Below are 67183 nucleotides of genomic sequence, written 5' to 3'. Positions count from 1 at the left end.
TAATATACAAAAAACTCGGGTGCCCCTCAATGGGTAACTACTTTGAACTAAGTTCAGGAAGTTTTTCTAAAATATATATTAAATATATTTTAAATTAAAAAACTTAGCTCAATTTCTATTATACGTTTTTTACCATGATAACTTTTTAATTTTAATTGATGATTTTTGAATTTCTACTATTGGCAAACTTATGTTGGTTGGTAACTTCGTGTTGTAAAAACATTGTATTAATAAAAAAAAACTTTGTGATGATGCGGACACTCGGTCGTCTTTTATTACTAAACAATCTGGTCTATTGTACAAACAGCTTCAATTGACAGATACAGATGTTTTGCAGAAAAAATACGGTTCATGTTGTTTTGTAAACGACAGGGCTCGGATTTTCAGTAACTTAAGTAACCTGTTACGTCTTTGTCACGGAATCAGGATTTTAAGTAATGAGCAACCATTAGGTAAACGGCCCCATAACAATTACATGTTTATAATAAAAAAAAAGGACTAAATTACTTTTCGCGCAGTCCCTTGAACATGGCGATGAACATGTCGCCGATCACTTGCAGCACCTCGTGGTAGTGATACTGGAAGGCCATCTCAAGGTCAAGGCCGACAAATTCGGTCAAGTGACGGTGCGTGTTCGAGTCCTCAGCTCTGAACACTGGAAATGTGGCAAAATAAAGACGTTCAAGAGACGGACAAGATCACCAGTGTGGAAAGTTTGAAGCAACTGGTTGAAGCCTCTGTCACTTGCGTTGCTGTTTTATTATCGTATTTACTATACGTAGTTCTTGTGTTAGTGCAATTGTATTTCAATTGTTGTTATCAGTTTCTTGCCCTTTAACCGCGTATTGAAAGATACATTTACTCTATATAAGTTTTATTCACTTGATTGGAGTAACCTAAATCTTGTATATGGTCAAATAAATGATAGCTGGTTGGAATCCTTCGATAAAAATAACTGAAAAAGGCCTACACTTATAAGAATTATACTCCTGTTACAGAAAAAGAAAAGTTACAGAAATAGAAAATACTGCGTTGAGATTTAAACTCATAAACTGTCACTAACGGCTATGCGACATTTCCAATGGTGTTGTCAAGTTGGCATTGGGACTGCTTCCTATTGCCTTCTGCATAGTGATAGCACGCAATACATCCTAATTAAATTGAAGCGCACTTATATAATTGTGTATATAATTACCTGGAACAGGCCCTTCAAAACACGCATTCAGTCAGAATAATTCCGGTTGTCAATGTACATATTGTTTACACTACATCATGTATAATTAGCATGAAAATTAAACGCAAAAATAATAGCAATAAAAAAAGAGTAGCCAACTTTTTTTAGGAAATAAAAAAATATGAAAATCCTGGGCACACCAGCGTGTAGTGTCACAGTTAAACCTGGAACTTTGACAGACCTGCATACAACAACGGGATATAGTTAACTACTGGATAATATACAGGTGAACACGTAAACCAAATCATGGTTGCAAGGAAATATTTTAAGGTCGACTAATTTCTGAATGACCACTAAACGTAAGTTGTATGTTGCGTGGTTCTCACCTGCACCGGTTGTAAAGACTTTGTCGAAATCTGCGGCGATCGCCATCTGCTTATAGAGCTGGGGACTCTGCGCGAGGAAGGCGTCGCGCTTGAAGTAAGACACCTGAGATAAAGAGAACAACTGTTAATTTTCACTTAAAATGAATACTTAAGAGTGTATTCCTTCGATAGGAATATGCCATAGAAAGTAAACTATCAGGACATTGTATCACGGAAAGTATGGCACCACTGAAAGTGGGTATTGGGTAGGCATTGCTACTGAACGGTGGTACAACCAGAAGCTCCGCGTTTACAAAGCGTCGCCTGCATGGCAAAAAACCCTCGGAAAAAAGCCTTTTTCCATCATGCACATACTTTTCTATTTGGAATATACGTAATTGAGCGGTATGAAACATTTTGACGATGGACGACCATAATCACAGGTTAGAAATTCAAGTTTGTCAGAATGCCACATAATAGTGATACGCCTATAAACGGCATCGGCATTTTTTCATCAAATTTTTTACCGTTTTCAAGGAGCAAAACTCTTATTTGGATAATGGATAGTCAATACATGATGTCATAACTGAAAGTGGTGAAACAAGGGACGGAAAAGCACGATGCCACCTTTTTTCGCTGCTGAAAGTTATCGACTTTTAGTTCTAGTTAATGCATTACTTTACTCTACTGATAAAAAACGCCGATGCCGTTTATTAAAATCTATTACGTCTTTATAGCAGTAGAGCCATTGCATCTTGAGTAACATTTAATGCAGGATAAAAGCGCTGTTATACTAAATACAAGATAAAGGCACAGTATAGGCCATAGGCCTTTTACGAGATTTTGATACAGCCATTCAGCTGTGGAGTCCTCAGAAGACGGGTATGCGATCATTTTTTGCACAATGTGCGCAAAAATGTGCACGCGAAAATATGAAAAAAATATGCGCACATTTTAAAATTCCTTCAAAAAAAAAACCTTCAACAGTCCTGGCTTCCAATCGTTCTCCAAACTCTAAAACTACTACTTATTCCTTCAACTCTTTCACCAACTCTGACTCTTTCTCCAAATTGCGCACCTTTTCAAGCCATTTTAAAACGTGCACACAAGCTGAAAAAAGTGCGCACTTTTTGAAAGCCATTTTAAAATGTGTACATTTTTACACATTTTTGTTTTGCGCACATCGTGCAGAACAACACTGCCTCCCCTGTTGGTCCATAGTGTTAATCTTGTTATGTGTCCACAATATGTTAATCCATTTTTCTTAAAGTTTGTTTATAACGTTTTGGACTTACGGTAAAGACGTTGGCGCCTCCCTCGCTGGCGGCCGAGATGATCTTGGGCGAGTGGATCTCGCAGAATCCCATATCGGTGAGCGTGTCGCGGAAGAGCTTGCACACTCCGGCTTGCAGACGGAAGATGGCTTGCTTTGTCGTTGTCTGTGCGAAAGTGAGGTTTGTTGAGGTAATTTTAAACACGATTCGTTTGGTTGTTGCGACTGTGACACTGTACCACGTTAATAAAATTTTCAATCATTTTTGGCATAAAAGATTTATCTGTGGCGATCGTGGAGTCAGGCGTAACGCCATATAAAATTTTGGTGATCAACTATTTTCCTTGTGTTGTGCATCAGTATGGAGGGGGAAATCTGTAACAGAGTTGGCAAAGGCCGTTTTTTGAAATGACGGCGAATATATCAACGTGAGTATTTCTTGGAAAGAAATATTACATCCAAAGATGTGATAACTAAATTTGCAAGTTATGTAAGTAAGGTCTACTCTACACTGTACACTACAAACAACTCAACAAAACGTCAAGTTTTAATTTTCAACAGACTTAAAAAAAACATATTTTAACTAGACGGCCTTGGCCTATTACGTTTTAGTAAAAGGTATAATAAAATTATACGATTAGTTCCTAACAAAAGATTGTCTATAAAGTCAAACTTTCTTTTGATATTGTTTAGAATTTCAAGTACCCTATATTTTAAAGAGGGTTATTAAAGGTTTCGCTACATATAGTATCAGGTGATTGGGATTGGGAACAGCCTAGTATTGCATCTCTTAGAACAAGGTTTGTCAATCAGATCGTGATCAGTTCGTTGAGGTCGGGGTATGCTGAATCAGACACAGAAAACTTTTTACTGAAGTTTATTTCTTTGCTCAGTTAAATGTACAACTAACTTACATTTTGGTATTGTGTTACTGTGTTATAAGTTACTTGTATGGAAATATTACAATGATTTTATTATTTAAGCAAATTTAAATTACAATGATTTATTATTTAAGCAATTTTAGAAAGAGGGTCAAAATTGGTTTGGTGATTTGAATAGAAAGCAGCAAGGAAAAAAGTTAGGAACCACAGTTTTAGATTTACCCGGAGGTCGAGAATCCGGTTGTCCAGCCTGGTGTCCAGGTTCACCCGGGGTCGACCGGACTCATCGGACTGTCCGTCCTCCAGCTCAGGACGAGAGGCATCTTCAATCTGAAGTGGAAGCTGTGGCGCTGCCTTGCTCACCACAAAAATCTGGGGGTACATAATTTCAAGAGGTAAAGCATTAGGAATTTTAGCTGTGAAAAGTTGTCCACAGTAAAGTTTTACGGCAATATGCTTTAAAAAACTAAAACACTAGACAGAGTGAAATTAATAATTTTGTTGTTAAAAAAAAAGCAAAAGGTTTGAAATTAAAAATAGGGTTTTTTACATAAGAAGTAATTTTACCCCCTTTTTGTAAGTGACAATATCGTTTTTTGTTCGTTTTTGTCAGTGTTTAAACTCACCGTCAGAAGCTGCGTGTTTTTGAATGTAATTGGGTCACGCGTCTTAAGCTAATGCGGAACCAAAATCAAACGCAAAACGCCGTTTTCCGTTTCTTGTTTGGTAGACCGTAAACGAAGGATATTTTTTCTCTCGCATTTCGTTATTCGTTCGGGTTGGCTGATTAGCAAGTGTGTGTTCGACAATTAACAACAATAAATCAAGCGGTCTCCGCCTTTTTCTCGCTTATAACGTCGAGTTAGGCGGTGCTGATGTTTCTCGCAGTTTGCCATTTCATATACTTTTCGACTATTTAAATACGTAAGTGCGAAAAATTTTCGCGCTTCACGCGGATGACTTTTATACGTCCGTTTTGTTTACATTTTAATGCTGTCTTTTGAACTAGATCAGCGCTGCTTTACCGTTGCGCCGTGGAGGGCTGCCAAGTGCGTCGCAGACAAATGGAAAACCTATTCAAAAATATTGAGCATATTTTTCATTTTTTAGTTTCGGCAATGTAATAAAACACTTGCAATAAATTGAAATGCCGTTATACCAAAAAAAAAAATCGCGCTCGTTTCGCTCGCCAGGTGTGCCCTCTCAATACTGATTTTAGAGCTATTGAAGTGGCGTTTTTATGTTGTGCTAGTCGAATAACACCTGGGAAAACAATCTTCGTTTAGTATTGCAGGTGGCGAAAGACGTGCTTGTAATTTAGCGTAGTCCCGTACTTGGATCTACCAAAATCAATCACATATATTTCACGGTCTTGTTTTCGATTTATTCCTGAAGTTAACGATTGCACACTACGCGGTATTATTTATGACGTCCTTACAACCGCTATTTTATGACGTCATATCCGTCATTATTTTATGACGTCATTAACGTTAGACGGAAAAGCGGGGAATTCCCCAAGTTAAAAATTCGGGAAACCCCCTTTTTAAATTTCTGCATACGCCCCTGACTAAGGTTAATATTTTAATATAAAAATAGCAATTGTTTTATGTTTTTTTATTATGGAGAAAAAAGTAGAGCTTGTGTCAAACTCACCTGACTGATGTGAATTTCAACATCGCTCTGAGTACAGCTCTCAATCTTTTGTCCGACAGTCTTCACAGTTCCACAGATGTCTATGATGCTCTCCTTTGCAATGCTGCAAATTAATCAGGTTCACTATTATCCAATGATTTTTGTTGACAGCAAGGGTGTTGAAATATTGTGCTCCCATTTAAAAAAAATGGAGTTTTGAAAACCTTTTTTTGTATGCAAAGAATAAAGATGTGGTCACAACAAAGATGCAAATGACAACAAACTTGCTATTCCACAAGCATAATATTTAAACGGGAAATGTTGCAGAATTTAACAATGCAAACAACAGGAGAAATGTTTAAAAAATAAAGATATTGCTGAACTCACTTTGCTGTGAACTTCACCATTTGTTTGCTGATTTTGGCACCCACAAATACAAGACCTTGGAGAGTAGACTGCTGGTGTCGCACAACGACAAAGCACTGCTTTCCTGTGCCACGTGAAGTATGCAGACGGCCTCTCACCCAGATTTCCTTGTCAGCCATACCTGGGTTAATGTCACCAACTGGCACTAAAGAACGATCTGAAAAGAAAAAAAATGATATAAATGGGTTAGAACTTGGGCTACTTTTATTATATAAACAAAATTATTGCAACTTAAAAAGAGACATATTTACACTAATATAAATTCCATGGCATGTTTTTTTAATATGCTGATAAATAGTGATGTCGAAAACATGATATTTTATTCTTGTACAGATATCCGATTTAAAAAAATTACTGCGATCTGACGAAAAGTCATTACTATGCTCAAACAAACAAAACTAAAACAATAAAAGCAGTATTATTTTAAATTATAAGGACAAAATTTGCTTTAATTTCAAAAAGTTTTCTAGTTACCTCAAGCCGCTAACAATTATTTATTATAAAGTAACTATTCAAGGTGAAATCGCAGCATTGAATTGTAAAGTGTGACCTAAAAAGACTAATATTTGGTACAAAATAATGCGTATTGACCTATTTTTTCTGCTGATTGAACCATTTTCATGTCGCCATAAAAATCCTTAGCAACATCTTCGGTAACTTCTTGCTGCGAGCTGGCAATTTTCTCCGCCTGCCTTTGAGCTTTCTTTGCAGCTTTTTCTGCTTCCTTTTGTTGTTTTTTCAGAGCATTTTTTGACAATGGCTGACCGTCAGGCCTGCAATAAAATCAAATTTATAAGCACAATATTTTTTTTTTAATTCAGTTACATATAAGAAAGATTTATTAATAGAAATATTGCATTAGCATAAATAATATTAGTATGAATATTAACAATTTAGGCGCTGCTGGTCTAGAATTCTACCACAGCGTTTGAACAATTATTAAATCTACGCACAATATTTTGGTTGAGGTATGGGTTAGCATTTTGGTCAGGTATTATTATAATTGTTTATTAATAATATTGCTGGGCCAATCCAAACACAGACGCTAACCTGCACCCTGACCCAAATAATGTGCATTGTGGTAAGATTCTAGACCAGCACCCAATATTATTAATAAATATTATTTGGTAAAAGTGATGGGTAGAAATTCAAAAAAATTAAAAATATTTAATAAACAAACTTTTAAATTTTTTTTTCAAATTATTAGTGCTACACATGGGTACTATTTATTTTTAGTCAACATGTGTTAAACATTGCCAAGAAACTGAAATCAAAGTTCTGTGCTTACTTATGAATAGATCTTATCAAGACTTTTGGACGTTGTATTAGAGTTTGTGGTAAAATGTAAGTTCTTGGGCTACAGCAAGAAAATGCCCTAAATGTGGCATATCGCAATGCGCAACTTGCCATGGAAGAAATTTTATATTAAATCATTTTAAAAACACCTAAACAGCAAGTAAAAAATAGTATGGCTTTGTTTAAAAATTAAAACAAAAGCATTGGACATTCAATATTTGTAGCGCACATTAGGGCTGCGGGGTCGGACTCAGGACTCAAGGAGTTGGTTTGTTTTGCTGGACTCTGTGGAGAGACTCAGGACTCGAGTAAGACCACATAAAACTACCCAAGTCCCATGTGCACATGCGCACTACCAAATTTTTAACTGATATGGCCGTCAATTGTAAAGGTGGAATAGCATATGGTGAAATATTTTCCAACCGTGTATTGTGAGTGAATGAATTATTATATGACACCCCTTTAAGTGGGTTGCTGAATATCCAAGTTATTATAGTTACGTAAAATGGACTCAGCATTCGACAAAATCGCTTGTTTGACCGGAGGACACGGCTGTCGGACTCGGGTTTATTTCTTTGGCATGAGTCGGACTCGGGTTATTTTTATCCCACTCCGTAGCCCTGGTGCAGATAGCATTTAATGTATAATTGCAGATAGCATTTGAACTGGTATAATTGCATACTTCAACAAAAAATCACACATTCCTAATCGACACCCATTCTTACCCAGTAACTGCAGCATTCTCTGCATCTCCCATCTCGAATTATGTTAAACAAAGTTACAAAACAACAAATAAGAAAATGAAGGCAGTCCTGCAGAACAGAAATTGTAGCAACACCAAGGCTGGAGTAAAGTCTAGAATCCTACCACAACGCACATTATTTGGGTTAAACTTGACCCAACCTAACCCAAACCTGCACCCTACCCTAATATTGTGCGTCGATTTAATATTTGGGCGCTGGTCTAGAATCCTACCACAGTTATGAAATCAAGGCACAGAATTTAAGTTAGGGTGCGAGTTAGCGTTTGGGTGTGGGTGGGTGAAGTATTATAATATTCTTTATTTAATACTATTACTTGACCCACCCTAACCCAAACGCTAACCCGCGCCCTAACCCAAATAATGTTTGTTGTGGTAGGATTCTAGACCAGCGCCAATATTTGTAGTAGGATTCTAGACCAGTACCAAGCTTTTAAAGATTATTATAAGATCATTCGTAAAAAGCTGTTTTATAACAAATATGCCCTTGATCTTTTCGAAACACTACACTATCTTCATTGCATTTCCCATATTAAGGTCAAAGTTTTTTTCAAAATTTCGTAAATCCACACACGCCCACAAAACATGACGTAATATTACGTGGCGACGCACATGCAAACATAGACATCTTACAAAAATTTGTCACACAGAAACTCAATATTGCTTTTCTTGCTGTGTGTAAAAGTATTGTATCGACATCATTCGAAATAATTTACGTTTAACCAAAGTTATTTGCTTGATAACTTGAGTGCGGAGATTTAATCAGAGTGTCAAACCGAAACCGAACCGGAACTTTGTGAATGAATTTTGGGCCATTTTCCCCCAACCGTAACCCAATCTAAACCGTTATTTGTAAAACCGAGTTGAACTCGAACTGAATCGAATGTTAAGAAAGAACATGACACTTAACCAAACCCGAACCGGTAAAAAGGCGGTTTAATCCAGCATGAAGTCACAACTTGTATTTTACAGGGTAAGGAATAGGTATATAAAAAATTTAAAAAAATTAATATATAGTTTCTTTAATGAATATTTATTAAATAAACCGCTGCTTTTCAATTTTTTGATATTTTAGGAAAGATTATTTTTTTATTTTATTGTTGGATAAATTTCCCTAATTAATAGTCAAAAGTGTGCAAGCTTAGATTTATACCACCAGAGAAAGTTTTGGACTAACAACCGTAAAATATTAAATTTGAACGTTTTGGTTTATTACTTTGGCTGTTGTCACAGGCACAGGAATGACGTCATTTGTTTTACATAGGATGCCTTATTTTTGGCTTAGATGATTTTTAAGGGCACGCCCAATGATTTAACACGCACGAACAAAGTGCAACCATTACATCACGACTACATCATTAACATCATTATTACATCACTAATTTCGATTTGCAGTGTTCGGGTCACAAATTAGTGTCTTAACTGTTGTACGGTATTTAGCATTATTTTTTGTGGGCGTGGAACTTGTTGTTTACGACAAACCGTTCGCATTACGTCACAATGCCTAAAAAGTGGCGTGATGTTTACTGCGTTAAAGCCACTGATCTCTATTCATAAAAGCGTTAAGCTAAAAGAATAACTGATATATAGTTATCACTACTAGGTATCGGCTGAAAATCGAAATATATTCCAAAATAGCGGACAGCACAGTATTGTGTTCGTGACAGTTCGTTTTTTTTTCTGAGAAGGTTTGGGTATATTACAGAATTTTTTTTACAGAATTTTGAAAAAACTAATCAGAAACAGCCAAATACGTTCAGCAAAAGCGACCACGTGCGTCGTTAACAATCCTGTCAGGCGCCAGCTGCGAAAACACAGTGTGCAATCGTTAACTTCAGGCGAAAAAATAAACCAAGACCGTGAAATATGTGTGATTAATTGTGGTAGAATCATACATAATTCGACTATCAGCAGCGCAGTTTTCAAGTTCCATGAACGGAACTAGCCCTAAATTACAAGCACGCCTTTTACCGCCTGCAATACTAAACGAAGATTGGTTTTCCCGGGTGTTATCATACCACGTTTAGCGCAACAATTGCGCTGAGCTGTGTGCCAAGTCCGCTAAATTACAAGCTGCGGTTGAGGGGAAATAAGTTGTGTCCATTGCACACTTAGCACGTGGTCTCAAAATATGCTTAAAATGCATAATTTTGCGTTAACCATCATTACATAAAAGTGGAGACTTTGAAACGCGCACGCAGTCACCATTATATCTCTTTTTAAGCATCTGATTCCGTTAAACAAATGTCGATGCTACACCAACATCGGATATTAGCGAAGAGACCGAACAGCGAGGAACATACTGCGCTTAACTCGACGTTTTTAGCGAGAAAAAAAAGAAAGAAAGGTTTGACTTAGCGTTGTCAGTTGTTGAATACACACTTGCTAATCAGTCAACCTAAACCTAAACAAATAACGAAAGAGAAAAACTTCCAGCGTTTACGGTCGACCAAACAAAAGACAAAAGACGGCGTTTTGCGCTCGATTTTGGTTTCGCATTAGATTAACACGCGTGACCCAAATATTTAAAAAGCACGCCGCTTCTAGCAGTTTGTTAAACCATGACAAAGCGAACAAAAAACGATAATATCACTTATAAAAAGAGGGGGTAATAACTCCCGCCCCCCTGAATACGCCACTGGGGGCGATGTATTCATAAGTGATACATATTACACTTACAAATAATACTAATTATCGCATTTTTAAATTCCAGGGGGGGCAAGTGCCCCCCCTCCCTTGCTCCTCCGTGCGGGCGCCCATGATCAGCGCCCAGAATTTTACTTCTGAAATTTGGTTTAATGGCGTCTCCCAAGAAACGTAAATTAGATGTCATATCATTTGTAAATTAGCAGATAACAGCAGGGCTACGATGTCGGACTCAAGTAAGACTTTGCACAATTAGGCCTACCCGAGTCCGACATGTGCGCATGCAAATTTCGAAAGTGATAAGGCAGCAAACTGTAAATTGTTATGGTGGAATAGCTTATCGTGGCATATTTTCCATGGGCCCTATGAGTGAATTGCTGAATATCCATCTTATTTTAGTTACGTAAGTGGGTGAAATACAGAATGTAGAGCCGGACCAGACTCGGGACTCGATCGCACATTTAGATGGAGTCGGGCACGGGTTCAACTTTTGGGCCGAAGTCGGACTCGGGTTGCTTTAACCGACTCCACAGCCCTGGTTGCTAGTGCAAAACCAAACATAGCAAAAATGTTTGGCATACGAGTTGTTTATATTTTGACATTATTGATATATTGCTGGCACACTGCTTACGAAAGGTTGCCGACCCCTGGTATAGGTTTTCCTTTGAATTGTATGCTTTGCCAATATAACCGTAATACCTGTTTTATTTTTACGACAATCAGGTATTTTTAATATTATTTGCTTTTTGGCGTCTAGTTATGACGTAACCTTTGACGTCATCCGTGCCCACGCCTAGAAATGTCCGCCCGGGTACCCAGTAAGGCTACAACAATTTTACACGAAGCGTTTTCTTTGTTGTACTGTACTTGTTCGTCTTTATAGAATACAAATCAATTGTCCCACATTACTTCAAAAAATATGTGCTGAAGTATAGATGGTCGCTGGTAAATTGAAGTATAGGAGCGTCCGACTGAAAAAATTGGAAATGTACGACGTAACGCGACAAGATACAAAACGTTTTGCCGTAAATGTGCAAAGTGTAAACAACTAAACATGCATTTGCCTTACGCCATTCAACTGTTTGTTTGTTAAACAACAAAGTGCAAGCATATCAACTGTTTAAGCCGCAGGACCGACTAAAGGGTTATACACCAGCCAAATCACAATAATGAATCATGTGCTGGGTTGGTTTCGTCACTTCGGTGTTTCCTCAATGCGACTTGTTATTAAATCTACATACAACCAGTTGCCTGCCTATAGTACGGTAGGCTATAGTCATAACGCCACCGCACACTGACAAAATAGCAGGGCAAAGTTTGCGCTTTCTTTCGTTTGGCTGTGGAAGGATCGATCTTGAAAATGTCACGAGCAACCAGGCACAAAGAGCTTTATAAGTGCACCATGCAGCAGAAAGCAATACAGGACATGCTTTTGGCGTATTCACAAGAGGTAAGAACACCGCGTGGAAAGCATATAGCATGTTAATGTAACATCTGTTTATTCGTTTAGGCATATTGTCGTGTTAAGTGGTAATGCTACCTTATAACAGAATAAGTATAGGCTAAGCAGCGAAAAGTACAACTCTCACCTCATTAAGAAATTGCAACCAATAATGTGATCTTATGCAAATAAAATAGCAATTTTATCACCCTGCATCTAAATGAGTATAAAAAGCTATAAAAAAAACTAACCAATAACTGTTTTCGCGTGTAATTAAAACCGGTTTGGTGTTAAAACGTCTCAACATAAATGTGAAACTTCAAATACCCAATATAGTAAAGGAAGAACGACTGGATATGTTTGTCAAGGTTGAAACTCTGCAATTGGGACCGCGAATGAAGCTTGGCGATCGTGGCAACAACATCCTTTTGGATCTTATACGAAGCAAGAAACTCAAGGAGGTGGTCTTCGCCGATTGTAAGCTTAAACAAGAAGATCTGCTGCAAATCAAGCAGGTCCTAACCGACAAGGTTTGAAACCGTTCGTAAATCTAATCTTGTTATTTGCCCAAAAGGCATGCGGGACAATTGTCATGACGCTCCACTGGTGTTTTGAATTTCGAAGGCTGCTCGTTAATGGAAAATCGACATATGTTTAAAAATGTATCACTTTTTTATGTGAGGTTCGATTATATGTTCATTTATTTTAAAAAATGTGATTTTAAAATACGAAACTATATCTATAGGAGCGGCGTACTTGTATGTACTCGTATATCGTCACAACAAACAAAGTGTTGACTTTTTTCAGTCAACAAGCTTGTGTTTCCGCAACAACCTGACCATTGGAGTGGAGGGCTGCTCGCTGATTCGAGCGTTGCTTCGCAAAAAAACAGTCAGAAGCTTCTCAGCTTGGGACTGTGGACTCTCTGTCACTCAGCTGACCATTCTCGTAGAATCATTGAGCAAAATGAGCGGAGAAGTGGTAAAATTTATTATAATGTGGTTGGCTTTCGGCTTGTGGCACCTACTTTAAAACGATCAAAAATTATTCGAAACACACCTTCTGCAAAACAAAAAAAACTTGACAATCAACAAGTACAGTGGTTCTCAACCTTTTATGGCTTACGGCACCCCTTAAAAATAATAAATAGATTTTCGGCACCTGACTGGAAATTTCGTTGAGTATTTTACTAAAATGTCACTATAATAAATGGAACTGGAACAACAAAATCAACTTAAAACATGTGAAAAATGTTATTTGATAATGGCCTCTAATCGTGCACGAATAGTTGTGTCAAGTTTTTAATGAATATAGTCACGCATACTTGCTCGTATGCGTATTTCTAATACAAGTAGGTGATTTTCCAAAATAACAAAAATCTTCATGTGGCACACTTGGGAATCTTTCGATATGCGCTAGTTTGAGAGAAGCACCACGTGTAATTGTTAACAAAAGAAAAAATTGCTTCATATAAAAAACCACGACACATGAAGTGGCAAACAGTAAACTTTACATACGCTGCTGGTTGTTAAATGTTTTGTTGATAACCGGTCAACTATTTTTCTTAGAGGAAATATATGTGTTTGAGATAACAATCAAATTTTGTTTTTCGCTGAAGTCTAAACAAATTTGTCGAGTTTTTGTTTATGCTGCATACTTAAATTTGCACTAGTTCGTAGCGATCCTATCTTAACTACCATATTGGATTACAGCACATAATTTCCATACAAAGTCGTACCCACCCAAGCTCCCATGTTACTGATCGTTTACTCCACTTACTTTGCAGGTTGTAAAGCACGTAGGCCTTTATAATATTGCCTGTCTCGATAGCGTGCCACAAACCCACGCAGGTCGTTCTTCAGCGTTGTTGTTCTTCCGCTTTTTCACACCGCTGTTGTATTCTATGGACGGATGGCACTGAAACCTATTATGCACTATGTTTAAACGACTTGGTTGTTAGCAGTGTTGTAAAAAGTCCTTTTGAAATGATTTAAGTCCGAGTTAGATCGTTTATACAATTACTTAATTTTAATCCAAGTCAATTCATTATCAATTAATATCAAGTCAATTCCCAGTTCAAGCCATTGTCATAGTAAGTCAATTCCATGTCAAGTAATTTGGTATCAAAAACATGTTCCACTATTTAAATAAGTAAATTTCATTCAATCAAAGAAATATTTCTCGCAACACTAAAGCAAGTAATTTTCCCACGTCTGCGAATTAAGGTGCTTAAATCGTTTCTTCACGTAAATTATTATCAATTAAAACACTTTAGAATAAAAGTCAAGTCTCTTCCATTTAATTTGCCAATAAAGTTAAGCCAATATTTTTGAAAACACTAGCTTAAGTGCACCTAAAGGAAGTTGATGATTGTGTCAATCAAACCAAGGCAGCGGGTCATATAACGCCTAAAACAACAGGCTGTTACGTACTCATATATAATAACGTTTTAGTGATGTTGAACTAAAGTGCCAATTGAACTATCATTGCCCAGTCCTAAACTATTGTGCCAAGTAGTTATGTAAAAATACCGACGACCAGCAAACGCAATTAAAACGCTAATATTATTAGAAAAATGCGGGAAGACCGCGTACGCCGGGATACGTCGGACAAGGCGTTTACCGACACAATAGGACAACATGCTATCAATTAAATTAAACCTACTTGTCTTTTTTTTATTAAACCGATTTAGTTCGCCGAGATAATAAAAGCCAAACTTTTCTAATTATAATTCAAAGACTATAATTCGCTTCTCATTGCCAAAATCTAAAAAAAATAGTTGTATTCATAATTCCATATAAGTTACATTGTTTGTCTTTGATAAAAAAAAAAATTTTAATTTGCCGTGAAAAATTATCTTTTATAAGGTGTCAAATTACTTGTGGAGCGAAGTGGAAAATAAAAAACGTGCTGTTTGTGATTACCAAACGCAAAGGAAAAACATTCGAAAAGCCCTGCATGGTTTGAATAACCAGCATTTTCGTCTAGGTCGTTCACAACAATGCTCGCTGTAGGCTACTGTTTTGTCAATAGTCATCCATTTTGGTCATTTTAATGATTGCAATTAAAAAGTAATCTTTGTTCAAACGAGACTATTTCTTTGGCGTTTCCATTTTAACGTATTTGTGTAAGGGTTGCGGAGTCGGATTTGGGACTCGGAACTCGAGTAAGACTACGTAAATCCACTCGAGCACCGAGTGACGAGTCCGACGTGCGCATTTTTTGGGTTTGATTTGGACCTTTATTTGTAACCGACTTTTGCGTTTTATTGTGCGTAGGCCTACAGCATATATTGTTGCAGTTGGACGAAGTCAATTTCCGTGGAACGAACCTCGGCTACGATGGATCGATTTTACTCAAACGACTTCTGGCAGTAAAGCAAGTCAAGAAGTTAGACGTTGGCCACTGCCTTCTCGCCCAGTCGCACTTGAATTCTTTAGTCGAGGGATTGAGTGAAATGCAAGGAACCATGGTAGGAACGATTACGCATGACAAGCAAGACCGGTCAAAAATAGAAACGAGTCTTGCAATAACTTAAGCCACTTTTTTTAAATGACTTAATTAATTCACATAAGTAATTTTGTCTTTTTGGCTAATGACTTGGGTTGAAATAAAGTGTTCTCATTTAGATTTTTTTGATGGGGTTATTCATCTTAATTTTGGCACATAAAACAAATTGCTTGCTATATGTTGCGTTTTTATTATTTAGTCAAAAATACTTGACTTATACTTGAGTTATTTTACAAGCGACTTGACTGGGACTTAAAAAACGAGTTGTAACACTGGCAAAAACCAGAGGAAACAACAAAATCATTCCAGCTTCCAATCAAGTGTTGATTTTATACTGTTGTAGAGCATTCACACAACTTTAAACCAAATAATTATACCTTATACCAGTTGTTCAAAACATTTTCTGGCTTACGGCACTTTTTATAACCATAAGTTATAACTAGCTCGCGACACCTTTACAAGCATTTTCTCCAAGTGGTTAACTTTTATGTCACACTAAATCAAATTGAAGCTGCACATACCAACTGTTTACTATGGGATAAAACGTTCTTGAGTTGTTACTCTCGTACATAAAAAAAATGTATCAGCTCACCAATAGAGCAAAATTGGAATCCAAAGTTATTTGAAATGTCTCTCGAAACTGTTTAGCGTTATAAATGACGTTCCGCGTCATTATAACGCTAAACAGTTTTCGCCTATTGCAAAACAAACAAAAACCTAAATAATCATTATAGTTCTTACATAGAAATTAATTTTGATTGATTGATTAATTGGTATTATAATAATCGTTGTAATAAATTGGTGCTAGTTTCTGTACAGCAACTGGTTTATGGTTTGCTGGTTTTGTATCTTGTAGGATAGCATCAGTCTCAAAGGCAACATTATTTCAAGGAACGATGTCGAAAACTTTAAAAGCCAAACAGAAAACAAAGTGATTGAAGGTAAGGATTGGTAAAAAATGTGTTTTTACTACTTTTTAAAGGGTTGGCCTACTGTAGCCGTAGTATAACTTAATAATAACAACATTTATTTTGTTTCAGTTTTGTTCTACTAACAAGCGGAGGGATATTTGTTTCCACGGACCTGTTTGCTAAGCTTTCGTTTTCTTGTTTTCCTTCTATTGATCCATAGTTTTAACTGTTGTTCGAATATCGTATATAAACGAAAATACATTTTAGTACAATTGTTTATTCGAGCTGTTTGATTTGTGGGTTCGAGCCACAATAAAATAATATTTATTGCAAATGAACAAACAAGAATCGGTTCTTACACGTACTTACGATACATTCAATAAATTTACCTCCGAACGTGCGCGATACAACTCCATGATGATAAGTATGTGTAACTGCTGATTTTGACATAAAATGTGATCTCTTAAATACTTAATACCAGCTGTCGGTAATTAGTTTTGCGTGACATTACGTTTTAAACATAACATACAGAACAGTAAGTTCTGGACAATTGACGAAGCACGAGTTGCAATATGATGAAAGTTTAAATTATAGGCCTAAACACAGGCAGGCGTACGTTGACGTCACATCGATTAGACTGTCCGAACAGGATTGGGTCGATTTTCCAAAGCTGATACAGATTCGATTAAGCTGTAAAACGAAAGTCCATAAATACGGAGTAGCCTATAGGGTAATATTAAGAAAATAAAATTAGGATTGTACTATAGCATGGAATTAAAGCGGTGGAATTTAGCCACCTTTATGGCAAATTAATCTCGTTGGAGTATTGATTAAAGTTTTTTTTTGTAAGAAAAACAAATGGTCCTCTTGGGACACAAAAAATACTTAACGGTCCTTTTTGTTTCTTGCGTTTTTTATATTTTTAACAGAATTATATTTTTTCTACATGGGATCTAATTCATGACATTTCAACATAAGCATTTTCCTTGTTAGGTTTTCTTTTCTTTTATCCATGCAAACCAAAGCGATTATAACCATGAGGACAAACTGTGACGTAGCTCATTGTTCTACTTTCGACAGCGTTCCGCTCTAGTGCATAATAGTAAAACGTAAACAACTGGGCTTGACTTGCATGTTGGTGAGCTAAAACTTTGGAGCAAGCGGCTTATATATATATTAAGATGCGACATTTCTGACAAGTTAAAAGTTATGTTTGAATTAGGTGTCAAACTTTCATTGCCGAGTTTCGTGTGAACACACTTAAAAAAGTCAGTAGGGCATACAATATCAGCTGACCATAAGTACTATATAATATGGTAACTAGGGTTCCTCTTTTTCCCGGATTTTTTCACTCCCGGGAAACGGGATTGAAAAATGAAACTTCCCAGGATCCCGACGAAAAAATTATACATAAAATCACGTCATTTTGAGGTTGATATTTTTTTTTATTTTAGCTTCAAACATTTAATTAAGCTCATTGGGCGTTCTTTCTTTCGTGGGTCAAATATTATTATGTTTATTATTAATAATACCGCTTGACCCACCCTCACCCAAACGCTAACCCGCATTCTCACCCAAATAATTTGCCTTGTGGTATGCGGTATTTAAAGACCGTTTTTTTTTATTAATTTATACGTTCATAACTGAAGGAGCGCCAGACCTTCTCTAATACGAGTCAGGACCCTTATTTGTGACGCATTTTTTTTGTTAAAATAAATTTAATTAGGTTTTTTCGCTGGTAAGCGCAAATAAAACAACTCAGGCAACGACGTTAACATGGTTGGTACTATTTTTTTTCTTTATGTTAGTCAAAAACGGCAATATTTTTTAAGTTTTGCTAGGTTGCCGAATACCCGGGATTATAAAAAAAATTTCCCGGGATTCGGAATTGTTAATTCGCGAGAAATCCTTTCCCGGAGAGGAAACCCTAATTGTAACACACTCGTTGGCGCGCCAACGTCGTCTAGTTAATGACTGCGGAAGCGTACACCGCGTTGCTGTAGAGTAGACCAGTGGTTCCAAACCGGGGTGCCGGAGAGCAATTTACATTTTTTCATTATTATTAGTTAGTCTTTTGGTACAACTTTTCGTGTTCGCTTATATATAGTATAGTACGGTACAATAAACAAAATATTACAATATTGTTTAAAGTTATTTTTATTGCCCCAGTTTCGTTTATTTTAGCATTACAGTAAAACACTTAAAGAAAATTAAAGTAGGGATCTTGTAATATAATTTATTATTCTTTAGATTTGGTGGAATATTAACATTACACATTTTGGTACCAGTTTAGTGGATAGGGTTTGGTGAACACAAAGTTAGTGTGTAATATTGTTCATTTAAAAAAGAAAAGCACCAGATTATGCAGCTTTGTAATCTGTTAAAATTAAATGTAATTATAACATTTATTCTTTTACAACCAGTTATCCAATCAAAATTAAACTGAATAAAGATATATATATTTAAGCTGTTTACAAGATGTCACCTACTTCTATACATGGGCTTTGATATTCATTCAACTACAACCTCCAGCAGTTAGCTCCAAACTTTTGCTATCAGCTATTAGGGAGAAAAAGATGAGGTAAAAAATACTTTTCGCAAACTTACATTGAAAATGACAAAAAATATCTATTTCAAACAGGGCTGCGGAGTCGGTTAAAAATAACCTGAGTCCGACTCCAGGAAAATGTGGAATTTCGTCGAGTCCTGAGTCCACCCCTGACTAAACAGCCTGTATTCTGCCAATTTACGTAACCAAAATAACATGGATATTCAGCTATCCACTTATAGGGGTGTCGTATAATTCATTCACTCATAATACATACACAATTACACATGGTTGGAAAATAATCCACCACATGCTATTCCACCTTTATAATTTTCAGTTGGCGGTCATATTAGTTTCCTGCGCATGTCAGGTCTTACTCGAGCCCCGAGTCCGACTCCAGCAAAACAAACCGACTCCGCAGTCCTGATTTCAAACCTGTACAATATGCTACCTAGTTTTGTGTGGATTTTTTTATTTACTCTAAATTAAGCCACTAAACTTTTAGAGTCTATAATTTATTTCCTGAAATTTATTCACAATAAGTTATAACTCAACAACTCTTTTGACGACAAAGTAAAAATTTATAAATATTTTATTCATATAAAACAAAACCTTTACTTTGTAATACACACTTTGAAATATAAATATAATAAATCAGTGCAAAGAGATAATTTAATAAAAGTATAAAAAAACATTTGTAATATATTGGTCGATAAATTGTGTTCTTACAGACGCTGTTGACCAGGTACTACACAAAAGAATACAATACTGAAGTGGCCTCTGGAATCTGGTGTCAATAAAGAACTTTATTTATTCTTTAAATTGATTGATTCTTACCATGTTTAACCAAATAAATTTTAAATAAACATTATTTTGTTTTGCTTACCTGAGTTTGCATATAAGGTGTACCAAGAAGTAGGAAAATAATGACACTTTTAACAAAAATTGATAAATTAAGGCAGGGTGGTCCAAAACCCAGGCCAGACATCATTGTTTGTGGCCCGCGAAGCACTGTTGAATTATTGTAATGCAGAAATATAAGTGACCAACAATCAGCGAGCATACTGCAATGGTTTGGTTAGGGTTACATTTTTCCGATTACACCATTAAATAAACCAGTTTACTATGACAAAAGCCTAATTTTTTGTATATGTCAGACAGGTTTGAAAGTCGCAGTGCGTCCTATATGGAACTTTCTAAAATGGCTGTTTTGCAATGCAAGTTATATTTGTGTTCACTTATAAATGCAGTCTTTTTCAAAATTAAGTGTTGTCAAATATGCAATTTTGTGTGTTTGGAGCACACCAATCTGCCAGTCTGATTATTATCGCTCGATTTTATTTGTGCACAATTTGGTGATAGCAGAAAAAGCCCAAACAATTGCCAGTAGGAATTTGTGTAAAGCAGTGTCATATGTTATTCACAAGAGAATAGAGTTTCACATTAATTAATAGGCTTCTTACAGCACAACAAATGGTAAAAGGGTGGAAAATTTGAAGGAATTTATTGTGTTTTACTCTTTAAATAATCTGCTCATTCTGTGACCAGAACTTTTTAAGTGGAGGTTCCCAATCAGTTTTCCAACCTGTATAATAGAAAAATAGTGTAACATACTAAATTAAAAAAAAGATTTTAAATAAATAAATACTTAAAATCTGCCAGCAAGTCACAAACATAACATTGGTAAAATTACTTGGAAGTTTTGTATAACTAGACCAGGGCTTCACAAACTGGGGGTTGCTCATGGAGTTAAATTTTATACAAAGTGCTACATTCATAAAATTGTTATTTTTTCTGTTTGGTATGTTAATGGCAAATTATGTAACGCACATTACTTCAATAAATGCATGCCAAAGCAGACAGACATTGAGAAATGTTATGCTTTAAACTGTTAAACCTAGTGGGTAAAAAAGTTTAATATAATAAAAGCGGTCACAGCCTGAAAACTTTGGGTAGCCCTAAACTAGATAAACTTTACCCATGGACAGTTAGCAGTTTAAAGTTTTGAAGTAAAATAAATACTCAAAAATGGTTTGCAATACACTATGATCTCATTGTCACAATTAATCTTACAAGAGGTTTGTTGTATCTTTGAGGAATAGACTGACTATTTTTTTTGTACTGTTGATATGTCTTTAAGCAATGTCCATCATAATCCCAGAATGGCTGAATCACAGTTATGGACGAATATGTGTTGCTATTATAGTTTAACTAGTAAATATGAGCAAGTTCTATAAAAATAAACCAAGTGGATAAGTTTAACATTATAATAACATACTCCAATGCAGAAATCAAATATAATATAATTTGCAAAATTATTAACTGAATTCAGCGACATCTGGTAACTACTGATTTCAAATGTACCTACCTTACAAATGCTAATTGCTTGCTTCACTCGCACAAACAGCACACCACCAATAATATTTGCCAATTAAATATTACACAGCAACTGAGGTGCAAAAACTTTTCGTTTGAACGATGTTTTCTAAGAATTTGGTATTAATTTTCAGTTTATGGTATCAATTTCAAGTGTCTAAATTTGTAACACTGGAACAAGTATATAGAAGACTATTTAGAGCAGCAGTACTGCATAAATTTAATTTGCGCACTGAACACTAGCATACCAAAGAAAAATTACCGTATGGAAAGTATTCTTTGGGATAAGAATATATTTGCGTAAAGAACATTTCCTAATGAGCAATGGCTATTACCATTTACCAAGCACAGCAAATTTGTTGATTTAAATTAAATTGGTATACAACCAAATATTATTCCAACTTACTTAATGTAAGAAAAGCTGTCAAACTACTAATTTTTAAGCTTAATTACCACCAAGGGGCAGACAAAATTTGTACTTTAAAAAATTGTTCGCAAGCTGCATAGCACCACTGCGCCCCACAGCGCCCCACCGCTAAATTTGGGATCTTAAACAGTAGTATAGAAAAAGATACATTTGTATTCCAATAGTAATGTAAGGCAGTGGTTCGCAAACTTTTTTGCGACGCCCTCGAAAAAGAATTTTGATTTGCGGCACACTCATCAAATTTGGAATTCTACAATTTTTACTAAAATTTGTACACTAAATCCAATTCATTTATGGGTTTGGTTTACCAAAAGTTTATTTTTCTGTAATAGGCTCTGTACAGTGTACAATGCAAAATACCTATATCATTTACATTAATAAGCTAAGCTCAATCGCGTACATTTTAACAGTATACACCTTTCAAAAATGTACAGTAGGGTCCTAAGAAAGTGTCACGCAACTTGTGATAACCTTGCCTGTCCTACCAAATCAATTTTGTAAACAGAAAACGGTTTGAATTAGGACTAGGGGTCATTAAACAACAAATTACGCCAAAAGCGTACATTTTTATAACAGGCTTAAATGGAAAAGATGATGTTTTTCTTTTTGTGAATCAGACCGTGACGGCTGTCGAAAGTAGAATGCATTGCTTAAAGGCAAAACAAAAAAGGCAAAAGTGAGAGTTTGTCCTCATGGTTATAATCTCTTTGATGCAAACCAAAGAGATAATAACTTATGCAAACTATGTAAACTTGCGTTAACTTGTCACTTCGTTAACTCTGGATATGATAAAAAAAGTATGTTTGTGATATATATATTATTGGAACAACTCAATTCCAGGTTAAACACCAGTACACAGTTTCGACACTGCATTCTGTTCCATAAAAAAAATAATTCATACGATTAATAAATAAGAGAAAGTAACCTTATGAAGCACGGTTATAGTTGGTTGAGAAATTCAATACTACTAAAATTCTATGCTGCAACATGTTTTGTTACGCCTGGTTGGTTTTCCAAAACTGACTTTCATCTTCTTTCAAACTTTCCTTGCAACTTGCAACTGCAATTAACAATTTGTCGTAGTGAAATGCGATTGTGCTTGACTGCACTCCATATTTTGTGGGCGCCAAAGATTCGCGGCAATGTTTTTCGGCAAAATTCCAACTGCGCTTAAAACGCGGCGCTGGTCTAGAATCCTATCGGACGTTCGGACCCATCACACGTATACTTTATTTACCTTTATGGAACCCGGTCACCCGGATTTTTTGGGCCTTGCACCCGCGAGATGTCGTCGTTTTAGGAGTTTGTGTACACACTTGAACTAGCTAACTGCACACCAAAATTTGTGAAAATTCTTGAATTTTGGTACAATTCTAAACCTTGGGTGTGCTTAAAAGACACCTGTTCACCTAAAAGTAAAGATCAACCAATATCACTTTTTGCGAGTGATGTCGACTTTTTTTAAATGTACCTAAAATTTAATAAAAATTTTAATAATTTTAAAATAAATTGTTAATAACATTTCAGTTTATCTACTTAATTAAATTCTTAATTTGCATATTAACTTAGCATGATGCTAAGAAAAAAAAATTAAAAGTTATTACATTTTTAGGAAAAGCTATATATATTTTGATAAATTTACTGATACCTATGTTGTTAAAAACAAAATATTGGTAAACCTTTATATCTGTCTTTTTTACCTAAAAGTATTGCGTGCACAGTCAAGATCATGGTGTTGAGTGCCATGAACGGCAGACTGGACAGATGCACAAAAAATTCAAAGTTTATCTCGTCTGTTTTACTTATTTCTGAAGTAAAATTCATCTCATCTGTTGAGTCTTGACTGTTAAATATAATGTGATATGTTAATTTTTTTTCTTCTAGTTTACTTCACATTTAAGGTAGCTGGTGATACCAGTAAAAAACTGGTCTAGCAAAAATGTAATTGGGAAACTTCGGTTTATAAATAAGAAAGCTGTTTGTACAAACCAAGACTACATTTTGCTAAAACCGACAATGATTAGAGTAAAGAGTGCTATTGATTTGCGTTGCACTTATTGCCAAATCAGGCAAAATTTTACTGACAACATGAAGGATTTCCATCGAAACAAAAAGAAGGAGCATGATGACACGTTTCAAAACTGGGCTGAGTTTCAAGAACGTGGATACAAGAAGCCGGAGTACATGCGGTCTTGGATTATCGAAAAATATGGCCCACCGGAAAAAGTTCTGCATAAGGAACTTATCAACACACCACAAAACAAAATGGTAACTGGGGTTGATGCTCGCCGAACATACTTGTTTCAGGCTGTAAGACAGCCCAGTGATGTACTGATTAAAGTACATGCCGCCAGTCTTAATCCAATAGACATAAAAATGTGTGAAGGCTATGGGTTGGAGCTCTTCAACTTTCAAAGAAACATGCTCTTTAATATATTAAAGTATTTTCCGAATGGAAAACAAATTCTCAAGCAATATGAGTTTCCGCTTGTTTTAGGGAGGGACTTTTCTGGCACTGTGGTTGATGTTGGTAGTGCAGTGTATGATTTGGAACCAGGGGATGAAGTTTACGGTGCCCCTTCCCTACAGCAAAATGGCACATTGTCAGATTTAGTTTGTGTCAACCTAGCAAACGTAGTACAAAAGCCCCAAACCCTAAGCCACATTCAGGCTGCCTCGATTCCCTATGTGGGCCTTACTGTTATTTCTTCGTTAAAAGAAGCACTACTCATACATGACAAGAATAACCGGGCACTCATATTAGGTGGCAGCGGTGGAATTGGCACCTTTGCAATTCAATACTTACAGAATCATGGATTTTCGGTAACTACTACATGTTCGTCTGCTGGTATGAAAGTCTGCAGTAAACTGGGTGCAGAGTGCATCAACTACCACACAGATGATGTAGAACAAGTAATGGTTGAACAGGACAAGTTTGGCATTATTTTCGATGCTGTTGGCGCAGTTTCCCCAGATTGGGCAAATCAGTTCACAATTCCTGGTGGATCGTATGTGACGTTAAGAAATCCTCTTGTCGAGCAGACAAAGCGCTATGGAATTATCGCTGGCTTGGGTGCCTCTGCTACACAATTACTCCGAAAAAAGAAGGACAATTACCAGATCAACGTAGTGTGGGGCTTTTACAAACCAAACAGAAATGCACTTCTGGAAATTGCCAGAATGGTAGATAGTGGTAATTTAAAACCAGTTATAGACCCTAAAAATATTTATACCTATGATGATGTTCCTGATGCATTTAAGTCTTTAGGTCAAGGTCACACAAAGGGTAAAATTGTTATCAATGTCTCTGGGCTGCCAGAAGCTGTATACAAACCACCACTTGATAAGATTATTCACTTATAGTCTATTTATTAGTGCCGAATTTTGTTATATATTTTTCTATTTTATTTGGACTCATGTGATTAAATTTCAACTTGAATAGTTTCTAAAAGTATTCCAAGCTACGACTTTTTTTTTACTATTAATAATTCTTTCATAGTAGTTAAAATGTATGAAAACACAATTAATATTAATACAACAGTTACGTTTGTCTAAATATATTTATATATGTTTAGGATAATTTTAATGGACTAATATAAAATCTGGTAACGCATATGTATTCTTTAATAAAATTGATTTGTTGTTCTTGCAGTAATACTTTTTATCAATATATATAGGGATAGATATATAACTAGTAAAGTGGCAAGGTTAGATGTTCACTTTTGGCAGTCTGTGCTTCAAAGCCACCACCTTAGGGAGAGCACAGAAAAGCACTTCAACATGGGTTCAACTGCGTAACCTGTCTAATCAACACCTCAAGATATTTCGCCCTGAAACTGTTTCACTACTGAAGCAGTATCAGTATTTGAAGTCCCAAAAAGAGGGCGAAACTCCAGAGCTTGGCACATTAAGTTTGGAGGTCACTAACAACTTTAAATCGGAGTGGTGGAGGACTTTTGTAAAGTCTAACAAACATATTCATGGTGTTGAATTTCAAACTCAAGACAGGTATGTAACTTACGCTCATCCTGACATACCTAACTGAGTGTAATATAATGTGTGCTAGCAAAGTGTGATACAGTTATTGTGGCAAAGTTTGTCTAGTTGCCATCAGATTGTCCTTAAATTAGGCGTAAACTTTTTGATCCTGGCATTTGTTTGGTTCGAGCAAGTAAGTTTGACCCAATAGAATCATGTGACACTAGGAACTAGTAAGATATGTAATAAGTTAAAGATCCACTAGTTGCAAGAAAGCAAAAATACCTTTTTTAATATTCCGTCTAGTAGTGTATATGTATTTACAATACCAATGCTTTTATCTTTGCATAATTTTGTCTTTCTACCCTTAGTGCACATCAGCTTGACGTTTTACTGGCTAAACGTGTTTTTCCAAAAATGATGGGAAAAGCCAAAGCAGAGGAAAATTTGCCACTTAGTGTTGCATTGAACATAGTGTCTGACAGGTTAGTAATTTAATTGAAATGCATTTCAACAGTGTGGTCACTGGTAAGCCAAATATTTCTTTAGGGGACAGAATGATGGCCTTCTCTACTATGTTCCATTCGCAAAAGAAGAGTTGGCACTTAATTATGAAAGCTTGGTTTTTGAGCAAGTAAAGTTTTTAAAAAATGTAAGCTCTTTGAACAGGGCAACACTGCTCTACTTGTTGTGAAGTTTACACTTCTTTCAGCATAAAAAATATTTGCCTGCAAAGTGAGAACCTATGGCCAAAAAAAAATATATTAAAAATAATAATGTAGGAATGTTGATAAAATGTATATGCTAATTGCTATGTTATTAATTCTTAGTAGGTCACTTAATGACAACACAACTTGCAATTTAAAGAAATGCATCGTTGGCTCAGTTTAAATAATTTTTTTAATTTAATACTTTTTTTACATTTTTTTTAAATAAATAAATACATTGCTGTGGTTAAATTAACTATTCTCTTTGGAAAAAAGTATTTTAAATTAATTCACAAAAAATATTTGATTAACAGTACTTGAATAAACCTGCCAACTTGATTTCGATGAGCAATGCAAGTGAAAGTGACAACGTTGTTCACAGCGATGTTACTGTTTTTAAACACAATGGTTCAGAATTCGAAGTAACCAGCTCACAAGTTGTAAACTGCTCTGAACTTTCGAAAGTGGATGGATGGGTAATCAAATGTTCCAGCATTGGCATGGAATTTAAAATACATCAATTATTTCTTGTTTCATGCTTATTTATTTGTTATTCAAGACTTAGCTTTATGTAATATCTCATTTCCTAACAATTTATATCAGTGCTCCGCAATGTGACCATCCCAGGTGTGCCACTGTGTATTAGGGATTTGAGGGGGGGGGGGGTGCAGTGTCTAAAATTCAGTACTGAAAATAACAAAAATGTATTGCTTAGTCAGGTAATTTGATATATGCAATAATTCTAGTAAATAAAAGTTTTAAAACATATGTTGTTACCTTCATTAACAAAAAGTCAGAATTAGTAAATAATTTCGAAACAAACTCAACTGCCAGCCTATTACCACATCCAAGCGACTATACAACATTTTTTTCCCACTTTTGTACGTTAGCGGAACTGTGGAGACATTATCCATTCCCCTACAACCCATGCAGCTTCTGTAAAATGATAGAATTTTCCATCTTGGTTAGCTCTTTACTTTTTTCATCCTGTTTGGTGTTCTAAAATATAATTCAAATGTTAAACGCCCTCAGTTGCATTGGATATTTGACTACATGTTTATGGTCATCTTAAACTATTTTGTTGCGAACACACAACATTTTAAGCAAGGCAAAATGCAAATCCTGTGGCCTCATTATAGGCCAACATGTTTATAAAACTAAATGTTAGTTGATCAACATGTATTTCTGTTTTTGTGGTTATTCATTTATCTGTTCTTTCATTTAATTCAACCTCCTCTACAGGATGAAGTGATGAAAGAACACGGCAGTGATATCGCTATTGTCGAATTTAAGTTTGATCTCTGTGCTGTCCTGTGTAGCTTCTTTGCAGATGCATACCATCAAATCAAGTTTGTATTACTATTTTTCTAAACTAGTCATTCCCAACTTAGGTACTGTGACTTCTTGGTGTGTTATTTTAAATTATGTTTGATTCCAATTATTAAATATTTTTTGGTCGATTAGAACAAAAATCCAGAAGGTTTTGTTCCTGCCTTCGATATGTTCTGTTTCAATTTCGATTATTGGGACTATGAATTTTTTTATGACCTGCTGTAAGCAGACGAAGGTTGAGAAATACTGCCTTCAACAAATTACATGATAGTTTATTATGGGTATAAACCTGTTGTTACCGAATATTATATAAGCCCAATGATTATCCCCTTGCCCTGGTAAATGCACACAAGACAATTTTTATTTAACTTATCACGCTCAACAATCCTATCGTTACTGGTTATAGTTGAACAGAGGAATAATTTGTATGGCTATTGTCCTAGTAATAACTTAGTTAACAGTTGTATGATAATTAATAATCTTTAAACAGTCTAAAAAGTACAAATTTTTAACAGGTTTCCAAATTATGAAACACTGCTGTTCCGACTCCACCCATATCTAACTCCAGTAAAAGTTGCTGTAGCCATTAAAGGTGAAAAGACTGACAAACTAAATGAGGTAATTATTAAACATTCTAGGATGTTGAATTTGAACTCTGCTCTCGAACAACTGGCGGTCGAGTCATGGCTCTATTGGAAAAGTTAACCCGTAGGTTTTATCCTATCTGTTTCACCTTCTGCACGCTTAATCTTAAAGAGCTATTTCAACTAAATAATAATATTTCACAACTGTAAAAAATAACTTTTCACTAATATTATTTGCCTAAAACTCGGATTGCTTGGTAGGTTAGGTTGCTTTGAGTAAAATGTACATATTTACGATCGATATATTCTTTACTTTCGAAGATACAGCACTTTTAATGTAGCGATTGGAAATATTTTCTCCTATCTTGCCCCACTGCGTTGCCCAACTTCAATAAACAAGTGACCAGTTTCCGCTGACGTGTGACCAACGCGCGAGCGAGTGTAATTGGTGTTTCACGATTATATTCTACCTTCAGCTATTCGACTTGTAACAGCTTTTACTAAAGGATTGAATTACCATGTTACGTTATCGTGTTTACTGAGATTTGTGAATATGCTCAACGAGCAAAATCAGCTGAATGAAATGACTCTGTCTAGGTAGAGTTCGAGTTAAGGACCTGCCATTGGAGTCAGGTGTATAACAGGGAACGTATATAGACTTCGACCGATCGACCGTCGCCTCAAGGCCAAGCGCCTTACAGGCAAGCGCCTTACTTAGTAGCAACCCCCAACGCTAAATTTACTTTCCTTTGTTTTTTTGTGTAGGTGGTTAGTCACCTGTGTTCCGAAGTGCGACAAATGAACGCGACCTGCTGGGATGCAAGTGAAAAGCGCCTGGGCTTTGCCGAACTGGACCGGGCTGGGGTCATGTATTGCGTTGTCGTCGATGATCAAATATTCGAAAAAGGCCTTTTGCATTTGCGAGACAGAAACACAGGCATTGAGGTGCTGCATATTTTTGCCTGACTTTACCGTTTTGTTTTGGTTTCTATTCTAGGAACTGGTTCTGTTTGCTCACTAGAATCTTCTTTATGAAATAATTTAAACTGACAGCAGTAGTCCAGCAATGTTCGTAATCAAGGTCAAACAGGCGTTAATAGTTATATGTCTGGAAATTCCAAATCTACCTAATTAGTGTGGCCTTATTATAAGTATTGCTCAACAACTGCTGTCACAAGAGTTAAGCGTTTGTTTGAAAGAGCAACGAGATTCCAAGCATCTTGCATTTAGTGCAACTTTGGTTTATCTTGGAAATGCTGATATCTGAACGCCTAATTACTTTTCTCTTCGCAGATGCCCATACACTTTACCAAAGTTCTGGAGAAGCTATTTTTCTATCTAAAGCCACGCTGAAGTCTCAACATAATCGCGTGCATTGACAAGCTAAGATGAACTCACAAGAGAGAGATTGTTGCAGAGAAAGAACGAAAGAAGGAAATGACTTGTTGTGAAAACTAATGTCGATATTTATCGAACTTTAATACAAATGGCTTGATTTTCGCAGGCTTTTGGTGTTTAGTCAATCTACTTTTAAGCTGGTAACAGTTTAATATAGAGTGAAGTTGAATATCTACCAATTAACATATAAGAAAAACGTCAAAATAAAAAGTAGTTCTTTCGGCGACCTATACAAGTCGCCTGTATAAGGGTAAGTGACACGGAGCGATAAAACGTGTGAGGGAAATTAATTATTTTTTCTTGTTTCTTGAAAGTGTCACCCAATCGTACCGCAAAGCATTTAATTATTTTTTGAGGAAACTGACAATTTTCTGAGGTTGACACACGCTTGAATGGTTCGGTATCCTAAAGCTCATTTTGCCGATTGAGTAGCCATTACACTTTGTATGATTCTGTGCTATGCTACGAACTGTCGTGGGATACCGATACTAGGCAAATTATCTTCAGCTAATTCCAAAGAAAAATACAGCTTGTTTTGCTGTTGTCATTAGCTTTAGATTTTTTCTCAAGCCCCCTTAAAGTGTCTTATTTACAAATTGATAAAAAGCATCTCTTTTTCTGATCATACGCAATTAACAAAGCATTGATTAGCAAAGTTTTGATTTTTGTACACAATTGTTAGACTTATGAAGACATTCAAATAATTTCTGTGATGAATAATTAACACCAGAGTAACATCATGTTTACCGAGCGCGTTACTCTTCATTTTAAATTCGATAATGTATATAAAACGAACATTTGTTAACAAAAAGAAAAATATGCTTTAAATCTGTTAAATGTACTACCAAAGCCAAACTTCTTCTGATAATTGCTGTTTTAATTCTATCAAAAGAGTATTTAAATTGAAGTTATAGGCGTGATTGTATACTCTTAGTCTTACTTTCGTTTCGAGCCCCATTTTTCGACTCACTAAAGCTAGCCAGTTTCCTGGCGTTTCAAAATTAGAAGCAAAATGTACAACCTCTTCGTCTCTTAACTACGTTTACTATATTGGTGCTTCTCGGTTACAAAAAGGTAAAGAGATTACCAGACCAAGATTCCCCAAGCTATATTTTTTGCCAACTTTACTCTGTCAAAACAATTTTGTTTTCACTTTTTTGGTTTTTACTAGTTTTTTTTTGCCGTGTAATTTCTGTTAAATCAGACTATAAATTTCGTTATTTCGAGCAATCTGTTTTATGTGCCTAATACGTCGCCGTTAAATTCTCAAGATTTGCCAGTTTGTATGAATAAAACAAATATGCATTTTTTTTCGAGCTTTGGGAACCACAACTGCACAATTTTTTGTAAATACTTTTCCAATAGTATTTAAGTAGGGCGACATTTGTGGTTATTCTGTCGTTTTAATAGATTGCATGTTTCAAAAGTATCGGTTATCGGATAACAACACGTATTGTATATTTTCAACGGGATAGCAGTGGCCAACTGGTATTTTTTAATGCTTAGATGCTAATTAGGTATCGCATAGCGCAAACCACGCAATAGTTAACGTTTACCCAATTTCTCGCGCCGTCCGTGTGGTTCAGTAAAAACAATGTTTACTGTCGGGCATCTCCGGTCGTAGGCTTGTGGTACCACTTTAAATTGGCCACACGTAAAAGTCAACTTGGCTGAGCAGTTAAGACATGGTAGCTGTTCTATAAACAGTTGTTCGCCTGAGAAAACAGGCATTTTGACCCTTTTAAAAGTACATTGCCATGCGGCAAATTGCTTTGGCTAATCTCTTCCGAAAGTTAAGCGTTTAAATCCCAATCCACTCCAGAATTGCCAGCCAAATACCGAAGAAACAGAGAAAGAGCGAGAAAAGTTTCAAAGCCTGTTCAATAGCCACTCGTACCTCGCCTCCAAATGCGATTATGATGTCACAAAAGGACAAAGAGAGGGCGCACGCCGGGGCTTTTGAGTAGCAAGCGCAACATTTGCTGGGCGCTGACCTCTTCAAGTGTGTGTTTTTTTTCGCTAGGACAAGTTTAGGCGGCCTGCTGGGGCTGAGAGGCGAAGCTATGAACAACTAAGGGCCGGGCCGTTGTTTGTACGGCAGGCGGTTTTCCAAAACAAAGCGCCGATCGCATAATGCCCGAGCGACTTCGCCGCCGCGCTGGATTGTGTATTTTCCTTGCGTGCTCGCCGGAGCGCGGCGCTGATTAATTTGCGCCGCCGCGTCGCTAAGTGTGTATTATCGAAGGGCAGAGCGGCTCCGCGTTCGCGTTGGCAACAGGGCCGGATTAAGGGCCCTCGCGGATGTAATGAGATTTATTGGCGACCATGAGTGGCGGATACGTTGTGCGCCTCGCTGAACCTATGTGAGCCGGGGTCGGTGCTCTTTCGGGTCGGCGTGCGGTTTCTTTAGGAGCGCGGGCGGAATTCAGTCCCGAACTTATACAACAGCTGCTGTTTTTTCCGATTCAGTTTTGTTAACAGGTTGTAGGCAGCAGGCTATTTTCGCCAACTGGCTATGGTAAGCGGGTAGCTAGGCAATGTATTACAGAAAAATGTTTGGAAAATAAGTGGCCCACAGCAACCAGTTGTGTGTTTTGTTGGTTAGCATCTGTTGAAAGAAACACCCGTATGATGTTGGACCACCCATAGGCTAGACGAAGAGACAATATGTTAAAAAACACTGGGACAATTTACGTTGTCTAGCTGTAACAGTGACTGTTTTACTCGAGGTCTACTCTATGCTAATGTGTTTTTTTAAGTAACAGAGAAAAGTTTGCCGATTTAGGAGCCTAAAAATTCCATGGGTAAAACTTTGACGTGATAGTTAGTCTTTGAAAACAAGATATTTAACCTTACATCTACGCTTCAAGCTAGCTACACGCTTTCTTTTGCATTTTACAGATAAACATACATCGGCTTCTCAAATTTAATAGTGAAAAAACATATATATTGGATCTGTTATACGAGGAATCAAACATAAACAAAAAAGCTGACAACAAAGACAAGTAGCAATAGTTCAAGCAAAAAAGGAAGGCAAAACAGGACTTTAAAGATGAGCGAAACTGTCACTGCCGAAGATGAAGTGGAAAACCACGGCACGAAAGAGGTAACAGTTGATATCCCTTTCTAAATTTCCAGACATGACTCGAAGATAATATTTACGAATGGGCGTGCGTCTGTACAAATTGACTGGAGTGCCTGGTCAAACAATGGCGGCCATTTGTGTTTGGTGGGGCCTTAGCCCCTTATCGATATTTGTAAGTGGCTAACAGGCGACTCGTTTCCCTTTGTCCTCAAACAGAGCTTTCAGTGGTGACGTTATACCGTGTAACCTTCATGGATAAATGTAGGGGTAGCAATGTGTGTTGATCAAATAATCCAAAACAAAAGCATTGATTCAAGGAGGTTATGTCCTTTTACTGATAGGTTGTTTTTAAAAAAGTGACGGTTTGTGTTATATGTTTTTTGTAAGTAATATACCTGCATTTCTATACAGACGGGTCCCATCTAATTTTGAAAATCGAAAACACCGGCTTTTCGTTAGGCGATTTTCCGTACAGGACGTTTCGCAACGTCTTCTCAATGCGGTCGCGTCGAACAAACACCGATAGGCGCGTCATACCAAGCAAATTATCTTCCAGTGTGGCACGACAGTAGGCTGCATATTGTTTCCAAAGCAATGCGCGACGACGCCCGCTCCGCATTGTGGAAAGCCGATTCACAATGGGGCATAAAGGTCAAACAATATGAGGTTGCACTGGGCTGCTGTAATTGGCGGCCAACAGCTTTTGACCGTAGAACGATTCCCACACAGCAGGACAACTTGGGTTAAAATGGTAGAAGCGATTAGGTTGTCACCCAAGTTGCACAACCCTTTGGAAATTTAAATTAACCCTTTAAAACAAAGTTTTTTGTTGAATGGAATTTTACACTTGCTTAGGTTTGACCACGTTAGGCCAAATATATAAACATATTAGCTAACTCTTTTGTTATGCTTATTGCGATGGTTACTTTAAGCCAGTGGTCGGCAAACTGTGGGCCACGGCCCAAATGTGGGTGAACAGCTAAGTGTTAACATATAGTTGTTGGCCGCGTTATGGCCGCGTACATTCATTGCACTTTCTTTCAAAGTTCGTGTGGCTGAGAATTTTAATATTGTCTCAGCGTGATTTATACCCACGTGCCAAATGTGGTTCTGAGAGCCTGTCGAACTATATTTTTGCCAACTTTAATTATTTGTAAAATCAATATTTTTCGCGCTTCCCGCATACATTCTTCATTTAGTAGGTTTTCTAGGCGCCGTAATAATTTACCTTAAAATAAAATATCCTGAATTCGCCACTGTTTTCGTAGTGGTTTTACGTAGTGGGCTTTAATAGCTCTGAAAAGCGTAGTTTGGGCCGCGACCAAAAAAGTTTGCCGACCACTGCTTTAAGCCGAACAGCCACTGCCATTTAAAAAAATACATTTTTTTTAATGCGAGTTTATATTATGTACGCCATTGATTTTATAAAGTGTATAGTCTACCCTACCGTGCCAAAATTATTTTTTAGAACGGGATTCCAGAGTGATGTTGTGGACGCCCTAATATTGTGGTTCCAAACCTTTTTCGCTAACGAACTTTTACTAATAAATAAATAAAATGTGACACCATTACTTTCATTTTTATAAAGTGGTTTACTGTAGTGTCACAATAAACGTCAGTGAAAAAAACACGCTTTAACTGCTGTGCGCAATTTAAGACAACATTTCTGAATTAATTACAATTTAATCGTAACAACCAGTGAATCAGTGGCTTACTAAAACAGTAAAAATTAGTATTTTACAAGATTTAAAATATATCTTGGAATCCAAGTTTTAGAAACGGCAGGCCAGGGAAACGCAGTAGCCTTGGAACCACTGACCTAAGCACCATAAACGCCAAAAAATTGTTGCAAGCATTTTTCTACTGCAAAGGCACAATTTTTTTAATGCTTGCTCGTGTATATTTGTGTTTTTTTTTAATTCATATACTTAAACAATATAAATAAAAAAGAGTTGGATTTAATTGGGAGAACTAATACATGTCAAATATTAGTTGTTGGCTCATTGTTTATCCAATCGATATATTTTTTAGACGTTAATAACCAAATAAACGAAAAGCTTTGTTGTTCAACTTAAGAGTGTATGAACTAATACCAATATTATAATACTAATATGAAGTTATTATACCGAAACAAATTACAATAGCCGGTATAGGTGCGATCAATATATCTAACCGAATCTAACCCGTTATTTTCCCATGCGTGCAACAATGGACTTGAATGGGTTATCGTCGTACCAACAACAGAAATGAAAACTGTACACGGCGAAGGTTATTGCACGCCTGTTCGCACGACAAAGCAATGAATTGGCGTTAGAAACGTGATAAAATGTCCTGGCCAGTTACTCGTATTCATGTCTCGTTTTTCGAGTAGTTTTTTTACTGCAGGGATAATTAAACTGGGGTCCATGGGCCCCTTGGTGGTAGGCCTACGTGAACTAGTTTCAGGGGATCCATGAGAGCATAATTGAAAGATTAGTCTATATATTTGAAAACTAATAAAATTTTCAAAGAAAAAAAGTTTAATTAAAAATAGAACAATTTTGATCTGAATGTATTTGCTCAAACATTTTTTCGACTGAAAACAGCAAATTTCTAAAGTTCATTTGTATTGTGACGTCTTTAAAAAATTCTTCCCTAACGCGGTCCATGCGAAGCAAAAAAGTTCTTTAGGGTTCCGTGGTAAAAAAAAGTTAAAGAACCCCTGCTTAACTGTCTACAGAACACGTCCATCGAAGTGACGACAACAAAGAACGAAGAACCGACCGACATCAAGACGAAATATTTCCTCGCAGTGCAAGAGGCACAAATGTGGAAACAGAGGTTCGTGTGCGGAGTTTTTTATGGTGTTAGATACTCCTTGTTCAATTTTGCACGATGAATGATTTGATGAACTCAAAGTATTAAATCCAGCCCGAACAAGCGCGCTACGGCCTAAAATCAGTTCGCAGTTCGTTATTTAGTTAAAGCAGTGCTTTCTAACCTTAAAAAGAACCGTTCGCACTTTTTTACTGCGGAAAATTTTCATCCGCACGAAACGACTACAGTAAGTTTGCAACCTTTAGTTATCCCTATTTATTTTTTGAAATAACAATGAAAGGGTTTCTGTATTAAAACCGCGAGCCTTAACCGATATAAAAAATAGATAGCTCAAGCTGCAATGAACTACTGGGAGACTATATTACTGTACCTGTAACGCATAAGTGGGCGCATCAGCTTATTTGAATACTGTATTACACATATTAAAAATAAAAATACACCACGTACGCTTAAGTCCGGCTTATAAAGCCGATGAATAAAAAAGTGTTAGTGGCAACCTAACATGTAGCAAAAAAGCAATGTTACGTGTTGCGGTATTAAATTGTTCTCGGGTAAGTTAAACCAAGAGGCGTTAACGCAAACGGCCTTCAACGAAGACAATTCCGGTATCTGTTTGATAGGACCAATCGTTCAAGCGCCCGATACCGAAAAAAGGCAGCTCACGTTTATGTTATTTCTAACAGGAAAGACACGAGGGGCGGTGTTATTTTCTATCAAGCCGCATGGTGAAATATATTTACGAATGCATAAACAACCGATATTTTCAAGACAAGTATCGGGGAGAGATAAAACTATTCAAATTGTGGCTTGGTTAAGGAAAATAAAAAAACTGACAAGCTTTACTAAAAAACATTCATTACATTATTATTCTGTACCATTACCTCCTGTCTCATCATTTTGAACCTACGTCGATACTAACGATAGGTTTTAGGGAAGAGGTTCCTAAACTGGGGTCCAACTTGGGGTTCGTTGACTATAGTTTTAGCGAGCCATAATGGAAGAATTGCAATCTTGGTGCATAATTTCAAAACGGAAAGGAATTTGTCAAGAGAAAAGAGTTTAAAGATTAGACTAAGTACAGAACTTAGTAAACCGAAAATCAGTTTGTTTGGATGTTATAAAAAGATAAATATATTTCGCTATAAAAGCATCTTCAGTATCTAAAAACATAACACAACATAAGTCAAGAATACGCTAATAAAAACCTAAACCAACTGTTCTAGGCAAGTGGTGCACTACGCAAGCCGCAACTGCGGCAACTAAATGACGATGAAATCAGTAAAGTGACGTAACAACTGATAAGACAGATAAAAGCGCGCCATGAGGTGGAAAATAAAAATAGAGGACAAAATAGAGAAAACTAAACAAAACAAAGTAAAACAGCGAAATAAAATAAAACACTATTTAAAACGAGGTAAAATCATTTTTTGGATGTTTATGCTTGCATTTATAAGGTTAAGCCATTTGTCCTCGCACAGGTCTAGTTGGTTGACATCGGGTTGCTCTACAAAAGTCACTTTAAAACAATTTCTTAAAGGTGGCTTGGAAGCAAAAATGTGGGCATGATAGGAAGCATAATGCTTTAAAAGAGCAGCTTTGTCCCCGTCTTTCGACAAGGAAAAGGTTTTCCACGCCCCTCTGTGGCAATTCCATCGGGTGGAGAACGAATTTTTAGTTTGGCCAACGTATTTTTAGTTACATACAACACAAGACGTCACGTAAATATCGAAATTTTTACAGTTTAAACATTGATGTAGATTTATGGTTTTACTCTGTGTGATAAGTTTATTCGTGGGAAAAACCATTGTTTGTAATTTGCCGTGATGAACACAAAGACCACAGTGGCCACATCCATTAGATTTGGGCACCTCTTTGTCTTGCACGATTTCAGAGGACGCTTGCGCCAGCATGCGGAACTTTGTGAACCTATTGGCGAGGGTATGGGGCCTTTTATACCTCACCATGACTCTCTGTTGGTAAGGCCTCTCTTTCTTTGTTAATTCTAGGAGATTGGGAAATCCGGTCGCCCAAGGAATTTTCTTTGAAGCTCTAACTTTTTTCAAAGGCCCGAAACGTCCCTTCCAAAGCGTTGCCAGACCTATAATCTTGCGCACTACACCCTTAGGAAAATTGGATTTCAAGCATTTTGTTTGAAGGTGACGCAAACTTTGTTGAAAATCGTAGTCAAGTTCATTCAGTCGCCTTAGGCGGGTAGCTTCCCCTAAAACTACTCCCTTGAAAACAGAGGGTGGGTGATGAGACATGCCGTTGATAAAACAACGATCAGAGGCTGTTGGTTTGGTGTAGTCTTTCGTGATAAAACCATACGGTGAAGACGTTTTTGTAACAAATGAACTTACGGTTTCATATATTTGTTTGACCGAAAAAAGCAGGTTTAAGTCTACTTGTTTTACGGCGTATAAAAAAATCCATAGCGCCATCGTATTGTTCAAAACATTAACAGAGTATCGTCTAGAATTTTACACTGTTTAAACCAGACCGGCGGAGACGGTTAAAAAAACTTGTGTCCGACTCCGGCCAAAAAATACACCCGACTCCCGAATCCGACTCCGGCAAAATGTCCGATTTCGTCGAGCCCCGAGTCCGGCTGACACCCTGCAGCCTGTATTCCGGCAATTTACGTTACTAAACGCGGGGGTGTCATATAATTCATCCAATCACAGCATATGGTTTGAAAATATCCCAATATACCATTCAGGCTTTCCAATCTACAGTCTTTGGCAATATCATGCGCACGTCGGACTCGGGACTCGGACAGTCTTAGGTAGTCTTACTCGAGTCCTGAGTTGGACTCCGACTCCGCAGCCCTGGTTTGAACAATGCAGTGACGTGTGAGTTCGTCAGCTATAGCGCATTGCCCTTAAATTTAGTTTTTCTTCATTTCAGGTACCTGTCTTGTACCACTGAGAAGCTCACACAGCTTAGAAATATAGAAACCAGTTTAATGGTGTTAGAAGCGCGCTTACACGCCGAACGACGTGACATAGAGCATCGTTTCACGAAGCAAAGTCGGACCATCAAAGAGCAGAAGAGGAAAATAGGTAAGTATATTTCATTACCGCGTACTCCAACTTCAATATTTATGTTGGTATAATGACGTAAGTGTATTCGACGTAGGAATACCTTAACTGAATATATTCGATTGCTAACATTAAATTTTATTTTTTTCTTCAGCAAAACTGACTACTGCCAATCAAAAACTACTTACGGGTCTTATGGCTTTAAGGTAAGTGTTTTAATATACATAGCGACTATATACTAGCTTAAGATATATATGATAAAGATTGGTGATACTCAGATCAGTTATTTTTTCGGGTTTAGGCAAAACTATCAAAATACTTAGTTGATATTTTAGGCATGGCACGAAGACGAACAACTATAAAAATACGGGTCATTTTAGAAAAATGTTTAGGGAACATTTGGGCAACAAGACATACTGTTCAATACATTTGTCCAAATCAAAGGTACACAACTAAATGAAGCAAAAGCAAAGTTCGAGCTGAACTTAATGCGATAAACCCAGAAGTGTGGTTAATTCGTACGGCTCACGTATAATACGATACCGTATATTGCTCTAATGAAGATATAATACAATTAAAAGTTGTTGGGTATAATACAAACTTAATTTGATAAAATATTAAACTCAACGACAATTAAAGCTCTCTACAGTTTTCGTTAATTTTGTAAACCATGTTTGTGCATTTTGTAAACGATTTCGACTTCAAATAATTTTGACACATTTTGACCTAATTTGTAAATTTTGACATAATTTTAACCTTTTTTGCCAAGTTAAAAATAATCGCCCTACCATGTTTTAGTAATAAAACAATTACGCACACGTAGGTACGAACAGCAAAGCGCAATGTGATGTAATAATACGGATAAGTATACTTAGTCGCGTAGTACGGCAAACTAGGTGTTTTTTGCAACAACGCTAACGGTAGACAATTCCCGCAAACATGATGGCTTTAAATTGAACGAAAGCATAAATGTTAAATCCCTTTTGATACATGAAAACAAAATTAATCGAAAAAGAATAATCTGTTCAAACCGGAGAAAAAACAATTCCGCGTACATTTTATTCGCAGCGAGCAAGCTGGACTCGGCTCGGCGCCGCCGCCCTACACCACCCACCAGCCGCCCAAGTACAACACCTACACCGGCCTTACGTCATCAGGCGCTGACGTCACGATCGGCAAAAAGCCGCTCCGAGGATCGACCATTCCAGAAGAGGACGTCGGGGGCTTTAGCGAAATGACGCTAACGAAAAGAGACAGACCTAAATCGGCTAAAGTCAAGCGGGACGCTAACGGCACGCTCAATTCAAACGGCCCGCGTCAGTGGGGCAAGACTCATCGCTCTATGAGCTTGACTTTGGACCGGCACGCGGTCACTAGAAGCACGAGGGCCACGGAGTGCTGACGGAGTGGTCGTTTTACGCTATTACTCTTTTTTGTTTACTTGTGTTTTCGTTAATGCAGTGAGCGCAGCAGCTGCCCAGTAGCTTTCTTTTTTTACGCCGAATGAAATTCGCGAGACGCGGCCCAATGGCTGTTGTTAAAATAACCCGAATGTTTTCTGTCCCTAATAATATAATGTGCCCAAATCAAGGTTTTTACCCAATCTTACGAAAAGGCTAAACAGTGATAAAATATCCATATCTAAATGGGATTCATTTTGCAAAGCTGTGAGTCAGATTCGGGCGCGGAACTAGACGCAATCGATTTTATTCGCTGAAGTTAGATTTGGTACTCGAGTAAAACTAAGTAAGACTACCCGAGTCTCGAGTCCGACGTGCGCAGTAACGAACTCGAAACGACAAGGCCGCCAACTATAAATTGTAAAGGTGGAATATCATATAGTTTAATATTTTCCAACTACAATTTTTTTTAACTGCACATCCACCCTATTTTATATAAGTGAATGGGTTAAATTCAGGCTATAGAGTCGGAGCTGGACTCCAAACTTAATTAAATGGGCCAATTTAGCCGGAGTAGGACTCGAGTTTATATTTTGCCGGGTTCGAACCAGGGTTGGTTTTAACCAAAGAGATTGTAACCATGAGTCTATTTGGTTTTAACCGACTTCACAGCTCTAGTTCTTGGTTTATTCAAATGTCAGAGCTTTCAAAGAATATTTACCAACAGTCTTCATCCCTAACCATCAGGTGATGTTGGCGGTTAGATTAAAATGATTTTAGGGAAAAGCGCCTACATCTTAGTGCTTCTTTAAAGTCCCCACTTTACGTTTCTGTATGTCAAAACAAACGAAATCACTTGTTGGCAAAACGCAATCTATTAAAATCACCCATTAGAGGCTATAGCCTACCCCATAGAGTACATCGTATTAAATACGTATATGAATACAGCGTAATTTTACTTTGTACTTCATAATCGACGAGAATTGTTTTGACATTTTTACGAAAATGGCGTTTTAACATGGGTGCCCTTATTACATTCAATTAAATTGCAGAAACCCTTATACGATCTTAATTGCATTTTTTTATTCCGCAATGACCAGTCGTTTTACATTTCTCTATATTTATAAAGGTTTTCGAATCGGCAACATCGTGTTTTTCTATTTATTATTTCGTATACTGTTAATCTGCTGTTATTCGTATTTCTTCAAGTGCTTACAATGCTAATACAAGTTTAAGTCGGTAAAAACCTTGGCAACTCTTATCTGACCAAATAGTTAACCACCAGTAAAACAGATATTTTCGTTTATTTTACCAACATTAAAATGAGTAACGAAGGGGCGAACAGAATATAAAAAAACGTGATACACGCCTACAAAAGTGTAAATGCTAAAAAAACATTTAAAGTGAAGGATATTGACGCATTAAAAGCTGTAATGATTTACATTTTAAAAGGGGTCCAGTCATCACTCAATTAATTTAATTACACTTAATAATATTCTCGTCAATAAACTTTTTTGTGGGGGGTGCATTTTTTGGTTTAAAAACAAGTTAATTTCCGCAGTATGATTCAAATGGAAACCACTTGGGATGTAACGAGGGCACCAAAGGTTGAGAACCACTGGCTTAAAATGAGACAGTTCGACTACCAGACTCTTGAAACCGATAAGGCCACACACTTGTAAAGGTGGAATAGCATATGGTGGAAATTTTTTTACGCCGGCGAATGCCTGAAATTAGTTGTTTTGTTAGACCTGCGGATAATTTGCGACAAATTATGCTAAACGCCACAGATTGAAGGCAAATTATTGCACGAATAGCCAACGGTACACGCTTCGCCTTAGAGAATAGAAAAGCGTAAAAAAGTACTTCGCATTTAATAGTCTGGTAAGCAATCGAGGCCTTCCATACAAGATCTATTCAAATTTATAAGGCAGTTTAAAATATTGGAAAATAATTTGGAATAACCCACATCCAGGTTTCCACTCCACACAACGTAAATTGCATTTATTTTACTCTAATCTTTGTTCAAAAATGTGAGAGTTGAACAAAACTCAGATTCTTAAAGAATCTCAAATATATTTCGGCATCCTTGAGCATTAGAAATGGCACCTCGGTTGAGAACTACTGGTGTAAACCATATGAATTGAGCGAGATATTTAAAATTGGAGATTTGAGTTGAGCAAATGATATAAGTTAAATTATGGAGTTTAAATATTACCGATGAAATGTGTTGTTACTAATTACTATACAGCTTTTAATAGCTTTTTCTAATTTGTTTTAACGTTTATCCTTTACATCAGTGCTGAAGGGTCAGGATTCAAAATTCGGTTGCCGTTTGTTTGTGCTGGTTCGCCGGCTGCAGTAGTTGATATGGTTGATTTCATAGCTGTTTTCGATCACTTTAACTTACAAAAACTTTAGCAAAGAGAATTGGTCTGCCGAAGCTTTGCTGGTATGCTTATTGTGAATATTTGGGTGGACTCCAGCAATAAGACTGAGATAAGAACAACAACAACGTCAGAATAAAACACAGTTTGAAATAAGGCCAAAATAGGACTAATACCTAATGGTCGAAGTACCGTCTAAATTAGATTAAGTCCGAAATCCGTCGGGATAAGGCCTAAATTGTCAGAATCAGGCCTAAACAACATTTTACCAAAACAGCGGTGCCGGTCAAACTTGGACGTTCAATCGTAGTCACCGAAACGGCCGATGGCAGACCGACGGCCCCTGATCGCCCCATAACCTCTACCTACAGTTTTTGGGTTATTTTGGCCATTAAGGCCTTATTCTGCCGATGAATTTAGGACGGATTCCGACAGATTTAGGACTTCTTAAGACGATTTCGATCTTATCCTGGATTGAATATTACTGCGTATTTGGCTGTATTAATACTATGATTTTATAGATTTTTCGGACTACGATATTGTTGCTTTTTAGGTCTTATTGTGTGTTCCCATTTGGGTTGCAGTAAAAAAGGTTGAGAAACACTACTTTAAACCTATATACAAAATAGAAACCTGAAGATAATATTATCACAGATTTCATCACAAAAAAGTGTGTACATTTGTCAAAACGATTAGGATTTAGGCAAGCACAATAAAGAAAGTCCATGCACAGTGACAGGAAAATGCATATCGCTAGTATAGATTTCCGAACACACCATGATAAAAGCAAAGACACATCATAAAATAGAGTGTACATGTACAATTGAAAATTCAAGCTGTAGAATTTTATTGTACTACTGCAAAAAATAGGCCCAAACAGCCGTTGCGTATCCAACATTTAAAAAAAACTGTCAGTTTTGTGACAAATAAAGTTTAAAGCTTTTTTCGTAAACTGCTTTAAGTTGGTATCTCTTAAAGCCGTGTTTTTGTATACATACTCCTTCCTACAGAAAATAATCTGCTATTTTTATTATGGTTAGTACCAAGAATAACATTTTTATATATCTGATACTTAATTTGATTACAAAAACTTGCCTAGTAAAACACGTTAGAAAACAAAAATATATCGTAAATAAGGCAAGAAAGCTGCATTCAAAGGCAGCTTTGCAGTAAGGGGTTCATCAAACAGAATTGTTGTGAAATGCAAAAATAGCTTTTTCAATTGCGTTGCGATCGAAGTGGAAATTCTTCCAAGCGTCCGGCATGTAGTCCAAGTCGGTCCTTCCACGTCCTTTGCTTTCGGCATTGTAAAGCAACTTGTTGGTGTTGTTTTGCAGGTTGCCAGAATTATTTCCTCTTCCACTTCCCCTTCTTCTTTGCCTAGCACCATGCTCTGGTGTCTTTGGTTGTGGTTTCTGTAAGTTCGTTAGAATCGCTTCCAATTCTGAAGTGTTGGCTTGGCTAAAGTTTTGCTGCTGCATTGCTAAGCCTTGATCAATAGATGTCGCAGAATTCTGGGAGTTCTGAAACTTCCCCCCGGATTGCTTTGGTGTGTGCTTTCTTGATCTTTCACCTGGTTTTGTATTTTGGATGGACTTGTGGGCATCGGTGCTAATTGCAACACCAGTCTCACCACCCACTAGAGAACTTTGCCTTTTACTTGCTATCCACCGTCGGAGCTGCTTCACAAAAGGTATGACCATAAAAAAACAGTTTGCGGCCAAATTAAGAGCCTGTTTGGGAGTTGTGTCCTTTCTGTGCGCCGGCAAGTCGTTTACATGGAACCACTTGTAGTCCTTGATTTCGCCTCTTGTTTTTGCCTTGAACAGAATGTCCATGGGCACGTTAGAGATAAAGTACAGGCGACTCAGCTGTTCATTAAGGTGGTGTTCAGCATATTGGGTCTTGTCAATCATTTCGCTAATGTCAAATCCCGTTTCTTCCATGACCTCTCGGACTGCACAAGCTTCTGGAAGCTCGGCCTTGTTGATCTTACCTTTTGGAAATCCCCAGCTAGCCTTGATCCAATAGCCCTGGACCAGCAAAACATAGTCCAGTGTAGAATCCAACAGAACAGCGCCATATGTTGGAACACTTCTTTTGTAGACTTTCCACCTAAAGCAATATCATGGTTGAGTAAGAGTGATATTCTACTTCAATTTGCTTACTTTCTATCCCTCATATACCTTGTCTGGCCTTTGAATTGCCTCAGACTTTTTTTCGACTATTGTCACATGTTGGTGACATTGGTGTTTGTGTGATGTAAGTATAAATAAGAGGCAGTAGTTAGCAAAAAAAAAAATATTTAAAGATCAACGTATCCAATTTGCTAATTGTTTTAAAGCAGGGGTGTGCATTTGTCTGATTTGGCAAGCCAAATTTGACAAATATAAAAAGGTTGATGACAGCCACAATAATTGTTTAGTGGTTAAACTCTATAACTTCAATTAGCAGTAATGTAACAGTGGTTCTCAAAGTTTTTTTCGTATTCGTCCCTTAAAGACTCAAACACTGTTAATTCCTCCCCGAAATGTCGCAAAAAGGAATATTGCCAAAACTTCACAGTACCTATATGGATAGGATGTGCAAGGTGCGTTTTTATGATTTATCTCAGAGATAACAGTGAACATTACAAAAGTAATGTATAATTAAAAAACAATACAAAAATGCAAAGAACAATTTTACCAAACAAAATATTCGTATTTCCAAAGCGTTATTCATTGTTAATGTGAACCATGAGCTTCATAAAAAATGAAAATTAAGGAGAAAAGCATGTCAGTTTTGCCCGAAGATCTTCGCGTTTGCAAATGTCTAGTGTTCCTGTTTTGGTCAAAATATCTGTAATGCCACTAAAACCACATTCAGCTGAATATGTAGTCGGAAATGGAAGAACTGTTTGCTCTGGAACGACTAAATTGGCATATTACTTTTACAACCATGCTAAAACAAACAAACAATATAAAATAGACACCTGGTGCTAGTGAACTTTACTCACTGTAACAAAACAATAGATATTGTAAACCAAATAGGAGTCTATTATGACGTAGATCAGTGCTTATCAACCTTTTTGCTAGAGTGGAACCATATGGAAACATTTCACTGGCTCAAGGAACCCCGGTGCAATAATTCCACTGGCTTGAGGAACCCAAGTGTAATAAACAAACCTCAATTAGCTACACAATTTAGAAATTGCGGAACCCCTGGCCTGTACTAGCGGATCCCTTAGGTTCCACGGAACCCTGGTTGAAAACCACTGACGTAGATTAACACAATTAAAGCAGCATATTGTCTTCACATAAGGCTACTTTAAGTCTTATAGTAAGTAGACCCATTTCAACTTTTTCCTCCCCAATTCCTCCCTATAACAAATTTCCTCCCAAAAATTTAAAATTCCCCCCAAAGTGAGCCAAGTGGCTCTCTTTGAGAACCACTGGGTTAGATGAAGTTAACTAAATTCAATGAGATTATGAGTAATGATGACATAGTAGTAGTAGCATTGGTGTGGCATAATGGGGACTCAAAAATGACAAAAATCCTCTTAGTTAGTAACAACTTCTAATTTACAAATTGGCTACTACAGGAAAGCTTTCCAGGCAACCAAAATAGATATACATAGGTGCCAAACAAATAAATATAAATAGTTGCCAAACAATTTAAACTACATATTTAGCATTAGAGAAGTAAGCAAGTTTAGTGACCCAGTAACAGATTTGTGCCTATGCTGAGAAGCATGGGGCACATGATTGTAAAAATGTAAACAAACACCTAAAAATTGGCGGTCAAAAAAAGGTTGGGAACCACTTTTTTAAGCAGTAATGTTTAAGATTAACAATAATAATGTTTAGGATCATACACATAAAAATAAGAGGTAGGCTATAATTTTTATTTTCAGGGTAATACTTTTTGTTCGGATGATATAAAAACAAGTCTTTACATCCACAGATAATGTAAAATCCTAACAATTGATTTAAAATTCCAGCTAAAAATAAAGAATATTCCCCCAAAAATGTAGTAAAAATCGATATAACAAATATTCAAAATAAATTTGTCTTACCGTTCAAGAATCTCTTCCACATTAACATCTTGAGGTTTTAGCAGAAATGGGTATTCACGAAATATGACTTTGGCAAACTCATACATTCTACAGTCGGGCAGGGAGGAATTGTCAGGTCTGTAGAAATCCAAGTAAAACCAATGCGCAAGTTCAATTTGAAAGCAGAGACGAACCATGTCCTCTTTTTCCTGCGCAGGAATATTAAGAAGAAAGCGGCTGCATAGATCGTCAAGAACTGTATGGTCAATTTTTAGTTTTGAAGACATTTTGCAAGGATTTTCAGCTTAAAATCAGTTCAACCAAAAGTGGCAAATAAAAACAAAGCTAAAAAATACATGTGAATAAAAAAGAACACTCTCGTGAGATAAAAAAAAATATGAAGCTAGTGACCTAGTAGTTATCCAGTAGTACATAAAATATACAAAGTAATATAAAAAAGTTTAGAGCGTACAGAACGTACATTGATGTATAACAATAAATACAATCATTGAGTTTAGTAATTTTAATATTAATCTTGAAAACAGTTAAAAAAGTTTTTTGCAAATTTGCATATTGCCTCTTAGAAAAGTCAACACAAATACCCAAGAGCCTTAGTAAAAGCAAGGATTCTCAATACAATTTGTAGCACATGACATGGAAATCAATAACTAAATATAATTTGTTGTTTGCTTTTCTCTAAAAACAATCAAAGTAAAAACACTTGGTTACAAAACTAGGACATCAGGACTGTTTCTTTCAATACCCTAACTTATGAGTTATGACTCATATTTTACCAGAAAGAAAAAATTAAAAAAACAATACAGTGAAAAAATAGAAAAACCAAGGGTAAAATAATATCTATGCGGTTAAATGTTTCAACCAGAAACAGTACACAGCAACTAGTGACAAGTGTAATAAGAAGGGATAGGTAAAACAGTTTACCATCAGATGCAAAACTGTTCTGAATTAAATTATCAACTATCTTTATTACGTAAAAGTGCAGTCCTGGCATTCACTAGAGTCTTAAAAGCATCTTCGCTGCCTGGCGCCATATTCTTATCCGGATGCAGCATAACCGCAAGTTTACGATAGGCTTTGTTGATGTCCTCTCTGCTTGCTGAGTAATGGACCCCCAGCTTTTCGTAGTTATCACGACCGTTTTTAATCTTCATTACTGCATCCGCTTGGTCTTTCGTAAAACCAGGGGTGATAATGGGTATTGACTTTGTTGTGCCTCCATTTTCAGTTGATCTCACCAAACGCTCAAAGAGATCTTGAAAAACTTCATTTATTCCTTCTCCGGTGGCAGCCGATGTTTCATAGTACGCGAACCCTTTGCTCTGCGCCCAAATCTGACCTTCTATTTTGTCAACAACTCTCTTGCTTGTGTCGATTTTATTGGCGCAAACAAACATAACTACGTCGTCCACCCCTTGTTGCTTTTGCATTTCTTCCAACCAACATTCGAGACTCTCAAAACTCTGTCGATCGCTAGCGTCGAAAACCAACAGCGCAGCTTGCGCGTCTCTGTAAAACTCGTTACGCACCTCGAAAAAGAAGGGATGTCCTGCCATGTCGAAAATGTTAACTTTCAGCTCTTTGTCCTTAACGTGCACTTTGGTGACGCCATAATCTATTCCGACAGTAGGCAGGTACTTGTTTACGAAGCGCCTCTCGCAGTAGCGCTTGATAATGCAGCTTTTCCCGCATTCGGCGTTGCCCATGCTGATTATTTTAACTCTAAGGCATTTCTTTCGCTTGTGGTGTTGTTTGTCAGACATATCAGCAAGTTACAGGTATGCTGGAACGCCAAACAGAGTCTAAGAGTTTTTAATTAAGCCAAAAGCGTTTTTTGAACGCCTATTTGTAAATTACTTCGCACCAATGCGAAACTATTGTTTTCTAACTTTGGTCTTACCATTTGGAAAATATTATAATATTAATTTAACCAAACTGCATTAATTCTAAAAATACTGCACTAAAAAAAAAAAAAAAAAAAATTTGTATGCTAAAATACACTGCAATAATAAAATATATTTCGGTATTATAGTGAATATTCCATTAATTAAATACATTTACTTCCACTTTCCAACTAAATCGGCGCCATTATTTATCACGCCTAAAGCTAGTTAGCCTTTTTCAAAAATAAAGTCTCTGTTGTTCAGATAGAAATCAACTACCTGTTTGTTCGAAGACACAATATTGGTTGTATATTAATACAAAATGTGGCATATTATTTTTTCTTTCCTTTTTTCTTCTGTTTGTTTTCCATGTATTGTACTACGGGCTTTCGGTGTTATTCGCCCTGACGAAGACGACTTGCTTCGGTTGCCTAGGGTTAATAATTACAATTACCAGATGAGCTGTTTTTGATTAATATTGCTATGCCGGACCTGGTAGCAACAGTTTATATATTGGTGGTATATATTAAGCCAACCCTTTGTTGCTTGGCATCCCTATTTTTGCTGTAGGCCTACCGGTAAATTTTAAAAAGTATAAAATGTTACGGATAACGTATCGTATTCGTGATAGTCGTTTTAATAAACATCTGAGCTAATAATATGACAATTTTTCTTTAACTATAGCCTACACTGTAGGCCATACAGTATAACGTAAATGCATTTTTAAAAGTAAATTTCTCTTCTAGTGTGCCTGACCTAGTTTTTAAAATTATATTCGGTCCAAAGGAGCCAAACTTCTTTCTGCCTTTCAAAATGACGCCTTCGAAAAGATCGTTTTGGCAATCTAAACAATATAAAGGCCCTTTTTCGTCTTTTTAATATAAAAATAGCAATCGTTTGCAAAACCACATCTTTTGAATGCGGGGATTTTTAATTATATATCTTTTGCCTTTATTAAGAGATCAGTGGTTGTTAACTTTTGCTACCCTGCCGAACCCCTACAGGCTATTATTCTGCGATCTTTCACTTGTGTTTTAGACCTTTCAAAATAAGAATACTTCTTTTAAAATTGATTGCTAGCATTAATTATTAAAAAAAGTACCTATAGTTTACCTTCAAATAAAGATAACTCACTTTTAGTTTGGAGAGGCGGGATTTTTAACCAATTTGCAAAAAAAAAATATGCAAATTGGTGCGAGTTGTGAACAGATCCCACTTAAAAATATAAACAATGAAAAAAATATACCATAAACATGTCTTGCTCGCATGGGGAACAAAACTTAACAAGAAAGTACTTAACCCTTTTTTGCACTAAAATAGCGGCTATAAGTTTGCAATTTCTCAGAGGTTATTTTTTTGGGTATTGATATTTATATATGATACTGTTTTTCTCAAGGGGGTATTTAGTTTGAATAGCGGTTACAGAGCAACAGGATGACAAAGATTAAAAATCCCTGACTTAAAGGTTGTTTTATTTTTAATTTAGATTTGCTTTGTTTCTTGCATTAAAGTCATGTGACATGCTGCTGCAACTGCGTTTTAATCACGGACCTGTTACACGCAACCGAAGACCAGCATTTTACTTTTTTTTTCGGTAACTAGAGTGAATACCGCAATCTAAAACTATATTCTTATGATTAGTTACTAAACTGAAGTAATACAATACTAGTATTCGTGGATTTAATTTTTATTAACAAAACAATTTCCTTCATAAAAGCAACGGGAATAACTAACGGAATATTTTTTTCTAAATAGATCATTCACAACTTATAAAAGAGAAATTTTGTTTAAAATAAGTAATACTAGTGTTGTCAAAGAGTTTAAACTGCATGCAGCTTGTTAATTGTCAGTTCAGAAATCAGTGTGAATAAACTCCAGTTTAAATATCACACCTGTTTCATCATTTCTAACTTAAACAACCTTTTAGAAGATATCTATTGGTTTAAAACTTTGTATTGCTGCAGCTTGAAAGTGTATGACAATATGCAGTCAGATAAGATGCTACGTGGTATTTGAAATAAAATATCTTGCTACAATTACAGAAGAAAGATTAACTCAAAGCAATTAGAGGAAATTCATTTATCCCTGTAAATGTCTTATGCTGCAGTACGAATAATGCTACTTCGGTGTTTTATAACTACTGTTTTGCTGCAGTTTGAAAGAGCATGGGGTGTTTTAGGATTTGCAATTGTGTAGGAAAAAATAGGCTGTGTGGAATGCAAAGAGTAATGAAGTACAAAAAAAGCAACAAAACCTTTAAAAGCAAAGTATTTTTTTGCAGTTTCTCGTGAAGTATAAGTTACAGACTTCGTTTTGCTGCATTTGAAAGAGCATGACATTCTCTTGATTGCATTAAAGTTATTATAATTACATTTACTTTTAGTATTAAAAATACAGTTTATCTCCCATTGCACCTGGCAAGAATTGTGTGCAACACTGACGAAACATTTTTATAACCTAGTGGTATTTTGCCCTCAACATTTGCTAGTTTGGAGCTGCAGAAAGAAACAGGACTGCTGACCTTTCCACCTATTGAAAATCATCGGCATGCAGCCTGCAGGTCGTCGACACAGTGGTCAACCCTCAACCATTCCGACAAGTGAGAAAGAAAAACGATTCAAAAATAAAAAATCAAGCCACCTATTCTGTATGGTTTAAATTTATCCGTACTAACAGAGTTTTTAACTTTTTTCTAATTTATTTTAAAACCGCCAAAATCGAAGAGATATGTTTGGCCGTATTGCCTAGTTCAAGGTAGGAGTTTTGAACAGTATACACTACAGTTTCGCATAGTGTGAGAACAGATCCGAAAAAATTGAGTCTTCTACTTTTTTCGAAATACAACATGCAGCTAAACGTACGAAACGTGGTGAAAATTCATTTACTTGAATTTTATTATTTCGATGTCCGAACCGCTAAGAAATAAACCTTCTGCAAGGTGCAATAGAAGGAAATATAGTCGGTACGTTCTATCACATTTAGCAATTCTACTCAAAAAAGCAGTAAATGCACACCGGACAATATATCCGTGAAAAGTGCCATGAAATGCAAACTGGTCGCTGGTCGGTAAACAGCAGTGTTGTAAACAAGTCATAAATTGTAAAATAACTCTAGTCTAAGTCAAGTTATATGTAAACTAACCAAGTCCAAGTCGAGTCTTTTTGAATAATTACGAAGTCAAATCCCAGTCAAGTCCTTGTCAAAAAAATTACAGTAAAAACTATTAAAATTGGGTAAACTCGTCCAATTGTGAGCAATACCTTAACTAAAATATCTTAAAAATGCATTAAATGGAAAGCAAATTGTTTTATATGCAAAATTAGGATAAATAGCCCAATTTTAGGAAAACATGCTTATTGAAAACACTTAATTTTCACCCTTGGGAAGTCCTGTCAAGTCAAAGTCATGTCATTTTCCCCAAAAGACTTGTCAAGTCTTTGACTTAAGTTATTACAACACTGGTAAACAGTAAGGGGAAATGTTCCTTCCATATAATATACCAGCTTTGAGTAATATGTTTTTATTAGCTACTATGCTGTTCTACTTAGCAAAGAAATCAGGTTTGTAGAGCTCTTTAGCAAAGAAATTTTTCAGTATAAAAATTGTTGTTGTTTATAGAGTATAGACCATTAAAATGTATTTCCTCATGTCTTTTTGTGGCATGTTAACTCAAAGATTATGTTATATTTTAATATACAACATTTCTATGGCCATTTAAGATAAGCACCGAAAGTACCAAAAAGGATTGAATCACGGTATTTCTTTATTTTCAGATCTTTATTTTGCTGCAGTTTGAAAGATCATGATGATAAACCATGAATAAGTCGGCCTTTTGGTTTGCTGTAGTTTGAAATAGCATGCTGAATAAAAGTTAAACTGTTTATGAATACATTCAAAGGCCAAAAGGTAGAAATATGTTACATGTTGCTTTGTATTAATCATTTTATTTTGTACTATCTTGAAAAAAGTTTTATTACATATCTTTGTAGGGCAGTGGTTCTTGACCTGTTTTGCAATTGCCCTCAAAAAGTAATTCGATATTTATGAGAAGATTATTTTAAAATGGTATGAGATGCCATCTCTGACTGTTGAAATCAAAAAAATTGCAGGGGCTAACAACACTATTAATGTTAAGCGCCACTGATCTATTTTTTTTCCTAAATAAGTTTTTCATTTGTTTTTTGTAGACATTAGGGATTAAAGTTAAGCTGTTTATCTAGTTTTCTGGTTCTAACTTGTAGTGTTCTTCTAGACTTAAATTATTTTTGTTTGTTTGTACTAGATACTTCACTGAGTCATGGACATTTTATTCCATTCTTTAATATTTATGATAAAACTGTAGGCTTATTACATATAGTTATTCAGACTGTTAGTAACATCTATCAAGGGAATGTTTGTTTCATTATCTTTTTCAGCAACTCAACTTAATGCACATGTGTATGAACAATGAACCTTAGTCAAGTTATTGTTTATTATTTATTTATTGGCAGTCAAAAGCACCTTAATCTTTGTGACTTTATTGACAAATAAACATGTAAGAAGACTGAACATAAATAGTTTTCCGGATTTTTTCTCCTTAACATTATCACTAGTTGCTAGTTTCCACACTTGTATTACTCCACGTCAGATATGAAGCCATCGACTTTGGGTTTTGTGAGACATTCCAGCACACAGTAATTGCATAATACTGAACAAAGAGTTTCGATTAAATCAGTGTAAAGTTGTACATAGTTTACAAGTGTTTGTGCAAAGAAGGCTGTGCATACTATATACTTACATGTCTGCTCTGGGCTTGCGGTGTATTCAACACAGGACAACGTTTTGCAAACCGGATCACACTTCAGTATGTGGAATATCTAAAATTAAATAGATGTTCTCATCAAACAAGTTTCGCATGTAAACGGCAGCACCAGGCTTTGTAACTCAGCAAATTAGAGTATTGCTACATTTTTGTAGTTTATAAAAACTTAATTAGATTTATACAATTGTGCTTATTTATACAATTGTATGCCCGAATGGCAGTACTTCGGCCCAGCTAAGTATCAGGTTCGTAATATTTGTCACCCAAAGTCGAGATTGTTGGTAAAAAATCCTTTTTGTAAATAAAAAAAATCATACGTAGGCTATAGGAGATTTCACCACACTCCAACAACCTGTGCCAATAGATATCAAACCTTAAAATGCCTATTTCTGGTTAAATGCACCAACTCGAATGACACAAGATTTAGGTTGGGTTAAAAGAGTACAAAACAGCTCACTAAGTTGTTGAATAAGAATAATGTCGAATTTCAAAAAATCTTAGTTTAACGAATTTAAATAATCTAAAACTATTTAAACCTCGAAAACATGAAAACCGGATGGGGAAATATAGGTAGCAACTCATACTACTTCCGATAAACGCAGGCAATGTAATCTGAAAAGTATATAATTTCCAACAAACTATTTCCTACCTTTCCGTTGAGATTTAGCGAAACAATAAGCTTTGGTGGTGGAGCAGGCGTTGTGGCGCTCACTCCCACATCCTTCTTGTTTTCAAGTTCGTCCATTTTCGCCAACAAGCTGTCCAGTATTTCATTGTTCCGTCGCTCGCAAGTCCCTTTAACAGAGTGTTAGAGTAGATTGATTTCGAAGATTGGATGCGTCAAAATGCGACTGATCGGTTACGGCGATTTAATTCAATTTGTTTGCACAGTAAATTTGTCGTTATATACATTTACGAAAGAACGTTTGTTGAACCACTAACTTTTTTGCCTAATGTAGCTTTACAAAAGAAGCATACCATGCAGTGATACCAGGTATTTCAGAAGCGGCTACAACTTCTATTCTCGTAGGCCTATGTGCATTACAACCTGCCTCGTAAAAATTTTCCCTGAATGTACGTACCTGACTTGACTAGCAGGGCAAAGAGGGCAACTAAAACGAAGACATGTTCTATATAAACCATTATAAACAATCTGTGAAAGAAAAAGTAGGTAAAATCTCGCTCAACTTCATTAATAGCCTCTCAAATATAAGGTTATTTGAAAACCTCGAAATCTAAGATTATTTAATTGTATTTAAGGTAATTTTTTTTTCTGTATTGCCGACAGATCATATTGCAAAAGGTTTTTCAGAATTATTTGATTAAATTACGTAGTAGCGCACTTGTTTCTAGCCAATTTGCGTCGTTAAAGCAGCTTTTAGTGCAAACAATTTGTCGCATAGACTCGTATAGCTACAAGCGAAAGCAATATGGCAATTTAACTAAATGCCCTCTGGTCCTCACCGGCAAAAACATCGGTCGTGAATTGAGTCGACACTGTTTTAGCATAATCCACTTATTATTCCTTCCGGGAGCGAAGATATTGCCTTCGCTAGGTCCTTTACGTGGTCCAACGTCGAGTCATATCACGAATCTAAACTATTAGACGCTGGAATTTCCTTCTATATGTGCATGGTTATCAAATGTTGCCAACTGCTTTTATCTCCAAGACTTGTTCTATAGAAAATAATAAATTGTTAATAGGTTTAAAAAAGTCCCCAGTACCAGTTGGCTGTGGTAGGGTGTTTAATTAGTATGGACGTGTGGTGAATATTAATCTAAAAACCATGCGATTTGGACAAGTTTTACAGTATGAAGATTACAGCATATTGAATTAAATCCGCCGGTTAACTTACATAATATTTAAACGAGAAAATACCATGGCGGGTGAATTTCAAAACAAATTGTATACAAACATGATTGAAATAGCAATATAAAAATAGCTTTTAAATCTTCTCTCTCTAAATTTTCAAGTCGTGTGAAACATGCTGGTTTCATCATGAATATAAGTATATCATTAAACATATTAATTTAGTTCGTGTAATTCATGTCAAATTTTTACGCTTTTAAAAATTTTTAATATTAATTCCTTTAGCTAAACATTTAAAAGGTCATATTTACGACATTTTCAACCTTCTTTGTCTTAAAGTGCTTCAGCGTATATTGCTATGTTAACAAATGCCACAATATTGTCGACGAAACCTCATTCGTCCAAGATGTAAATCAGCACTTACAAAGCTGGTGACAGGCACCACAACGAAATCGCTTGTTATCGTAAATCCGAAAAAGCGTTAGGAACACATATATAGAAACGATGAGAATAAACTGTTTGGCAGACAAGCAATAAAACAAACTATGTAATGGTACTACGGCAAAGTCTAGTCGCCCAATTTGGTATGTCGTTTGGCTGGTGAATAGTTTTTACTTAAATGACGCAGGGCTGTAGGTTACCTTTGTTGAAGTCGCATTTGAAATTTCCCGCAAACTATAAATTGTAAAACATGAATGGCATATGGACCATATGGTGGAAAATTTTAAAATACTTTGAGTGGATTTGAATAAAATAAAGACTGAGTTGGAGCCGTATTTGGGACTCGACCAAATCGTATTTGGCAGGAGTTGGACTCGGCACTCGGAATAGACACTTTTGCCCGCGCTATTTGGAGCTGCAGACAAATACACAGTAACTGCTGATCACTCATCCTTTTGAAACTATCTATCAGTATCCAGGTCGTCCGGGCAACCGGCAAACTGTACACCATTGGCGGCATTATGAACACACCTCACAAAAGTTCAGCGAGCTCGCTAACGACGCACGAGAAAGGCATTTTAACCATAAGATTTAGGCAACATTTAAGCTTACATCGTCCCTAGGGCTAGTTGAGATGGACATTGAATGTACTAAAAAGCAATTGAATCACAATATTTTTCCATTTTCAGATCGTCATTTTGCTGTAGTTTGAACGATCATGATGGTATACAATTGATCTTTCTATAAGTCGGCTTTCATTATTCATTTGTGTGCTGTAGTTTGAAAGAGCGTGCTGAATGGCAGTTAAGCTGTTTATGAATACATTTAAAGGCAAGAAGGTAAAGTTATGTTATGTTGCTTTGTAATTATAATTTTATTATGTACTGTATATAAATAATTAGATTACATATCTTTATGTAGGTCAGTGGTTCTTGACAAGTGAGTAATTTAATAATTAAAGAAGGTCATTTTTAAATAATGAAAAATGCTATCTGTTAAAACAAAAACAAAAAAATCTCCAGCTTGTCACGCCTAACAACACCAATAAGGTTAAGCCACTAATCTAGGGTCTATTTTTCACATTTCATCCTAAAAAGTTTATGGTTTGTTTTTTGTAGACATTTAGGAATTGAATTTAAAGCTGTTTAAATATTGTTTTATATCTAGTGTTCTTTCTAAACCTGTTCTAAGATCACAAATAAAACAATTTTTCACAGATTTTACAATTCCCAAATGCTCTGTGGCCCAACCGTTAAGAACCCATGGTTTAACTTTAAACAATGAACCTAAGTCAAGTTATTATATGTTATTTTTTTGGCAGTTAAAATCACCTTAAACTTTGTGACTTTATTGACACATAAACACGTGAGATAGCTGTAACGCGACCTGTTATGAAGATAGCTAGGTTCCGAGCTGCGTCACACGCTGCCTCTTCTTGTAACACCGACCGTGGTCGAAGTATCCAAGGAAATGTAAAACCTCTAATGAATTACTTTATTTTGAGCGAAGAAATCACGAACAGTTTTAAAACCGTGACTTTACAGCCCATAGTGGCAGCACAGCAAACTGTGAAAACACAATTATCATAAGCGCAACGCAACACTATGACGTCACAATGCACAATTAAACTCACCGAAAACGTGAAAGGAACACAACGAAACAGTGCCAAGGGTTTAGTCAACAATACTTCTAACAAGTACGTTCACCAGTCAACCAGAAGCAAAAAAACTGTTAACGAATTTAACTGAAACAGCTTTCAAATGACGAAACAAAATAATGAAGAGAGAAGACCATGCATCAAAGAAACTATTACAATAACTAAACATAGAAATCTTTCCAATTTTTTTTTGCTTTTCTCAACATTTTCATCAGTTGCCACCTTTCTATTTCTTCACGATTAAGGGTGGGTCTTGTTTTGTGACACATTCAATCAGCAAACAGTAATAGCATAAGACTGAACAAAGAGTTTCGATTAAATTGGTAAAAAAGGCTGCTCATAAGTTTACAAATAATTGTGCAAAGAAGGCTGTGCATAATACAACCTATATATACTTACATGTCTGCTCTGGTCTTGCGATATATTTAACACAGGAAAAACTATTGCAAACCGGATCACACTTCAGTTTGTGGAATATCTAAAATTAAATAAAAGTGGTCAATAAACAAGTGTTTCATGTTATAGCGGCAGCAGGCTTTTCTGGCCTAGCAAAATGGAGTATTGCCATTTTTTCCAGTTTTACTTATATTTACACAATTGTAAAAAATATTCCAGAATGCCAAAAAGGAGTATACTTGGGGCTCAGTTAAGCATTGCGAAATGTTCGTCACTCAAAGCCCCTCTTCGAGATTGTTGGTAAAAATAACACTTTTAAAGAAATATTTTATATAGCAAATTTCACTATACCCCATAAACGTGGAACAAATAGATATCAAACCTAAAAGTGCCTGTCTCTGGTTCAATGTACCACCTGAAAGGACACACGATTTAGGGTGGTTTAAAATGGGCAAAATAGTTCACTAAGTTGTTGTGAAATGTCGAGTAACTTTTTTTGTAGAACTGATACACTACGTACAAAATTAAAAAAAGAAAACAATTCAAAATCGACTACTGAAAAAGCAGTGGTGGAAATGGATAGAATGCCGTGTTACCCTCGAAACACGCAGGCAATGCATATAAAATTATATAATGTCTTCCAAACTATTTCCTACCTGTCCGTTTAAAGTTATTGATACTACGAGCTTTGGTGGTGGAGCAGGCGTTGTGGCGCTCACTCCCACATCTTTCTTGTTTTCAAGTTCGTCCATTCTCGCCAACAAGCTGTCCAGTATTTCATTGTTCCGTCGCTCGCAAGTCCCTTTAACAGAGTGTTAGAGTAGATTTTTTTCGAAGATCGAATGCGTCGAAATGCGACTAATAGGTTACGGCAATTTAGTTCAATTTGTTTATAATAAAATCTATAGTCGTTATATACATTACATAAATCTAGTCGTGCTATACGTTTACGTCCCTTTTAAACATAGTGTAACAGTAGAATGATTTCGAAGATCGAGGGTGTCGAAATGCTACTAAACGGTTTCGGGATCGTAAACTACTGACTTTGTGCCTAATGTAGCACTTATAAAAGAATCGTAGCGGTGATGTCGGATATTTAAGAAACTGTTAAAACTTCTATTCTCGTATGTGCGTTACAACCTGTCGAATCAAATTTTTCCCTGAATGTACGTACCCGACTTGGCTAGAAGGGCAACGATGGTGGCTAAAACGAAGACCCGTGCTATATAAACCATTACAAACAATCTGTGAAAGAAAAAGTAGGCAAAATCACACGCAACGTCATTAAAAAATCTACTTTTATTATATATGCTTTTGACTATGTATGGCCAAGTTTTTTGAATGACCTCTAATCGAATCTGAAGTTATTGTTAGCTTATTTTTCTGTATTGCTGACTGATCAGATTGTAACAGGTTTTGCTGAGTCATTCAATAAATTACACAGTTGCTCATTTGTCTGTAGCCAATTGCGTCGTTAAGCGGCTTTCTAGAAGTTTCAATGCAAACAAATTGTTATAGCTACAAGCGAGAGCAATATGGCAATTGAACTAAATGCCTTCTGGTCCTCAGCAGTAAAAATCTCGGTCGTGAATTGAGTCGACACTGTTTTGGCAAGATCCGCTTTTTATTCCTTCCGGGAGCGATGATATTATGAAATGTTGCCTATACTGCTGTTATCTCGAAGACTTGTATTCTAGAAGAGAATAAATTGTTGGGAGATTAAAAAAGCCCACAATACCTACCAGTTAGCTGTGGTAAGGTGCCTAATTACTATGCGATTTAGGCAGGTTTTACCGTATGAAGATCAAGGTATATCCAATTAAAACTGCAGGTTAACTTCCATAATCTTTAAACGAAAAAAAGCCATGCCAAACAATTTTAACACAAACTGTATACAACAGGGGTGGGCAATAGCGTTAAAAATTTTTGACTGTGTTCGAAGCGTTAAAAAATTTTGACTGTGTTTGTTTTAAAAAGCAAAGTTTATTTAAATTTAGAGGGGGACGTGAAGCATTAAGAACAGACAAAAATATTACATTGCTCGATATATTGGCGTTTATCAAGTTGTTGGGCGCGTTGACCCAAAAGTTAAGATTAAAATACGAAAAAAGTTCATACAAAAAAGCTTACAATGTTTTTTTGGCTTTTTAAAGCTTTAAGTTACTGTTGGGTTACTTGCGGTACAACAGCCATATTGCAAATAAAACATAAATCGGACATGGCTTAACTAAAACACAACATGGCATTAACTAAATTAGGTTAACAAAATGTGAATCGGCATATTTCAGAGTTTAGAAAACGGTCGGTGTATCGTTCATATTTTAAAGACGGAATACTTTCGATTCGCTAAAAACGTATTTATGCCAAGGTTTTTCAACTTTCGTTGCAGAGAGTCGCAGTGCAAGGACGCTATTTTGTCTGTAAAGTTGCCGAAAATATACGAGAAAGACAGAAGAGATTCGCGCGAAGCGCGAAAAAATTTTCCTTTGTAGTATTTAAAACAGGCTAAAAATCGGGTCATGAGTCATGACTAGATCCGCCTTGGAAAAAATGGTCACGACACAACCCAACATGTAGAAACCCGTCCTTATTTTCGCTTAGCCTATGTATTTTAAGGAAAATAAGCCGCGGGCTGGATTAAACTGCTTGGGGGCCGTATGTTGCCCAGGTCTGGTATACAATTATGATGTATATAGTAATATAAAAATTTCCTTGAAACTTCTCTCTCGAAATTTTCAACCCTTATAAAACACATCAGTTCCATAACTAATGTAAGCAAATCCCTTAACACATTAATTAAGTTCGAGTGATTTATGTAAAATTTTTATACTCAAATATTAATTTCCTTAGCAAACAAATTAAAAAGTCATATTTACAACTTTTTCACCTCTCTCAACTTAAAGTGCCTCAGCGTAGATTGCTATAATAACAAATGCCATAAAATTTTCGACAAAACCTCTTTCGTCAACAATGTACATCAGCACGTTGAAAACGGGTTACCTGCACCTTCAAGGTGATGATAAAAAAATTAAAAGAAAACAGGCGATAAAATGAAACGTATAAATGAAACGTAAGGTACTACGGGAACACACAGTAAAACCTAAAAATGAACATTACCTAAAGCAGAATAATCTATAAAACCATAGTATTATGACCAACGACATATTAGGGATGACATTATTAGGGACGTTAGTAATGTACTTTGGCGCGTGGTTTGGGGTTAGGTAAAGTAGGCCTGATTCTGGCCATTTACATTTTCGTCTGACAGGTTTAGGTCTTGAACTAATTTTTGTATTACGACTATTAGGTAGGATATTAGTCTATTTTGTTCTTATTCCCGAACTGTGTTTTATTCCGACGTTGATGTTTTTCTTATATCGGTCTTATGTCTGGAGTCCGGTATTACAACAAAATCCAGTCGTCCTGTTTTTGTTCTGTCACTTATCTGGTGAATAGTTTTCCTTTTGTAAAGCAGGGTTGCGGAATCAGCTCGGGACTTGACGAAGTCGGTTAATTTTGTTGGAGTCGGACTCGAGACCCGAGAAGACTACACTTGAAAGTATACCAGAGTCGGACGTACGCATGCGCATTTTGAAACTGATAAAGCCGCAAACTGTAGATTTTTAAGGGCGAATAGCATATGGTGGAACATTTTCCAATCCTGTATTAAAAGAGGGTCAATTATATGACAGCTTACCGAGTGGATTGCTAAATACCCACCTTGTTTTAGTTACGTAAATGGGTAAAATATAAAGAGAAGAGTCGAGCCGGACTCGAGACTCGACCAAATCGCACATTTGACCGTAATTGGACTCAGGATTTGGACTCTTTTTTTAACCGGAGTCGGTTTGGGCTATTTTTAACTGAAAGTAGTAAATTTTCACCGCGCGAAAAAAAACAAGGTGTCACGTGTAAACAAGGCTACATGCGCTTGACTCATGACAACTGTTTGGCATTTACAAACTGTCAAACAGCGCTTGTTTCGTGTGACCGGCAGGATTTTGAATGTCAACGGATGACGTGTTTGTGTTCGAAGTCTTGCTATGGTATATTCCGTCGGCCAGTCTTGACAGTATCACGGCTGCGGCCAACGCGATGCAAATCAGTTCGTTGATACAGGGCCCCGTCCACCCAAGGTAGTACGAATAGCCGTGTTGGTACGGAGGCGAAGCGTACAGAAATGCAAAAATCGTCATTGAAACGAGCGACGGAATACCTGTAAAAACAAAATAACTTAATGTAACCTTTGTTTTCTATAGTCCACCTTCTTTTGTAAACGCGCGTCTGTAGAAGTAAACTTTTCAAAGTTGTTTTCTATAATTGTTTCGTTAGTACGCTTAACTTTTTTCGCTGGCTACAGACATTACAAATGAAACATAATTTGCGATGGCATTACAAAGAGTTTTTTCACAGGTCTATGCAGGGCTGGTGCGCCATAGTAAAGCAGCATTGGCTCAGCTCCAGCTCCAGCTATGGAGCGGTTAAGCACCCAATGGCTCCGACTCCAGCTTCGGTATTTTTTTTTTAAGTTGCTTGAACACTGGCCAAATAAGTTACATTTGCCACACAAAACTGTTTAGTAGTTTTCTTTTGAGCAATTTAAAGTCTTTTGAGCTATAGCGGATGAAAATTTTAAATCTTAAGCTCTCAAATTTATCAAATTGCTCCGGCTTCACAAAAGCATTAAAAATATCTGGAGCTGCGATCCCACGGACAAAATAAAAACACGTTTTACTAATTCCTTTTGTGTTATAATATGGGATAATTGTAGATCATAACGTTAGACATTCATTTATACGCCTTTCTCATTTACATTCTTTCACATAAATTGTTGGCTGAATTAATATAGTCTAGTAGTCTAGCGTAAGTAATTTACGAACAAATTAATTGAAACTAAAATCGTATATAGGCGGATTAGTGTAAGCTGAGACTACTTTGTCGGTAAATTAATAAGATCGTTTATGACGCAGAAACCCCTTTAGACATTGGCAACTTTAGGGAGCGCTAAAATACACTCTGTGAACAGAACTGATTGAGTATAAACCCATGGAGAAACATATGTGCAAGAAGACTTGGGTTTTTTATCCCGTGTGCATTTTCAAAAGAGAGTAGTGCGACTTAAAAAAAAAAACCTTTCTAAACGTTAAAAACAAGGTAACTTCTAAAATGTTGAAAACGTGCTTCTAAAAGTTGTTTAGGCCTGCAGAGACTGAGGCATCATAAGTAAGCTATAGTCCGATATCTTCTAACATAATCATTAGCGAATCGCCTAATTCATAGGAATCCCTATAAATTATTGACTTTTATCGAAATACTGGCTATATACTTTTCCAATGATAACAACGACAAACCCGAAACGCCGAAAACGATGGCGGCGACGCGGCATTGATAACGCCAGCCAGCGTTGTCCTCTTGTTTTGCATTGAAGTATGTTAGGGCGGCCATAACGACTGCTGTAAAAAAACAGGCGAGCATTCCGAACCAAAAGAAGAAGAGACCGGTGGAGAACGTTCCCACTTTATCGTCTGAATTACAGGAAAATAGGTTACGGATCGGAAAGAGTTATTTGCCCCCTTTGTCATCAGTACAAAAAAAGCACAAGGCAAAAACTGAATAATACCGACTGCAAAACGTCTGTATAAGACATAGTTATATATTATGTTACTAATATTGTTTAGCTCTGATCTCTGTCTTTTAAAGACATCTATGTTATTAATATTTTTAGCGTTGTGCTGATCAACTGAGAAACGCTTGAATGTCATCATAATTTTCCAGGGAATCCTATGTTTTCAGTATTTTTTTATTAACGTGTCTTCAACTTCTAAATTGCTTACTTCTGACAAATTCTATATCGTTATGTAGGTATACCTTTTATAGCTGATCGGTAAATAGCTTGTTTAGCGTGTGTAACTACCTTAAAGTATCAGCCATAAACAACAGGTTGTTAATTCTGGTTAAACAAAGACCTTTTTACTTGCCTTTTCCATATGCGTAACAGGATTCAGTCCAATTGACGCAATAGTAATTCAGACCTGTTGAAAAGCCTGTCGAATTGTTAGTGGCCCAATTAGGTGTTGCTAACGCGGTAATAGTACAAGTTAGGGAAGCCAAAGCTCCAACAAATAATAATACTGGAACTATCAAAAGCATAGTAGTCTTAATCTATGGATTGCAAAACAAGAAGCAAGCACTAGCAAGTAGACAACTAGCCAAGTCGTTATAATTAACCTGAGATGTTTAGTTGAAAGCGTTTTGGCATAGGTATGGCGATTAATATAAATTAACATCCATAGTGAATATACTGTAGTCACCAAGAAATAATATAATTATATGGTACTCGTCTGATAAAGATTTTTATTATATATGCCAACGTCTTCAGGTAATCTTCGTCAGGGAAATGAAGTTATTACAAATATAAATGCAATGTAAATTTGCTACATTTCTCGTTCTATTTAAGGGCTTTAATACCCATTTCCTTGCAAAATTTATTTGAAAAAACATGCCTGCACACTTCAGTAGTTATGTGACTAGCCTATATACGGCTGTCTGCACGGGCCAAGTCTTTTATAATGCACAATACTACAAGGTATGACAACTATTCATACTGACTGACCAGTGATTCAACATCATCACATGCTTTGTAAGATAAACATTTACCTAACCTTAAAGTAAATCATTAATCCAAATTGTAGGTTTCGTATAAAGTATCCCCAAGGGGTAATTCTTCATTTCAGCAGGTAAATACTAGTGAAGACGAAACAGTTTGTTGTTGGTAACTCCACAATGTTGGTTTTGTTTAGGTATGGCTTTGATGGAAGGATACAGAAAAGGAATTAAAACTCGTACAAAATTAGAATTTTCCGTTATATGAATATTAAAACTTTATGGAAATGGTAATTTAAATGTTTGTTGTTGCCACAATTACACTAAGTTAGGGCTGTGATGTTTTGAAGCAAATCGGCCAGCCAATTACTGTAGTGTCAACTAAAACATCTTTTTAAGAGTAGGGGTGTGAAACAGTGGTGGAAGTTAAGCGTTTAGGATTGCTACAGGTGAGTAGGGCGCTGGCCCTTAAGGCGATGGCCGACGACTGCCTAAGTCTCTTACACGTTCCTTGTTATTTTTTAACTCTAGACAGAGTCCCTTAACTCACTTGGTATTGATCGTTGAGTATAATCACAAATCTAGTAAACACGATAACGTAACACGGTGATTGAAGCCTCTAGTACCAAACTGTATCCAAACAACATAAAGTAGAATGAAATCTCGAAACGTCATTTCCAATCGCCCGGGCCTTGGTCACACGTTTGGTCACGTGGGTACATAGCATCATTGGTAAAATATTATTTTGTCTTTTTTTCACCTGGCCAGCCGACCGTCTCCTTACAGATCTTCAAACTATGTTTTTTGTTATATATTTTTGAATCAAATCTAGCCATATACCCTCCGATTTCCTAAGGTTTTGTGGTTTAGGCGTTCCGTTATAATGTAATTTTGTAACGAGGAATTTTATTACACATTTTAATTAAAACGTCGTAATGTCTACCTGGTAAGTACACTAATTGGTATAAAATGTTCTCGTTCACTTTGTTATCGCTTCAGTGGCCACAGAACTCCCTTGGCTGGAAAACTGACATTTGCATAAAGTGCTTGAGTGATTTTTCTCCAAACCCTGATTTTCGAAATCCCCTCATCAAACCGTATTTAGGCTTTAGGTGGTTTGCAAGGTAATTTGAGTTATGGTCGACGAGAAATGGGTTTGCAAGGTGGTCCAATCCGTTTACTCGCATTGCCCGTCGTTGCACACCACTGTATCATCAGGGGTGGAAGTAGACTACCTTTCTTAGCCACACTTATTCAATTTTTGAGAGATGGCGTCACAAAGTTACGTCATAACATTCAACCGAAAGGACGATGCATTTGGGCGAAGCGAACATTAGTTTATTTCGGATCTAGTGCAGCGAAAATCACCGGTCCGTAAGGAGTGTGTTACCGGTTCTGTTCTTTTTAAGAAGTCGGCCTTTAATTTGTACACTTTTTCATATTGCCAATATTTTAGGTTTTTATATGACGTAACTATATGTTGTATTATTTCCAGCGACGTGCAGTGTGGTTCCTAGATGGTGAGGCACAAATTTTTTCGAGTCACGTTTTTCTTTAACAACCACAAAAACGGTATCATACTAATAAAAAAAAAATTAACTCAAAAACCATTCAGAGAATAAAAACAAAACGACTAAAAAGCAGGGAGTCGAACCGGAACCGAACCTAACTTTATGAACCGGTTTTGGGTCAACTTTATCCGAAGCGTAACCGAACCTGAACCGTTTTTTTATAAGATTTTAAGGAGCCGAACCGGAACTGAACCGAATAATTTGAAAGTACCTGAACCGTAACCGAACCCGAACCTGGAAATAAAAGCGGTTCGCTCCTGTATGACGTCACAACTTCTATTTTACAGAGTCAAGTTACGTCATATTAGAAATTTTATGAAAAAAATATGAATAATGAATGAAATAATCGTTGATTTTTTATTTTTTAAGATATTTCAATAACGAGTTACTGTTTTCTTAATACGTTACGTAACTTAGATTAAATGACTTACAATTCAAACATTATTCTCTACATTTATCGACCCACATTTTGAGATTTAACGCAAATTATATTGTATCTGAACCGGAACTTTATGGGTTTTGAAAATAACGATGGTCGAACCGGAGCTCAACCGGAACTTTTAAATTACTCCGAACTGAACCGGATTCCGAAAAAATCCTTTAACCCGAACCGAACCTGAACCGGAAAAGTCAAACGGTTCGACTCCCTGCTAAAAAGTAGCAAAACTACATTAATATAGCAAAGGTATTAATGACTACATCGTTTATGACGTAACAGTGCATGATAATTGAAGGTGTGGCATGCCTGTGATCGACTGTTGTGGTAGGCTACTGCATATAAAAGCTACAAAACAAATTATTATTAAGAGTACAATATTTATAAATTTTTGGGTGGCCATGGCCCCCCTGGCTACGCCTATGAAAGCTACGGATCTACTCCTTTTTAACAAAGATCTTTGAAAGTTGCGTGTTATTTTTTTGTCCAGTCGTCTGATGCAAAAGTTTAAAATTTGCAACAGGTCTGCCTTTATTTATGACTTAAACTTTAGAGCTTCACACTACAAGAAGTACACGTACTATGCGGGCATTCAAGCTGGACGAAAAAAGGTTTCATAGCTGGAACGTCACAATTGAGGCATGCCTCAAATCATAGCTAAATCGTCCATCATGTTTTCCGAGAGAATTAGCGAAAGAAAAAGGCACACATAATGCAGTGCATAGCACTTCTGTGATCTGAAGAGAGGCACGGCTTGGCGCTGAACGCAAATTTTTGTCTTGACTTTCTCATTGTTAAAATTTTTTCAGAAACAACTGGTATTTTACGGTTGAGAGTCTCACAACTTTTTATACCTTCGAAAAAATAATATAATTTTAATGACTTGTACTGGCCCTAAGTGCATTTACCGAAGAAAATTTCAAACAAATCAGCGCTTTTAAATGCTAGGCTGGGTTTCGCCATATCCAGGTGAAATCCGATACAATAGAGCGAAACGCGGTTTATTTTGTTTAAATGGCCTAAACGTTGTATTTAAAAGAATATGTGACACATTGGGCACAATAATGAGATTTGCATATCGTTTGAAATAACAGGTTAGTCTAATTTAACAGAAATTGCACTTTACAGTGTTCATCATT

The 67183-nt window shown here is 36.4% G+C and overlaps 7 protein-coding genes across 8 annotated transcripts in view; 4 read left to right on the top strand and 3 right to left on the bottom strand.

Moving 5' to 3' along the window:
• The window catches only part of LOC146145345 (aspartate--tRNA ligase, cytoplasmic-like), a 13092-nt gene extending 5231 nt beyond the window's left edge, over positions 1–7861 (bottom strand). The window contains exons 1-8 of one of the 2 annotated variants that reach the window (XM_083389480.1): positions 7773–7861; positions 6343–6524; positions 5713–5908; positions 5347–5449; positions 3916–4065; positions 2835–2978; positions 1561–1663; positions 508–655 (exon numbers count right to left, since the gene is read on the bottom strand). In XM_083389480.1, the coding sequence (XP_083245606.1) occupies positions 508–655; positions 1561–1663; positions 2835–2978; positions 3916–4065; positions 5347–5449; positions 5713–5908; positions 6343–6524; positions 7773–7804 (1058 nt within the window). In that variant the 5' untranslated portion in view covers positions 7805–7861. Of the gene's footprint in view, positions 1–507; positions 656–1560; positions 1664–2834; positions 2979–3915; positions 4066–5346; positions 5450–5712; positions 5909–6342; positions 6525–7039; positions 7168–7772 lie in introns of those variants that run through there. The other variant, XM_083389479.1, reaches the window with a different exon arrangement.
• A 3861-nt stretch (positions 7862–11722) lies between these two features.
• LOC146145344 (uncharacterized) lies at positions 11723–16594 on the top strand. Its single transcript, XM_083390004.1, has 6 exons — positions 11723–11903; positions 12263–12424; positions 12702–12875; positions 15196–15366; positions 16261–16345; positions 16445–16594. The coding sequence occupies exons 1-6, from the start codon at positions 11814–11816 to the stop codon at positions 16456–16458; spliced, it is 696 nt and encodes a 231-aa protein (XP_083246130.1). The 5' UTR covers positions 11723–11813; the 3' UTR covers positions 16459–16594.
• A 6961-nt stretch (positions 16595–23555) lies between these two features.
• On the top strand, positions 23556–25272 carry LOC146145343 (NAD(P)H oxidoreductase RTN4IP1, mitochondrial-like). Its single transcript, XM_083389700.1, has one exon. The coding sequence runs from the start codon at positions 23683–23685 to the stop codon at positions 25027–25029; it is 1347 nt and encodes a 448-aa protein (XP_083245826.1). The 5' UTR covers positions 23556–23682; the 3' UTR covers positions 25030–25272.
• A 34-nt stretch (positions 25273–25306) lies between these two features.
• LOC146145342 (uncharacterized) lies at positions 25307–29773 on the top strand. The gene is made up of 8 exons (XM_083389701.1): positions 25307–25674; positions 26016–26129; positions 26194–26296; positions 26666–26827; positions 27594–27700; positions 28199–28301; positions 29033–29212; positions 29561–29773. The coding sequence occupies exons 1-8, from the start codon at positions 25379–25381 to the stop codon at positions 29618–29620; spliced, it is 1125 nt and encodes a 374-aa protein (XP_083245827.1). The 5' UTR covers positions 25307–25378; the 3' UTR covers positions 29621–29773.
• A 2832-nt stretch (positions 29774–32605) lies between these two features.
• On the top strand, positions 32606–40894 carry LOC146145341 (uncharacterized). Its single transcript, XM_083390186.1, has 5 exons — positions 32606–32771; positions 35470–35570; positions 38475–38629; positions 38763–38814; positions 39677–40894. The coding sequence occupies exons 1-5, from the start codon at positions 32718–32720 to the stop codon at positions 40008–40010; spliced, it is 696 nt and encodes a 231-aa protein (XP_083246312.1). The 5' UTR covers positions 32606–32717; the 3' UTR covers positions 40011–40894.
• Positions 40895–41297: 403 nt separating this feature from the next.
• Positions 41298–46722, bottom strand: LOC146145340 (m7GpppN-mRNA hydrolase-like). Its single transcript, XM_083389460.1, has 2 exons — positions 46450–46722; positions 41298–44510 (listed from the first exon to the last, which is right to left on the bottom strand). The coding sequence occupies exons 1-2, from the start codon at positions 46713–46715 to the stop codon at positions 43577–43579; spliced, it is 1200 nt and encodes a 399-aa protein (XP_083245586.1). The 5' UTR covers positions 46716–46722; the 3' UTR covers positions 41298–43576.
• A 680-nt stretch (positions 46723–47402) lies between these two features.
• On the bottom strand, positions 47403–48297 carry LOC146145339 (dnaJ homolog subfamily C member 27-like). The gene has a single exon (XM_083389462.1). It carries the CDS (start codon positions 48207–48209, stop codon positions 47403–47405), a length of 807 nt encoding a protein of 268 aa, XP_083245588.1. The 5' UTR covers positions 48210–48297.
• Between the last annotated feature and the right edge of the window lie 18886 nt (positions 48298–67183).

Source organism: Ascidiella aspersa, chromosome 5 (assembly GCF_963924565.1).
Source record: "Ascidiella aspersa chromosome 5, kaAscAspe10.2, whole genome shotgun sequence".
Classification (NCBI taxonomy): domain Eukaryota; kingdom Metazoa; phylum Chordata; class Ascidiacea; order Phlebobranchia; family Ascidiidae; genus Ascidiella; species Ascidiella aspersa.
This window is presented reverse-complemented; position numbering and strand designations above follow the sequence as displayed.

Excerpts from the sequence above, each read along its gene's own strand:
- LOC146145344 (XM_083390004.1), top strand. The coding sequence starts at position 11,814 with ATGTCACGAGCAACCAGGCACAAAGAGCTTTATAAGTGCACCATGCAG. Across the intron at positions 12,425-12,701 it reads AGCAGGTCCTAACCGACAAG|TCAACAAGCTTGTGTTTCCG; the intron begins GTTTGAAACCGT and ends GACTTTTTTCAG. Across the intron at positions 12,876-15,195 it reads GCAAAATGAGCGGAGAAGTG|TTGGACGAAGTCAATTTCCG; the intron begins GTAAAATTTATT and ends ATATTGTTGCAG.
- LOC146145343 (XM_083389700.1), top strand. The coding sequence starts at position 23,683 with ATGATTAGAGTAAAGAGTGCTATTGATTTGCGTTGCACTTATTGCCAA.
- LOC146145342 (XM_083389701.1), top strand. The coding sequence starts at position 25,379 with ATGTTCACTTTTGGCAGTCTGTGCTTCAAAGCCACCACCTTAGGGAGA. Across the intron at positions 26,828-27,593 it reads TTTCGAAAGTGGATGGATGG|GATGAAGTGATGAAAGAACA; the intron begins GTAATCAAATGT and ends CCTCCTCTACAG. Across the intron at positions 29,213-29,560 it reads ACAGAAACACAGGCATTGAG|ATGCCCATACACTTTACCAA; the intron begins GTGCTGCATATT and ends TTCTCTTCGCAG.
- LOC146145341 (XM_083390186.1), top strand. The coding sequence starts at position 32,718 with ATGAGCGAAACTGTCACTGCCGAAGATGAAGTGGAAAACCACGGCACG. Across the intron at positions 35,571-38,474 it reads GCACAAATGTGGAAACAGAG|GTACCTGTCTTGTACCACTG; the intron begins GTTCGTGTGCGG and ends TCTTCATTTCAG. Across the intron at positions 38,815-39,676 it reads ACGGGTCTTATGGCTTTAAG|CGAGCAAGCTGGACTCGGCT; the intron begins GTAAGTGTTTTA and ends TTTTATTCGCAG.
- LOC146145340 (XM_083389460.1), bottom strand. The coding sequence starts at position 46,715 with ATGTCTTCAAAACTAAAAATTGACCATACAGTTCTTGACGATCTATGC. Across the intron at positions 44,511-46,449 it reads GTGGAAGAGATTCTTGAACG|GTGGAAAGTCTACAAAAGAA; the intron begins GTAAGACAAATT and ends ATATTGCTTTAG.
- LOC146145339 (XM_083389462.1), bottom strand. The coding sequence starts at position 48,209 with ATGTCTGACAAACAACACCACAAGCGAAAGAAATGCCTTAGAGTTAAA.